Source organism: Mus musculus, chromosome 4, assembly GCF_000001635.26.
Source record: "Mus musculus strain C57BL/6J chromosome 4, GRCm38.p6 C57BL/6J".
Taxonomy (NCBI): domain Eukaryota; kingdom Metazoa; phylum Chordata; class Mammalia; order Rodentia; family Muridae; genus Mus; species Mus musculus.
Genome location: NC_000070.6, coordinates 6,504,694 through 6,576,782, shown reverse-complemented (window position 1 = coordinate 6,576,782; position 72,089 = coordinate 6,504,694). Strand labels below are relative to the sequence as shown.

The 72,089-nt window shown below is 40.6% G+C and overlaps 2 pseudogenes; one reads left to right on the top strand and one right to left on the bottom strand.

The window, feature by feature from the left end:
* Positions 1-36,476: 36,476 nt before the first annotated feature.
* Positions 36,477-63,831, bottom strand: Gm11801 (annotated as a pseudogene).
* Positions 63,832-68,327: 4,496 nt separating this feature from the next.
* Gm11803 lies at positions 68,328-68,869 on the top strand (annotated as a pseudogene).
* The last annotated feature ends 3,220 nt before the right edge of the window (positions 68,870-72,089 follow it).

The window sequence follows — 72,089 nt, the reverse complement described above, 5'->3', positions numbered from 1 at the left end:
TCACATACTCCCGTGTTCTCCTTTCATGCACCTCGTGTCATTTTTCGATTGTCAACATTTGTTATAGGTGTGATCAGAACCTCTAATAATTATGGGGAAAGTAGTCAATCTCTTTCCATGGAAGAACCAAGTCTGTATACAAAGGGAAAACTTGTTTTCTAAAAATGTGTATTAAGATGGTGTGTGTCTATAAGCCTTGCTTCCACACAGTTGTGTGTGGGGAGCCGTGAGCAATTGCCATCATGAGCCTCCGCTGTGCCTAACTGGTAAACAAGTAATGTGCGCAGGTGCAAGAGTAAATTCGTGCAAGTCACTGCCCATCCCAGGGCGTAGTAGTGGGGTGATGAGTGAGCAGCTAATCAGGAGCTGACATGTCACACAGAGGGGTATATAGGCGGCACCATTTTCCTTGTTCGTTGTTCTTCTTTCGCCTATGCAATCAATGCTCTCCTAATAAACACGTGCAGAAGGATCCTGTTGCAGCATCGTTCTTCCTGGCCAGTTGAGCACGTGCAAGAGTTGTGTGCATATCCTTATTCAGACATGCACTGTGAATGGGTTTGGATACTTCTAGCAGCTTTCAGTTTTTCTTATGTGTTTTTTCCAACTGAAGGAGACACATGATGGTGGTCTTAGCTGTGGGCAACAGAGGGGATGTTGAGAAGGTGCCAGTAATGGTTGAAATGCTTTTTGGCTTATGGATATCTGTTAAGTGGTTACAATAAGAGAGGGGAGTGGTGGACTCCATTTCATGCCTCCATTGAGTGCCCTTGCTCCACCCTTCACTCAGAAGGAATGCCCAGACGACTGCTTCTTAGAAATGCAAAACAAAAAAAATACCACAAAGCTTCCCCGAGGGTGTCTTTATTTAGCCCTCACTGCCCAGGAACTTGCTGTGTAGATCACAATGGCCTCAAACTCAGAGACCTGCCTGCCTCTGCCTCCCAAGTGTGCCACCACCACCCTGCATAGTGATCACTAACTTTTTATCTACTTTACTTCTTGGGGCCCCAGTCTCCTCATCTATTAAAACAAAACACAATAAAAATGTATATTTTGACTGTCTAGATATTTGTGCACATGTACATTTCTGTAATACTCATTTTGCTATGCTAAAATATTTCCTTTGACATCATCACATACACTGCAGTCTTACACACATCATGAATGCAAGGTATTTTGAAAGGACTAATAGCAGGAAAAAAATTGGAGTCCTATGATTTCAAAAGAAAATAATACTGTTCTGCTCTGTCAGCCTTTAATGTCTCTGCAGGCCTTAGCTGGGTCTCCTGGGTTGTATTGACAAGGTTTCCAACAGCACACATTTTAGCTAGATCATGCAAAGCAGATTGACAAAGCTTGTGTGGCTCAAAAATTATAGAATTGAAATGAAAGAATTGACCTGAGGCTGAGCATGCAGAAAAAACCTCAACATAATGTTGCCTGCCTGAGCCATCTCCATGCCTGCTGCCTCTCTCCAGGGCAGCCAGATCTGGTCACCTATCACTTTGGAGATATTCACACCCTAAACACAAATACTTCACATGCCACATCTCACTAGGACTTGATTCTTTCTCTCTTCCTTCCTTCCTTCCTTCCTTCCTTCCTTCCTTCCTCTCTCTCTCTCTCTCTCTCTCTCTCTTTTTTTTTTATTCTGGCCTGACAAGTATTTGTTCGATCTCTTTATGGGTACAATATTGTAATTTATGTGTATGAATGAATAATTAAATCTCTTTAACATGTCTGTCATTGCATAGTCACACATTTTTGGTGGGAATATTTTGAACTCTATTGATATTTTTGTTGTATACAAACAATGCTTTATTAGCAACTGCCTTGTCTTGAAGTATTACAATCATTTTCCTGGTAATTCATTTATTCATTTTACATCCCTGTCACAGCCTCCTTCTGACTCTCACCATCACAAATCCCTCCTCAGAGAAGGGGAAGTCTCCCGTGGGTATCATTCTGCTCTGGGACATCACGTCACAGCAAGACTAGGTATATCCTCTTCCACTGAGGCCAACAAGGCAGTCCATCTAGGGGAAGGGAATCCAATGGCAAGCAACAGAGTCAGAAACAGCCCCCATTTCAACTGTTAGGGGGATCACTGCAGACCAAGCTGCACATCTACTACAAATGTGTAGGAGGCATAGGCCCAGCCTTTGCATATTCTTTGAGTGGAGGTTCAGTCTCTATGAGCCCCCATGAGCCCAGGTCACTTGATTCTGCAGGTCTTCTTGTGTTGTCCTTGAGCAGCCCCCCAGCTCACTCAATTCTATGCCCCATTCTTCCACAATGCTCCCTGTTCTCTACTTGATGTTTAGCTGTGGGTCTCTGCATCTGTTTCCATCAGCTGCTGGGTTCTAGGATCCTGTCTGGAAGCATAGCAGAGCATCACTAATAGAGTTGGGTGTTGGTTCTCTCCCATGGGGTGGGTCTCAAGATGGGCCAGCAGTTGGTTTGTCATTCCCTCAGTCTCTGCCCCAAATCAATCCCTACCTAATGACCAAATAGCATTCTGTTGTTTACAAATATAAAATCTTCTTGATGCATTCATCTGTTGCCTGTGTAACTTCCTTTTGTGATTAATACTGCAATGAATATAAGAAAGTAGACTTCTTTTTCCTGTGGTGATTTCCTTTTTAAAACTATATCCAAGCAGGGCAGTGGTGGTACATGCTTTTAATCCCAGCACTTGGGAGGTAGAGGCAGGTGGATTTCTGAGTTTGAGGCCAACAGGGTCAACAGAGTGACTTCCAAGACAGTGAGGGCTATACAGAGAAACCCTGTCAAAAAAAAAAAAGGAAGGAAGGAAGGAAGGAAGAGAGAGAGAGAGAGAGAGAGAGAGAGAGAGAGAGAGAGAGAGGAAGGAAGGAAGGAAGGAAGGAAGGAAGGAAGGAAGGAAGAAAGAAAGAAAGAAAGAAAGAAAGAAAGAAAGAAAGAAAGAAAGAAAGAAAGAATCCAGAAATAAAATTATTATATCGTAATCTATGTTTGGTTTTTGAGGAACCTTTACTATGTCACAAGTGGATCTACTGCCTTACATTTAACCAATAGGACACACAAATTCCATCACCTCCAATTCCCCTCCTCCTATTCCCACCAACACTTGCTGACTTTCTCTGAGACCCTCTCAAGCATGATTCTTTGTTATTTGTTTGATTATATTACTATTTTGTTATTGTACTAGACAAAGCTCAGTGCTTGCCACATTGAATATAACCAGCAAAAGTCTCTACATCTTTATAAATATAAACATAAGTGCAGTAACATAACTAAATTGGGAAAAACTGAATTAAGTTCAGAAACATGTAAATAGTCACACTGAATTTGTGTGCTAATATGAGATGTGACAGAAAGGATACAATTGTTCCATTATCATTTAATCAGAGTATTTTGGGCTTGGTACCAAAAGAAAACAGGGACAGAATTTACCCTTCACTTGAAATAGCCAAAATGGAACAAGAAAATGAAACAAGAAAAATGAAAGGCACAGGAGTCAGGCAACAAAGAAAACTTAGCTATGAGAAACAGGAAACAAATGATATCATCCCACAATTGCTCTATTAGGAGACTTGATAGAGTGTCAGAAAGTAGGAAAAGTAAAAGGAAAAGTGAGGGACCTAGGGGACTTGCTGGTCTTGAGATGGGTCTTGAAGGACAAAGACAAGCAGCGTTGACAGCTTCCTAGAAAAGAGAGATCTGAGGTGATTCTCTAGAGCATTCAGAAGACTATAGATTCAATGTGCAAATAAAAGGAGTATCTCACAAAGCACCAGAAATAATTGTGTCCAGCACTTTCATGGGGGCCAGGAATAACACTCATCTCTACCAGCCCAACTGGAACCATAACCATGAGACACTGAGTAGAGCACCCAAGGCATCTATGTTGACTTTATGAAAATTATCACTCAGTGGGCACAGCATTTGCCCACTCATATATAGTTCTATAATACATGTGAAAAGTCAACACCTTAGAGGATCATGCCTCTAACTTCAATGTGAAAAAAAAGTTCAAGAATATTTACAGGAGTAGAAAAAAAAAAAAAGAGTTGGCCATTTTGGCATGCTAAAGCGTCCCAGGTGTGACCAAGTTTAGGAAGATCTTTGAATCCTGGGGTTTCTGGTTCAAGTCTATGGTAGGATCCCATTCGCTGGCTCCCACTTCTGCCACCTCCATGGAAAGATTCCTGAGCCCCTTTGTTATGTGATAACTACAATATCTATAGCATAAGGTCCTGCTAGAAAATTCTATATAGCTTGTGCCACAGTGAGATTCGGTCTCAAAAAGAAACTGCTAGGGATGTAGAATGTTTGCCAGCATGTACAACCTGGGGGGGTCCATCCTTACTATGTCACAGCCTGCCCTGGTGGCTCACCTGTAATCCCAGCACTTGGCAGGCATAAGCAGTAGAATCTGGGGACAACCTCAAGTACATGTGAAATTCAAATCCCAACGTGGGCTACACATCTCTGAGAAGAGCTGGATATACAACTCAATTGGTAGAGTGCTTCCCAAGCAGATACAAATCCCTAGGTTTGAGCCTCGATATTGTATGAAACAGATGTGATATATACCAGGCAGTACATACCTGGAATCCCAGCTCTGGACTGGAGGTAGCAGAAGCATCTAAAGTTTGTCCTCTGGCTATGTAGAGTCCAAGGTTAACCTGAACTACCATGAGAGTTTCTCAATGGGGGTAGGGACACTAAATAAAACAAAACTATAAGGAAGAAAAAAACATACAGAAAAAAAGGGAAAAAAAAGTTGTCAATAATACAGAGCTTGCAGTGTTATGAATCTAAAACAATTACCAGGGATACAAAGTACAGAAACATATAACTCATAATACAGAGCAGGGTCAATCAGTTCCACTCCAGAATTGCTGGAAATACCAGTATCAGCAAACAAGACTTTACAGAACCATTAGAGCTGCATTCTGTGTGCTCAGGAATTTAATGGAGACATGTATTTTTGAAAAGTCAAAATCTAACACTTATGCATTAAAATAAAAATTACCCAGGGTGAAGTTACCTGGATGTGGTTATAAGCAGAGCATGCAACCATACACAAGTGGATTGTTGGAAATTTGAATCCAGTATTTGAAATTACCCAACATGGACCACAGAAAGAGATCATTTTTAAACCATAAAGAACTCTAGTGAGCTACAAGACAACCTGTGAAATAGAAGAAAGTAAGAAAGAAAATATCTAAGAAGAGATGATGACCTACTCAAAACCCAGCTCAATTACCTAGAGACATGGCTTCTTGGTGTATAGCTGAGATCTCCCTAGTTTGTGATGATAGCCCATTTCAGACTTTTCTTTTATCCCAATTCCAGTTGCCCTGCAGAAGCACTCTCTACCAGAGACCCCACAGCTAGGATTCAGGCACCCCACAATCATAACACATGGCTAGGACCCAGATTAAGCAACAGCAACAAAGAACAGAAACCCCTCAAACATCTTAAGTCCAGGTGCCCAAATCCTAGCTCAGAAATACAAATACAAACAACCAAGACAACATACCTACTCCAGAAGCCAAACATGTCTACTGTGTTAGGCCTTGAGAAAATCAATGTAGTCGAAGCAAAAGACAAGGACTTCAAAACAGCAACTGTTAATATGTTCAAGGACCTTAAAGAAGACATGAATAAATGTCTTAATGAGATTTTGAAAACATAAACTAATCGTGGAAGAATGAAGTAAAGAAAACAATTCACTACATGAAAGTGGAGTTTAAACAAGAATAACATTACAAATAACAACAACAGCAGCAGCAGCAACAACAACAACAACAAACTAACTAACTAAAATAAAGCTGAAAATGAAAAACTCAAGATACCAAACATCAGAGGTAAGCCTTGCCTACAGAATAAACCACCTGGCAGAGAGAATTTCAGTCTTAAAGATAACGTTTAAGAAATGAATATCTCAGTCAAAGAAAATGTTCTTTTTAAAAATCTAAGCATAAATATACAGAAAAATCTGAGACAATATTAAAAGATAAACTATAATAGGTATAATATAAAGGAAAGAAAAGAAACCCAAGTTAAAAGCATAGGAACTATTTTTAAGAAAATTATAGAAGAAAATTTCCCCATCCTAAGAAAGGGATGCCTAAGGTGGTATGAAAGGCATACAGAACACTATGCAGGCCCATAAAAGAAATTCTCAACATGCAAAAAAGTAAATGTACAGGACCATTAAAAAAAAAGATAGCAAAATCTACAGGGCAAAAGACTTAATAACAAATAAAGATAGACCCTTTAGACTAATACCTGAGTTTTCAATGAAAGCCAGAAGGACCTGGACAGCTGTTACACAAGCTCTAAGAAACCACAGAGGCCAGACCAGACTAATACGTCCAGCAAAGCTAGCAATCACCACTGAAAAAGAAAGAATAACATTTCACAATAAAAACAAGTTTAAAACACTTTCTGTTCACCAATTCAGTTATACAGAGGGCACTAGGTTAATTATACAAAAGAGGACACAAGGAGTAAATAATCCGAGAACACTGAAGCCAAGGAAAAGGAAAAATACCCAACACTGCAACAATAAAATAATTGAAATTAATTGATGCTGCTTATTAATAACTCAACTCAGTTCTTTAATAAAAGCAAAGACCAACAAATTGTGTTTAAAAATACTACCCATTGTCCTGCTGCATCCATAAATACACCCCATCACAAAGGATGGCCATCACTTCAGGGTAAAATGATGGGAAAAGGCATTCCAAGCAAAGAAGAAGCAAGTTGTGGAGTATTCTGCTAGCAGACTTCCGATGAAGATGTAGAACTCTCAGCTCTGCCTGCACCGTGCCTGCCTAGATGTTGCCATACTCCCACCATGATGATAATGGACTGAACCTCTGAGCCTTCCTGAACCCCATGCAGCTTGAAGAAAAACAGCACTTGCTGGCACATCTGTTGGAATCTACTTCTTCAGGACTTCAGCTTATGTGGAAGGCCAACTGAAATACCTAACCTTGTGGCACTGAGAAACTATTAGGTTCTTGGACTTCCCATTATTGGTAACCTTTGAAGTCTCCAAGAAGATGATGGGGCCCCACAGTGAATCCACCTGGATTGTGGTAATGCTAACCACTGGGAAAAACTGTCCCATACTCCTTCTGCCACTAGGTTCTGCACAAAAGTGGACACCTTTGGGTTGATTATTGTTCTACCTATCCAGGATTGCCACTAAGATGACAAACACCACCCAAATATAAACTCCAGACTACATACAGCTCAGGGCATTCAAATTGCTGAGTTCATATGAGAGTGACATGAACATTTTACAGAACTTTGAACTCAGAGATATTTAATTGTAAAACTGCCAAATACAAACAAGATGAATGTTGTGGAAAGCTCAACAGAAATAGATTCATTATTGTAAATAGTTTTACTGTGTTGGGAGTTAAAATATTTCCTTTTATTTAGACAAAAAGGGGGAAATGTTGCAGGTTATTTGATCACAGATAAATGAGATCATGTTATTTACTGGAAATGTCTGTTACTAGTCGAGGTGTGCTCAGCCCTAGCACATACTGTTAATACAAGAGCATACTGCTTGGATATTGTAAACAGGATTAAATAAAGTCAATCACAAGTCAAGAGGCAAAGCTAGCAACCAGTTGACATGGAATGAACATAGAAAGAAATAACAGAATAAGACAAAATCAGGAGGATGGATAGATACAAATGTGTTGTGGATAAGCCTGGTGCTTTTTGTATTTTGATACTAATTCTGCTCTCCTGGGAGAGACTACATACCCACGTGACTTCTTGTGAACCAATCCCCTAATGAATAAAAGAGCCAATCATTGGGCAAGTAGGAGGAACTTCCAGGTTGGACAGAGGAAGAAAGGAAGCAGGGGAGAGTTAGGTCCTTTTAGTCAAGAATATCGAGAGGACAAGATGTAGGTGTAAGTGTCTCCTTGTTTCTATGGTGGATCTGTCAGGATTTGCCAATGGAGGATTTAGATTTAAAAAGCCTTACAAGATTAGGATTTTAGTTGTTGCACCCACAAATTGAGTTACCGTCATTTCTGAACTAAGTTTGTGATGTGTTTCCCTTCACTCACCCAAGTTCAAGAGAGAAAGGTTAAAAAAAAAAAAAAAAAAGCAGTGAAACGTGGGTTTGCCTGAGGTGTACCACAAAAGGCCGAGGGGGATTTGAAGCATGAGGTTGGTATGGTAGCGACCCACCAGTTGAGGATGTAGAGAAAGAGAAAAATTCCTACATTGCTGGTGGGATTGCAAGCTTGTCCAACCACTCTGAAAACCAGTTTAACGGTTTCTCAAAAAAATTGGACATAGTATAACCAGAAGACCCAGCAATGCCACTCCTGGGCACATACCCAGAAGATATTCCAACTGGTAATAAGAACACATGCTCCACTATGTTCATAGCAGCCTTATTTATAATAGCCAGAAGCTGGAAAGAACCCAGATGCCCCTCAACAGAGGAATGGATACAGAAAATGTGGTACATTTACACAATGGAGTACTACTCAGCTATTAAAAACAATGAATTCATGAAATTCTTAGACATTTCATGGATGTATCTGGAGAATATCATCCTGAGTGAGGTAACCCAATCACAAAAGAACACACATGATATACATACACTCACTGATAAGTGGATATTAGCCCAGAAGCTCAGAATACCCAAGATATAATTTGCAAAACACATGAAACTCAATAAGAAGGAAGACCAAGTGTGGATACTTAGATCCTTCTTAAAAGTGGAAACAAAATAACCATGGAAGGAGCTACAGAGACAAAGTTTGGAACAGAGACATAAGGAATGACCATCCAGAAACTGCCCCACGCAGGGATCCATCCCATAAACAACCACCACCCCAGACACTATTGAATATGCCAGAAAGATTTTGCTGACAGGAGCCTGATATAGCTGTCTCTTGAGAGGCTCTGCCAGTGCCTGACTAATACAGAAGTAGATGCTCACAGTCATCCATTGGACAGAGCACAGAGTCCCCAATGAAGGAGCTAGAGAAAGTACCCAAGGAGCTAAAGGGGTTTGCAGCCCCATAGGAGGAACAACAATATGAACTAACCAGTACCCCTAGAGCTCCCTGGGACTAAACCACCAATAAAAAACCAAACAAACAAACAAAACAAAACAAAACAAAAAAAAAAAAACACATGGAGAGACTCGTGGCTCTAGCTGCATATGTAGCAGAGGATGGCCTACTCGGTTATCAATGGGAGGAAAGGCCCTTGGTCTTATGGAGGTTCTATGCCCTAGTATAGGGGAATACCAGGGCCAAAAAGTGGGAGTGGGTGAATTGGGGATCAGGGGGAGGGGGGAGAGGACAGGGGATTTTTGGAGGGGAAACTAGGAAAGGGGATAACATTTGAAATGTAAATAAAGAAAATCTCTAATAAAAAATAAAAATAAAATAAGAAAAAGGACTTATCGAGCTGGATGGATTTTGGAGCCCTGAGTTACAGTCTCCAAGAGATAAAAACAGGTCGGCCATTGCCCTCCAGTGCATGACCAGCCAGGCTCCACAGTGCAGAGAGTTGCCAACACAAGCTCAGGAATGCACGGGCTTTCTTTTTAATATTTCCTGCATTAGGTGACACCCAATAATTCCTCTCTCCTGGGAGGGACTTCTTGCGCGCGCTCAACTGGCCAGGAAGAACGACGCTGCTACAGGATCCTTCTGCACACATTTATTCAGTCCTGTTTCTTCTTGTTTATATCTCCCTTGTTTATATCTCCCCTGTTTATATCTCCCCTGTTTATATCTCCCTTGTTTTTATATCTCCCTTGTTTTTATATCTCCCTTGTTTTTATATCTCCCTTGAACCCTGGGCCTCTCACTCTCTTATACTCTCAGTTCCCATCCACGCACCGCAGGCCATGCCGCCTCACCAGGCACGCAGCTTCAGCTAATCAGGGCAGCAGGGGCAAATCTCCACCAAATTGCATTCACCTGTATCCTGGTACACCTGCGCAGCACTCAAGATGTTTGTGTCTTATATGAGGAAGTCAGGTGCAAGTCATATGACTTAGCTGCAGTCTCTGCCGCCTTTGGGACTGCCGCCACACCCGCTCCCCACAGGGACTGCAGACAAGAGAGTTGCCTGTGCCTGGTACAAGTGTCAGGAATGTGTTGGCTACTTCTTTTTTTAATATTTCCCTCAACACAGATGCACAGGAAGTAGAAGGGAGAGAGATTTAGTTTGAAGGGGTTTTGAGACAGCATGGAGGAGAGTCTCTTTTTGGTACATTGGCTGAGGAGGAAAGTCATGTGGGTGCTTTCTCTGCCTCTCTGAGCTAGCAGGCTTTCATAATAGCACCTAGCTTTCCAGGTCTTCATTGGTAAAACTAAACTGAGATTTTGTTAAAAATACCAAGAATCAGGGCTGGAGAGATGGCTCAGTGGTTAAGAGCACTGTCTGCTCTTCTAGAGGTCCTGTGTTCAATTCCCAGAAAACATGCGGTGGCTCACAACCATTTGTAATGAGATCTGATGCGCTCTTTGTGGGGCTGGAGCAGGCAGGGCTAAAGCAAGAAGATAAATAAATAAATAAATAAATAAATAAATAAATAAATAACAAGAATCCCTTGGAAGAGGAGGCAAAATGAGACAAGGAGCCTTCCTACCTGTCCCCAACCCACATAACCCTTCTATGCCACTGTATGTGTGTCACTGTGGATATGGGCTTATCCTTAGACCCTTATCCTAGATGCCTGGAAGCTAGTATTCTACTAGAAACCTTCAGATGAAGATGTAGAACTCTCAGCTCCTCCTGTGCCATGCCTGCCTGGATGCTGCCACGCTCCTGCCTTGATAATAGTGGACTGAACTTTTGAACCTATAAGCCAGCCCCAATTAAATGTTGTTCTTATAAGAAAGAAAGAAAAAAAAAAAAGAAGCAAGCTGTGTATCCATTTTAACATCTAATAAAACAGACTTCAAATCAAAACCAATCATAGGGAAGAACACTACATACTCATTAAAAGAAAAAAATCTACCAAGAGGATATTGCAATTCAAAGTATTCATGCACCAAACAAAAGGGAATGCAAGTTCCTAAAAGAAACACTAATACAGCTTTAATCACATATTGATGCCCACACACTGATAGTGGGTGACTTCAATACCTGACTCTTACCAATAGACAGGTCATTCAAACAAAAACTAAACAGATAAAGACAAGTTAAATAAAATCATAAATAAAATGGGCTTTCCACCAAAACACTTAAAAATATATATTTTAACACCTCATGGCACTGTCTTCAAAGTTGATTGTGTATTAGTACACAAAGGAAGTTTCACAGATACTTTAAAAATTGAAGTAGTACCTCTATCCTATCTGCCCCTCATGGATGAAAGCTGAACATCAACAATAGAAATGGAAGAAACGACACAAATTCATGAAAGCTCAACTCACTACCAAATAAAAACTGTATGACGACAGAAATTAAAAGATTTCAACGGGGAAATATATTATTTGCTGGACTAAAGACATTCGTGTGATATTTTGGCAAAGAATCTGACTGCTTTGCTCTTGTCATAATAATTTGCCTGAGACTGAATTGATAGATTTTCAGTTAACCTCATCAGTGAAAGAGATTTCAAGACAGGCTAGTATTGACTGTATTGTGTTGCTATTTATATATATTTATATAAATATAAATATATTTTTATATATTGAACATATATATTTATATATATTTACATATATTTAAATATATATAAATGTTCATTCAAGTAATATAAAGAGAAATACGAATGTACAGTTTGTGGAGAAAAATAAGCTCCAGGAAATATAACGTAGCCAAGTCCTGTGCTCAAGGAAATAAAAAAAATTTAGAGAAAGGTCTGATTCAACATTGAATATGGTACCCCCAGGGCAAGACCTCACCCAGCTATACTTCCAAGTAATTAAAGAAAAAGTTAATTCACAAAAGAAATCATCAACAACAGAGAAGCCGTTGCATGAAACTATAAAGGTGAAACCTGGATTCCATTGGAGAGCCCCATATTTTGGAGATGCCAGTAAGATACCTTGCCAAGGAAAGCTACATACAGGGTATTGAGCCAGCCCAAGAGAAAGAAGTGTGCTACAGACAGTAAAGCTGACAGGGAAGGCTCATCGAAGCCCATGGACATCAGACATAGATAGAACTGCAGAGTTTGGAGGTGCTCTGCTGGGTTTCATTCTGGCTATGGTCCAGGATTTCTTCACTATGCTTGCTTCCTTCCTCTTTGGACTGTTAATATATATCCTCTACTGATGTATTTTGTAAATGTATTTTGTATTATGATATGGCTACAACCCTATAGGGGTCAATGAGAGGAATGTGGTGGTTTAAATGAGAATAGCACTATCAACTTGTATATTTGAATATTTGGTCCCCAATTGATGAGTGATAATGGAGACCAGTACTAAGAAAGCTACCTCAGGAAGGAGGTAGGTGTGGGACTCCAGAGAAAGCAGTGTCTGGTGGCCAGCTCATCCCTCGGAGCTTCACAGTGTACCTACCATTGTCCAAGCCCTGGGATAGGCATGAGCAACCAAATCAAGAGAATACTTTGTGCACTAAACTCACTCTGAGCAATTTATTCAATCTTTCAATTTTGACACAGAAATTCAAATTTCAGTTATAGACTCAGTGCCTGACTTTTCTCCTCTGTGCATTATTAAAATACAAAACAAAACAAAACAAAAGATGTGGAGAGAAAATATCTTTAGAGTCAAACATGAAAATATTTTCCTCTTTAGACTTGGTCAAAAAGAAATACAAGGTCTTAGCAACTCTTCTATGTTCTAGCCTAATAAAATTGGTTTTTATTTTAGATGTGTAGAAGACGTATATTACAAAGGCAATGTTTCATTTTGTCTGCAAGGATGTTTCTGCATCACGAGAGTACCATTAAAGATGGAAACTCTTCGATTCATAGCTTTTCAATTGCATTTTGTTGAATTTTAAGAAATACACACTGTGATGATTTCTTATTACTCTATTTTATAAAATTTACATGAAATACAAATGTAGCTCACAGACCACTTCCTGGATGAGTTAAGGTTAGATTTCATATTGATTTCAGCATTCACTGATGTCTGTTCAAGAAACACCAGGATAAGCCTAGAAAAAGAACCACGTTTTATGTGAGAGAGTTTTTGTCTATATCTAATTATTTTTTAAATTCTCATAAGCACAATATTTCTTTTTGTTTCTTATGGGTAGGATTTAAAAACGGACAGACAACTGAAATTGCTTAAGATGGTTCAGCACAGCTTAAAGACTTTTATTTTTCCCCCATTCTTGAGGAAAGTAACTACCATCTGAAATAGGTGGGCAGAGTCCGGGAACCTTCACAAGGGAGGAAGGCAGTACGAAGCACAGTGGAGCACTGGCATAAAAGTTACAGCAGTGGAATTTAAAATCACATATATTGCCGATTTTATTTTTACATCATATTTTATTTTATTTTGCTTCATTTTATTTTTCCAGACAAGGTGGCTTAGTTAGGGTTTTATTTCCGCGAAAAATCAGCATGACCACAGCCACACTTATAAAGGAAAACATCTCATCAGGGCTGGCTTACGTTTCAGGGGTTTAATTCATTGTTCTCACAGAGAAGATGGCATGGGGGCAGACACGGGGCTGGAGCAGGAGCAGGGGCTGAGAATTCTACACTAAGACAAAGTGACAATGGGCCTGGCTTAAGCTTCTGAACCCCCCAAGTCCACACCCTAGTGACACACTTCCTCCAATAAGGGCACACCTACTCCAACAAGACCACACCTCCAGTAATGCTTCCCTCTATGATTCTAGGGGGGCTGTGATCCTGGCTGTCCTGGAACTTGCTATGTAAATGAAGCTGGCCTTAAACTCACAGAGATCCTCCTTCTACGTTCTGGGATTAGAGATGTGTGCCCCCATGTCCTGCTATGATGTCTGATTTAAGATGTTATGTTCTTGGGGCTGGAAAGACAGATCAGTGATAAAAAACAAAAAACAAAAACAAACAAAAAAAGAAAAAACACAAGTGCTTTCTAAAGACCTAAGTCTAGTTTCTAGCACCTATATCTTGAGGCTCCCTACAATCAAGTTCAGGGCATCTGACACCTTCTTATGGCATGTAAAGGAACTACAGAGAAGTGCTAATACTTACACAGACATGCACATACACATATAACTGTAGACTAAACTTTTTAAAGAAAAGAACGAGATAATCTTGATTCATTTATGGGTGTACAATATACCATCATCTTCATAAACAGAATAACCAGGCCGTGTATTGTGGAAACAGAAGACTTTGATGCCTCCCATTGTCAGCAAAGAGATCCTAGAGACTCTTCTGCATTCCCACACTCCACCCCTCCTAGTCTAGACTCTCTTGCCTTTGCTCACTCCTGAAAAGCCCTAGAAAAGGGCCTCATTCTGTTCAGAGAGGTGAGCAAAGGCCACCCCAGCCATGAGAGCCTGGAGCAGAAATATCTTGAGTTCAAGACCAGCCCTGATACAGCAAGCAACGGGGCTTCCTCCAAGAAGGAAAGCAGCATCTATGCTACTGTCACCCCTAGTCCTGGGCTGCAGAACTGCATCCGGGCCAGATGCCTGGATCAAAGGTCCTGACCCTTTCCGTTTCTGTTCGGAAGGACTGTGCTGCAAAACGCGCCTTGTCCCATCCCTCACACACTATAATTCCATTGAAAATTTTGGGTTTGTGTTTCCATCAAGTCCCCAATACCTTATAGACAAAATTATTTCTCTCCCTAGGGCTCATAAAAGTCATCAAAGAAACACAAGGCAAGAAGACATGAAAGCTTGGCTGGTCCTAGAGTTAGAAGACATTCTTTGTAATTTTCACAAATAACCATAATTCTTTAAGAGTTTTGAACCCTTTTCCCTACCGAATATGTCTAAAGTCCTAAACCTTAACAAACCTTTACAATTCCCTAGGACTGTATAAAGTGAAAGCTTATTAACGTATCAGAGAAGACCTGCATTCTACGTTAGCTTAGCGCCACCAAGTGGGCATCAGGGGAAAAGTCACTGTTGGGAGTGATTTTTTTGTTTTCGTTTTTTTAAAAAAAATCTTTACCTTGGCCCCCTATTAACTGCCTGGAAGCATATACTGAAAATGGAGTAAATTCAGAAAAATCTTGACTTTTAGTTTCACATTCCATATGGTAATAATAAAAGAAATTGGCTTACATTTTCTGCAAAATCTGATGAAGCAGATTGTCATTGTCAACAAATTCCATTAAAAATTGTTCTGTCTCCAACACTTGTCATAAAAACATGACTAGAAGTTTAGCAGGACCCAGGTTTCTGCTATCATGAATACTATGTATTTAAGTGCACCTTCGTTGGATATTTCTTGAGGTTATAAAATTATTATTTGTCCCAAAAGACTGACTGTCATGTTCCCTTTATGGATACACAAATGTATAATTATAAAGTACTGATAATGCCTGTGTTCTGAAATACAACATTCTCAGGACACGAAAAGTGACCCTCTTCTCTTTGCTCACAATGTAATGACATTAGGTTCTGGGAATCCTAAGTAAATAAGATGTTTTAGGTTATAGAAATGGGATCACAGAGCATGTCCCCTCTTGGTGCACCTTGAAAGACCGTGTGTGGTCTAAGCCTGTTTTTTCCTGGGCAACTAGAGAATCTTGAGGCTCATCTACATTGGATAATGTAGTTTTATGATATATTTATATCATATACATTTATCCCTGAAAAGGTATATAATATATGTATATATATTATAAATAGATAGATAGATAGATGATAGATAGATGGTAGATAGATAGATAGATAGATAGATAGATAGATGATTGATAGATAGATAGATAGATGATAGATAGATAGATAGATAGATGATTGATAGATAGATAGATAGATAGATAGATAGATAGATAGATAGATAGATACTCCCTATAAGGATCACTTATTTATTCTGTTACAGGTTGGTGTGTGGGTACTTCCAATGTGAGCAACTTTTGATAATGCTCTAAGAACCTCTTCTGACATGTGACATTATACTACTTAGCACAAACTTTTAAGTAGGTATAAAATGTAGAAAGCTGTCAAAGGACACATATTTTTAATTTTTCCAGCCTAGTGTTAGTAGTGTATAAATTCACATTTCCTAACAGAAATTTAAGAGCACCTGGGAGGCCATTTTCTGCCCAACATTTGTATTGCTTGGTTTCTTCTTCATTTCTTTTTGGTGGTATGCCATATTTATTTTGAAGTCTTTTTTTAAAATAAAATATGGAAATATTTTATTTAAAATTATTATATTAATTATTAATATGAATATTTATATTTTATAGATATAAAACGATTATATTTATTTGAGTAAAGTACTTTTGTGGCCTCTTATTTATTCTCTCTACTTTTTCCATTTTTTATTAGGTATTTAGCTCATTTACATTTCCAATGCTATACCAAAAGTCCCCCATACCCACCACCCCCCACTCCCCTACCCACCCACTCCCCCTTTTTGGCCCTGGCGTTCCCCTGTACTGGGGCATATAAAGTTTGCAAGTCCAATGGGCCTCTCTTTGCAGTGATGGCCGACTAGGCCATCTTTTGATACATATGCAGCTAGAGACAAGAGCTCCGGGGTACTGCTTAGTTCATATTGTTGTTCCACCTATAGGGTTGCAGTTCCCTTTAGTTCCTTGGGTGCTTTCTCTAGTTCCTCCATTGCGGGCCCTAGAAAAATTATTGCTATACTTTCTAGATAAAATAATATTTTAAAATGAAAGGTTCAATTAAAAATACATTCATTATACTTAATGATACTTACATATCATATGATTGATTTAAAATGACCAACATCTCAGTAATAGACAACTTTCTTTCCAAAAATGCTGGCTGTATGCAAGCATCTTTCCTTCATTTACTTTAAACACTCCACTAGTAGTATTGATTAATTTTTACTTTCATTTGCATTTCAAATTACCAATTATGTTGGTTTGAATAGGAATGTCCCCCATAGACCCAAATATTTAAATGCTTGGCCATTAGGAAGTGATCACTATTTGAAAGAGATTGCAAGGTATGACTTTGTTGGAGGGTGTGTGGCCTTGTTGGAGAAAGTGTGTCACTGGAGGTGGCTTTTGCAGTTTCAGAAGCCCAAGACAGACCCAGTGACTGCTGGTCTTTACCTGTTTGCCCTTGCCTAACTAGCCCATCCATTTCTTCACTGGTAGAAGAGCCTACTTCTTCAGGATTCTAGCATACACTGAAGACCAGCTGAGACACCTAGCCTCATGGACTGAGAAACTACTGGATTCCTCGACTTTCCATTCACAGTAATCCAGTGTTGGGTTAGCTGGACTGTAGTCTCTAAGTCATTCTAATAAACACCCTTTCTGTCTATATAATGAGATTCATTCCATAAGCTGTCACTGTAGACAATCCTGACCAATGAAGTAAGCATGTTTTCATATGTTTGAAGACCTAATTTTTGTTTTTAAAAGAAAGTAGTTTCAGATGGGCTGTGTACTTCATATAAGTATCAGGAGATATCCTTTTGGTCTGGACATGAGCTTCGTCATCTGCAGTTGCCACAGGTATCTCCCATGTCCTGCCTTACCTTTCTACTTGCTTTCTAGATGTTTTTGATGATTGCAACTTCCTAATTTCACTGAAGTCAAATCTGTAACTCTGCTTTCGAGTTGGTGACTCATATTTCATTTTAAGAATTCCCATCAATATGAAGATATCTTCTTGTACTACAGTCTAAGCTTCATAATCTTATAATTACTGATTTGGTCTTTCATCTATATAACTACAATCTACCTGGAATTCATGTTACTGAAGGTACAAGAGTCACTGCCAAGTCTCTTGTCAGTGATCAGTTTGAAAGCAAGCATCCACATTCCCTGTAACTCAGTGTCTTTGCTCTTATACAGAACCTTAAATATAAATGGGATTTGTTTCCAAAATCTCTGTCTTGTTCCACTAGTCTGTGCCTATGCACTGTCCTTTTCGTGGGGTCTTAAGAGTGAGTCTTGATATCATGACTATCTGTATTGATTTTTACTAAAGATCACAGCTAAGTTAGTGTTTTACACTTTCAAACTAAGATTATAATCAGTATATATAGTTTCCATTAAAAGAAAAATATTACATTGACTTGGACTACACTGAACCTGTAGATCAACTTGGACATTTCCCATCCCTGCTCAAGATGTATCTCCACTTAATTTGGGATAATGTTCCTTGCTACAATTTTATGGCTTTCTCTGTTATGATTCAACAAGCTTTTACATCCGATCTTTAAGATCTCAGGTTTTACCCAATGAGCTGAATGAGGTCTGCAACCCTACAGGTGGAACAAAAATATGAACTAACCAGTATCCCTAGAGCTCATATCTCTAGCTACATATGTAGCAGAAGATGACCTAGTCAGCCATCACTGGGAAGAGAGACCCCTTGGTATTGCAAACTTTATTGCCCCAGTACAGGTGAATGCCAGGGCCAAGAAGTGGGAGTGGGTGGGTAGGGGAGCAGGGCAGAGGGAGGGTATAGGGAACTTTCGGGATAGCATTTGAAATGTATATAAAGAAAATATCTAGCCAGGCGTGGTGGCGCACGCCTTTAATCCCAGCACTTTGGAGGCAGAGGCAGGCAGATTTCCGAGTTCGAGGCCAGCCTGGTCTACAAAGTGAGTTCCAGGACAGCCAGGGCTATACAGAGAAACCCTGTCTCGAAACACCAAACAAACAAACAAACAAACAACTCCCCCAAAAAATCTAATAATAAATAAATAAATAAGAAATAAAATGTGAAGAATTTCTATAGTTGGCTTAGTTTGCAAAGTTATATATAGAAAATCAAATTAATAAAGATTATAAAAGAATAAAAAAAGATCTCAGCTTTTTAAAAAACCTTATGATAAATGTCAACTTCTATGTTTTCACTTTCTAACTAATTGTAGAGGATATATAAAAGTATGTCTGATTTCTGTGCATTGATAATATAGCTAAATGTTATGTTTATTAATTAATTCTAATAATTTCCCTAGGAATGATTAATTCAGTAATTTCTATTTGTTTTAAAGTATGCTGTCATATTATTGCCAGATGATGACTGACTGGTTCATCCTTTCCTGCCCATCATATTTTTTAAACATTTTTGTCCAATGTAATGCTATATCTTTTATCTAGAATTTTCCACAAAGGCCCACATGTTGAAAGCTGGTTCCCCATCTCATCACATAAAATTTAAATCAGGTCATCTGGGGCTTGTCCTACTAAGGCGGTAAAATCTTGCCCTCAGGAGAGCTGACCCTGCCTATTGCCCATGGTGGTGTTGGGTAGCATAGTCAGAGCAGTGCTGGAGAGCACATCCTGGTGGTTCAGATAAGGGAGAGCCTGTAGGCTGACCAGCTCAGCTACCACTGAGACTCAGGTCCAGGTCTCTGAGGTGCCTCAACATCTATATTATCTGCAAATGGTTGGGATGCCTGAAAAGGTCAGTCCTGCTGATCTAAAGCTGCAGGATCTCCATGGCACAGAGGAGCAACAGGATAACTGGGAAGAGTCCTGGTGAGCATCCAACACTGATGGTGTCACAGAAGCATAAGACCATGAACCAGATCAATTCAATGCTCACTGAAATGAACATTTGCAAGTGAAAATGTGTGGACAGAGAAGTATACTGTGAGGCACACTGTGATACACTACAGCTTCCACAATAAGATTTTTTTTATACTTTTGAGGGGTGTGTGTGTTTGTGTGCGTGTGTGTGTGTGTGTTTTATTTTAGGCAAGGAGGTTGCAAGAACAAAGGGCAGAATACGGAGGGGGGAAGACAGTGAGGTGAGCAGGACTGGAGTGCATGTTGTCAGTGAAGATCACAAAGAAATAATAAAAATATTTTTAAAAAGAAAGGTAATGAAAAGAAATAAGAAAAGAAAAGAGAGAAGAAAAGAGAGGAGAGAAGAGAAGGGAAGAGGAAGGGAGGGAAGAGGAGAGAAGAGAAGAGAGGAGAGGAGAGGAGAGGAGAGGAGAGGAGAGGAGAGGAGAGGAGAGGAGAGGAGAGGAGAGGAGAGGAGAGGAGAGGAGAAGAGAAGAGAAGAGAAGAGAAGAGAAGAGAAGAGAAGAGAAGAGAAGAGAAGAGAAGAGAAGAGAAGAGAAGAGAAGAGAAGACCTACTCTCTACCTGCCCTTCTTAAGGGTTTGTTCTGATATGCAGCCTCACTAACTGCTCCAAAGTAATAGGCCAACTAGTCACTGACTGAAATTTACAAAACTCTGAGGCAGAGAAAAACTTTGAAGGGACTTTCTTGGGTATCTGTACCAACCAGTAACAGAAAGCTGATGAACATGAACATGTGAAATGAAGCAGCTAGACCCTCTGCTGTACAGTCCTCTGTGTGCTACCAACCATCAGCCACCTGCTGATGAGGGAAGCCCTAGCCACCTCATTCCCTAAGAACCAATCAGTTTAAAAGTCATACTGTTCTGCCAATCACATTGTGCGTAGTGGTTGTTGCTCTATTCTACCCCTGCAAACTGTATAAAAACTTGCTGAACGGGTGCTCAGGGTTGCCACCTCTCCTTTGGGTGCAGGATGACCCAACACATTGGAATAATAAAGTCCTCTTGCTTTTGCATCGATTCCTAGCTCTGTGTTGTTCACTCCGGGGAAGGGGGTCCCCGCTAGCCAAGGCTCACCAGAGATTACAGTATGTCTTCAGGACTGACCTGGACAGCCACTTGATGTGCTTTCCCTGAGGAAGAGCACCCCAACCATCTTCTTTGGTTGCCTATAATTCTGTAGAAGGCTGAGGCCCATGGGTTTCCCCCCATTCACTTTGGTATGCCTATTTCTGTGAGCAAAACACTCACGGGTAAACAACTGACCGAAGGAAGGATGTGTTTTGGCTCATAGGTATCACCCTGTGGTCACATAGTCGCTTGGTTACATGCATTTAAGCAGGACATGCTTGAGGGCATTATTGGCAGAAAAGAACCTTTAATTCATGATATACTGGACAGAGTGAGAAGGAAACAGTCGGGTGACAAGGACAAGATATCCTCCAGATATCTACCTTGTGACCTACTTCCTCTGACCAAGCCTTACCTCTTAAAGTGCATAGAACCTCCAAATAAAGCAACAGCATCAACAGCTAAAGCGTGTGGCGCCTACACCCATGTGTAAGAAGAAACATTTCAACCAGGATAGTGACAAAGACTTGTTGACTGAATGAAAGAATGAGCAGGATAAATTAAAGCTTGGGGATTCAGTCCAGATGTATCTGTACATTCTAAACAAAGTTTGTGTTGAAAACCAAAGGTAAATCAGCAATTGTGATAAAAACTGCATGGAATACAATTGAAGACCCATAAATAAACCCACACACCTATGGTCACTTGATCTTTGACAAAGGAGCTAAAACCATCTAGTGGAAAAAAGACAGCATTTTCAACAAATGGTGCTGGCACAACTGGCAGTTATTATATAGAAGAATGTGAATTGATCCATTCTTATCTCATTGTACAAAGATCAAGTCTAAGTGGATCAAGGAACTCCACATAAAACCAGAGACACTGAAACTTATAGAGGAGAAAAGTGAGGAAGAGCCTCGAAGATATGGGCACAGGGGAAAAAATTCCTGAATAGAACAGCAATGGCTTGTGCTGTAAGATCGAGAATTGACAAATGGGACCTCATAAAATTACAAAGCTTCTGTAAGGCAAAAGACACTGTCAATAAGACAAAGAGGCCACCAACAGATTGGGAAAGGATCTTTACCTATCCTAAATCCGATAGTGGACTAATATCCAATATATGTAAAGAACTCACGAAGCTAGTTTCCAGAAAATCAAAAAACCCTATTAAAAATGGGGTACAGAGCTAAACAAAGAATTCTCACCTGAGGAATACTGAATGGCTGAGAAGCACCTGAAAAAAATATTCAACATCCTTAATCATCAGGGAAATGCAAACAAAACAACCCTGAGATTCCACCACACACCAATCAGAATGGCTAAGATCAAAAAATTCAGGTGACAACAGATGCTGGTGAGGATGTGGAGGAAGAGGAACACTCCTCCATTGTTGGTGGGATTACAAGCTGGTACGACCACTCTAGAAATCAGTCTGGTGGTTCCTCAGAAAATTGGACATAGTACTACCGGAAGATTCAGCAATACCTTTCCTGGGCATATACCCAAAAGACGTTCCAACTTGTAATAAGGACACATGCTCCCCTATGTTCACAGCAGCCTTATTTATAATAGCCAGAAGCTGGAAAGAACCCAGATGTCCCTCAATAGAGGAATGGATACAGAAAATGTGGTACATTTACACAATGGAGTACTACTCAGCTATTAAAAAGAATGAATTTATGAAATTCTTAGGCATATGAATGGATCTGGAGATATAATCCTGAGTGAGGTAACCCAGTTACAAAAGAACACACATGATATGCACTCACTGATTAGTGGATATTAGCCCATAAACTTAGAACATCCAAGATACAATTTGCAAAACACATGAAACTCAAGAAGAAGGAAGACCAAAGTGTGGATACTTCACTCCTTTTTAGAATGGGGAACAAAATACCTATGAAAGGAGTTACAGAGACAAATTTCAGAGCTGAGGCAGAAGGAAGGACCATCCAGAGATTGCCCCACCCAGGAATTCATCACATAAACAACCACCAAACCCAGACACTATTGCATATGCCAGCAAGATTTTGCTGACAGGACCCTGATATAGCTGTCTCTTGTGAGGCTATACCAGTGCCTGGCAAATACAGAAGTGAATGCTCACAGTCATCTATTGGATGGAATGGAGGAGCTACATAAAGTGCCCAAGGAGCTAAAGGGATCTGCAATCCTATAGGAGGAACAACAATATGAACTAACCAGTACCTCCCAGAGCTTGTGTCTCTAGTTGCATAAGTAGTAGAAGATGGCCTAGTTGGCCATCGATGGGAGGAGAGGCCCTTGGTCTTGCAAAGATAATATGCCCCCGTACAGGGGAATGCCAGGTTCAGAAAGCATGAGTGTGTGGGTTCTGGGGCAGGGCAGAAGGAGTGTATAGGGGGCTTTTGATAGCATTTGAAATGTAAATGAAGAAAATATCTAATAAAATAAAAGTATCATTTACATTCTGTAAAACACTCAATACTGCTGTCAATTCTGCTAGATTGGCAGAAAGCCCAGGAGTCTCTATGATTACTTGTTGATTATTTATAAGATATCATACTTGTCCTTTAGAGGAGACATCAGTAACAATTAAAAGAGCATTATGTAGAGGCTATAACGATGTCATATTAGGAAATATAACCTTATGTACATTTAAAATTTTTATCAACCTATCTTGAGAGTAATGATTATCTGTAGTGCCTTTAAATCCTAATTGAGCAAGCAACCAGTCTGTACTATTCTGCTTTAACCAAGTATTTTGGTCTACATGAAAAGGCTGAATAATGATGTCTGGTTCTTTGCCAAAATAAATCAGTTCCTGTTTCCTCCCAAGTATAATCATATGGGCTACTGCAACATAATATGACAGGATATTACATTTAGGAGATATCCTTGAATGTAACCACATAAGAGGAGCTTTTTCCACAATAATCCTGTAGGTGTATGAGGCATATTAAAAATCAGCAAATGTAAAGGCAAAGAGTAATCTGTATAAGTAAAAATTGTTTTTCAATAGCTCTTTCTACTTGTTGTAAGGCCAACAATCCTTCCAAGGTTAAAGATCAAGGGGAGGTAGTATCAGCACTCCCTTTAAGAATATCAAATAAGGGTTTCAATTCTACTGTAGTAAGCTTTAAATAGGGGTAAATCCAATTGATATCACCTACAGTTTTTGAAAATCATTTAAAGTTTTTAAACTGTCTGCCTTAGTAAGGGTTTCTATTCCTGCACAAACATCATGCATGACCAAGAAGCAAGTTGGGGAGGAAAGGGTTTATTTGGCTTACACTTCCATACTGCTGTTCATCACCAAAGGAAGTCAGGACTGGAACTCAAGCAGGTCAGGAAGCAGGAGCTATTGCAGAGGCCATGGAGGGATGTTCTTTACTGGCTTGCCTCACCTGGCTTGCTCAGCCTACTCTCTTATAGAACCCAAGACTACCAGCCCAGAGATGGTCCCACCCACAAGGGGCCTTTCCCCCTTGATCACTCATTGAGAACATGCCTTACAGTTGTATCTCATGGAGGCATTTCCTCAACTGAAGCTCCTTTCTCTGTGATAACTCCAGCTGTGTCAAGTTGACACAAAACTAGCCAGTACAATCGACCCCTTGTCAACTTGACATACAAAAACATCACTAGTAAGCCTCAACCCTTACAATCTTATTCATCCCCAAGATCTAAATAACTTTAAAAGTCCCACAGTCTTTACATATTCTTAAAATTTCAATCTCTTTAAAATATCCACCTCTTTTAAAATCCAAAGTCTTTTTACAATTAAAAGTCTCTTAACTGTGGGCTCCACTAAAACAGTTTCTTCCTTCAAGAGGGAAAATATCAGGGCACAGTCACAATCAAAAGCAAAAGTCAATCTCCAACTGTTCAATGTCTGGGATCCAATTCAAGATCTTCTGGGCTCCTCCAAGGGTTTGGGTCACTTCTCCAGCCATGCCCTTGTAGAACACTCGTCATCCTCTAGGCTCCAGATGCCTGTACTCCACTGCTGCTGCTGTTCTTGGTGGTCATCTCATGGTACTGGCATCTCCAAAACACTGCATGACCCCTTCAGTCCTGGGCCTTCAATTGCAACTGAGGCTACACCTTCACCAATGGCCTTCCATGGCCTCTCACAGTGCTGAGCCTCAGCTGCTTTGCGTGACCCCTTCATGCCTTCAAAACCAGTACCACCTGGGTGACCCTTACATATTACCAAGTCCCGCTGCAGCAGGAGTACAACCTTGGCCATCTCTGGAACACAGCCTCTTTGTGCTTTCAGAAAACACTTCCCAGAAGATGTCACCTCAATGATGCTGGTCTCTTCTTAATTACCGCTAATTTCTTAGCTCCAGCTAACCAGCATCAATAGTCCCAGTAATGCAAAGTTTTTGCTTTAGTAGTTCTGGTATCTTGTTAATCACAGCTGATTCTTCAGCCCCAGCTAACAAGAACTACAGAATCTTCACAATCAAAACAGCAATGGCCCTGAAAAGAGTCTTTAATTTTCTCTCTGAAATTTCACAAACCAGACCTCCATCTTCTGCAGTGTTCTCAACATTATCTTCCAAGCTCCTACACAACATCCGACAGAGCTCTTAACAACGGATGGATCTTCAAGCCCAAAGTTCCAAAGTCCTTCCACAGTCCTCCCCAAAACATGGTCAGGTTGTCACAGGAATACCCCACTCCTGGTACCAATTTGCCTTAGTCAGGGTTTCTATTCCTGCACAAACATCATGCATGACCAAGAAGCAAGTTGGGGAGGAAAGGGTTTATTTGGCTTACACTTCCATACTGCTGTTCATCACCAAAGGAAGTCAGGACTGGAACTCAAGCAGGTCAGGAAGCAGGAACTATTGCAGAAGCCATGGAGGGATGTTCTTTACTGGCTTGCCTCACCTGGCTTGCTCAGCCTACTCTCTTATAGAACCCAAGACTACCAGCCCAGAGATGGTCCCACCCACAAGGGGCCTTTCCCCCTTGATCACTAATTGAGAAAATGCCTTACAGTTGGATCTCATGGAGGCATTTCCTCAACTGAAGTGCCTTTCTCTGTGATAACTCCAGCTCTGTCAAGTTGACACAAAACTAGCCAGTGCACTGTCTCTATGGATAATTATTTTCTGGTAATTAAATGACTTGATTTGTAAGTCTAAAGCCTAAATCATTGCAAGGATCCTGAGTTTGTACTTTTTTGGGAGCCATTTGTAGTCCTTTATCAGCTGACACCTGTTGTAAATCTCTATAATATAAAAACAAGTATTGATGATCTTTTCCTGCTAACAGGGAATCATCCATGTAATGTATGATATATATCATTGGTCATTGCTGTCTTATAAGCTGAATGGCTTGTGTCACAAATTTTTGACATAATGTAGGACTATTGGCCATGCCCTGAGGAAGAGATATCAAGTGGTATCTTTTCATAGTTTCTTTAAAATTAATAGAAGGAACACTGAAAGCAAATCTTTCACAATCCTGGGGGTGCAAATGAATAGAAAAAAAAACAATCTTTCAAATCTACTACTATTTTATAATATCCTTTAAGAATGGCTATGGGAGATGGAAGCCCAGGATGTAAAGCTCCCATAGGTACCATGGTTTCATTAACCTTTCTTAGATCTTGTAGCAATCTCCATTTACCAGATTTTTTCTTGATAACAAATATTGGAGTATTCCATGGTTACTAAGATTCTACTTTATGCCCTGTCTCTATTTGCTCCTGCACAATTGAGGAGGTGGCTCCTATTTTTTTCTTTGGATAAAGGCCACTGATCAACCCACACTGGAACATTATTAAGCCATTGAATTTTATCAGCATGGGATGCAGGCAAGATAGTGGCCATTACAGAAAATACCCCAAGCCTCTACTGTTAGAGTGAAGCTTAGGCCTTTCAAATGTCTTAATGCCTTGTTCTTCCTTTCCTAGCCCTTGACCAGGCAAAAATCATTGTCTTAGCATTTTTTTAGTCATTGCTTCATTAGGATTGCATGTCATAAGACCCATCTGTGACAAAATATCTCTTCCTCAGAGGGTAATAGGCAAATGAGGCAGGACATAGAGTTGAATTTGTCCTAAATTGCCCTCCTTATCTCTCCAGGTTAGAAGTTTAGAACTTTGTTTTGGCTTATTGGTGTAACCAATCCATTGAGTGAGAGTATCAGATAAAGGCCAAATTGAAGGCCAATCTTGTCCTCTAAAAATTGTTACATCAGCCCCAGTATCTATTAATCCTTCAAAACTTTTTCCTTCAATTATTAATTTAAGATTAGGTCTCTTTCTAGTAATAGATTGAACCCAGTACACATGAGAGGAACCAAAGCCAACTTGTCCTCTCTTATTCTTAACAAATTAGGAAGGTAGTAGATGCAAGGGAACTAAAACAAGTTGAGCAACTCTTTTGTTAGCGGTTACAGTTATAATGCCATGGGGGAAAGCATCCATAATTCTAATTTCTCCTGCATCATCATTATCTATAACACCTGGATAGATCTGTAGTCCTTTTATAATGCTGCTTTAGCCTAGAAGTAACCCCCACGTCCCTGGAGGCAAGGGCCCCAAAACTCCTGTAGGCAGCATCTGAATCCCCATTTCTGGGGCTAGTCATTCATAGGTGGTAGAACTAAGATCCAATTCTGCACTTCCTGAGGATACTTGGATAAGTTCAGAAATGGATTTCCCTGGCTTGGCAACAGCTTCATGACCTGATAAGCTGCTTGCTGTGAATGTCTGGGGGCCTAAGGGTAACTCCTCTGCTCATTCCCTGACTAGGGATGGCCTTGATTATCTGTTTTAGATCTACATTCCCTGGTCCAATGATTACCCTTTCTGCACCAAGGACAAATTCCTGGGACATGACCTGATTGTCTGATCCTGTCTCTGTTCCTGGGACCATCATTTCTAAAGTGACTCAAACCTCCACATTCAAAACATCCTTTATTCCCTCATCTCTGTGAAAGCATTGCTTGTGCAGTGGTCCCTTGTAAGGCAGCAGCCATAGCCAGACCACGATTTTGTGAGGGTCCAATTTCTGCACAAAGATGAATGTATCCAGATAAGTAAGTCTTTGCTTTGTATGGCCAGATGGCAGCGTGACAGGCTACATTAAAATTCTCATAAGCTAGTTCTGTAACAAAAGGAACTCCTGCCTGAAGATCTCCAAAAATTCTACCAGTTGCTTTTAGCACTCTAGCCACAATTCCTGAAATGGTTCACTGGGACCTTGTTTGATAAATTCCCATTTAGTTGGTAATTGATTCCAAGCACGGCGAGCAGCCATTGTAATCTGTGCATACACACCTACAGGTAGTCTAATATGATTAGTATTACCTTCATATTGACTCTCTCCTAGAAGTATGTTAATATCTCAATCTGTTATCTGCCTGAGCATTCATTCATCATGGGAGCTCTCGCACTTGCATCACACCATTCAGAATTCCAAGGTAAGTAATCTCCTCCTGACAAAGTAGCCTTACACAGAGTTTTCCAATCTTGGGGGGATTAAATTTGTTTCCATCACAGTATCCAACAAAGCTTGTGTAAAAGGGAGCTGTAGGTCCATACTGTGCCACAGCTGTTTTTAATTCTTTTATCACTTTGAACTCCAACATCTGATGTTGTCTGACTCTATTGCCCTGCTGGTCATTACCTCAGATACAGGGAAAGCTAACACATCAGATGTATCCTGCCCTTCCCTTTGAGCTTGATTCACAGCTCTTTCTAGCAGCAATTGGCATATCTCAGAATCATTGCTCTTTCCTGCACTTGATACACTCTTTAACTCCTGTAGCTCATTAGTTAATTTCTGCAGCTTAATTTCCAACTCTAACTTATATACTTGCATGTCTATCTAGGCAGCATCTCCTGCAGGAAAGGCCATAGGCAGAGCAGAAGGTACATAAGGAAGCCAATCCACATTATACTATTTGGCAACCCCTTCTTCTAAATCAGCTTCCTCCTATGGATCTAATTCATCGTCAATATCTCCAGTTTCTTTTATCTGAGATCTAAAAGGTGTACAAGATCAACTGCTCTGATTTAGAGTTGAGAGAGCATTTTTCTGTGGAAGCCCTCCCTGAAGGGCATTCTTCCTGAAGTTCTTCAAGCTGTTCCTGGGCAGTAGCTAATACCCTCGAGGTCTCTTTATCTTTTTTTTATTATTATTATCAATAGCATATTTAAAAGTGTCCAGAGGCAGAAGGTGATAGAATCTGCCTGGGCGGTTCTCAGAACTTCTCCAAATTTTCCCCAGGTTTCCTTATCCAAAGTTCTTTCTTCTGGAAACCATGCACAGCATGAATCTATCTAAACTAAAAAGTTTTCTAACATCTGATTGGAAAACCCTGCTCCTCTTACCTGAAGCAGCTCTTTGAGGCTGCAAACAAATGCCTGTTTAGAATTCCCCTGTCCCATTGTGCTGTCATCCCTAGGTGAAGTCAGCATCAGATCACCAGCTCTTCAACCTAGCCTGTATCCCCTTAATTCACCTCCTGCAACAACAGCCCCCAAAAGATAAACTTTATAACTAGTGCTAGCATTAATGCTGTTCATTGCTTACTGAGCAAGATAATGTTACTTTTCTTCTGTTTCCTGTGCAGCTCCATCTAAGACAGTGTTTCTCAGTGGGTCTCCTCTTTTCATGTCCCTCATTTGGGTGGCACCTGTAGCTTTCCAGTGGCTATGGACAAACTGGGTTTACCTGAAAGAGGGCCTGGAAATTAAAAAGAGACTGGGAGGGCGGGGTTGGGGAGTGAAGAGAAGAATGAAGCCAAGATAAGGTTCTGATTGAGACTCCAAGTTTAAAATTCAGCACTGCATTTATATAGGGCAAGCCTAGAGACCCCATCCTTTGTTTCAGCTGGATTATGTTGCAAAGCAAGGTCATCAGGCAGTCTATTCCTCTAAGTTCCCATGGGAATTTGCATGTGCAACCAAGGCAGGTGAATCCACCAAGTTCAATAAGACTCCGATGTGGCAAGCACTCAAGGTCAGTTCAGCCTGCTCAAAGCTGAGAAGGTCACACAGGCCAATGGTGGACTGTGAGCATCTGCATCTCTCTTAGCCAGATGCTAGCAGAGAATAGCCACTCAGAGAACAGCCACACCAGGCTCCTGTGTGGAAGCAGATCTTGGCATCAGCAATAGTGTTGGGGTTTGGTGTCTGAAGATAGAATGGATTACAAGGTGGGGCAGTCTCTGTATGTTCTTTTCTTCAACCTCTGCTCCATTTTTGTCCCTGCATTTCCTCTAGACAAGGACAATTCTGGGTTAAATATTGTTAGATGGGTGGGTGGCCAGATCCCTCCCTTTAGGACCATGTTTATCTACTGGAGGTAGTCTCTTCAGGTTCTTTCTCCCTACTGTTGGTTCTTTCTGCTCATGTCATCCCCATTGTGTCCTGGGAGCCTCTCATATCCCTGGTGTCTGGGACTTTCTAGTGGTTCCCCAAGGTCCCCACCCCACCCCTACTGCTACTTATTTCTATTCATTCTCCTGGCCCTCTGGACTTCTCTCCTGTCTCTTCCCATACCTGGTCCTGCTGCCCCCTTTCCCTCCCTCCCATCTCCAACCCATTTTTCTCCCTCTTTTTGCCTCCCTTGATTTTTGTTTTGTTTTGTTTTGTTTTGTTTCCCCTTCTAAGAGATTTTAAAGCATCCACTGTAGGGGTTGGTTCTGGCACTAAGGTCCTATTCCCCCAAATGTTTCTTGATTGATCAATAAAGATTCCAGGGGCCAATTTCTGAAAGAGGCAGGATTTCTGCATCCCCGAAGGCAGGCTAAGAGATGCAAGAACAGGAAGGTGGACTTGACCATGATACAGAGGAAGAAAAGGTGACTAGCCATGTGAGATCTTGGACAGAGCAAACATAGGCTGCTTCCCCGGGCAGAACATTAGAAACACAACTAAGCTGAAGGCAGTTTTGGGTTGATGAACAAGGAGTTAATAAACAGGACAGTAAGCTAAGGATAGATTAAGAGGTACTGAACTAGGAATATTGGGAAGAGCATGCTAGCTGTGGGAAAATAGAAGTACCCAGCAATTGAGCCAATAGGGTATGTTAAAATTGAACTAAATGTGTGTCTGTGTTTTTCATCCACAGATCCTTATTCTCAGGGTGGGGACTGGTAGCCCAGTCCTCACAGAGTTAAAAGCAGGGGAGTAGGAACTACATGTTAAAATCCACACTTTGGTCTTCCTTCTTGTTAAGCTTCATATGGTCTCTGATTTGTATCATGGGTATTCTGAGATTTGGGGCTAATATCCACTTATCACTGAGTATATACTATATATGTCATTTTGGGTCTGGGTTATCTCAATCACGGTGATATTTTCTAGTTCCATCCTTTTGCCTATAAAGTTTGTGAAGTTATCAATTTCAATGACTGAGTGGTATTTCATTGTTTCAATGTCCCTCAATTTTGACAGAAAATGGATATTTTCTTTATCCAGTCTTCCATTGAGGAACATCTGGATTGTTCCCAGGTTCTGATTATTGTAAATAAAACTGCTATGAACAGAGTGGAGTACATGTCCTTGTTATATGCTGAAGCATCTTTTGGGTATATGCCCAGGAATGTAGCTGAGTCTCCAGGTAGAACTATTTTCAACTTTTTGAGGAATTGCCAGATTGATTTCCAAACTGGTTGTACCAGCTTGCAATTAGATCAGCAGTTAAGCAGTGTTCCTCTTTCTCCACATCCTCGACAGCATCTGCTGTCACCTGAGTTTTTGATCTTAGCCACTCTGGTTTGTATGAGGTGGACTCTCAGGGTCATTTGGATTTACATTTTCCTGATGACTAAGAATGTTGAACATTTCTTTAAGTGCTTCTCAGCTATTCCTCAGTTGAGAATTCATTGTTTAGCTCATTACCCCAGTATTAACTGCATTATTTGGTCTTCTGGAGTCTAATTTCTTGAGTTCTTTGTATATTTTGGATATTAGCTCTCTATCAAATGAAGGGTTGGTAAAGAACTTTTCCCAATATGTAGGTTGCCGGTGTGTCCTATTGACTTCCTTTGCCTTCCAACGTTTTTCAGTTTCATGAGGTCCCATTTGTCAATTGTTGATCTTAGAGCCTGAGTCATTGGTGTTCTGTTCAGGAAATTTTCCCTATGCTGATATGTTCAAGGCTCTGTCCCACTCTTTCTTCTATTAGATTCAGTGTATCTCGTTTTATGTGGAAGTCCTTGATCCACTAGGACTTGAGCTTTGTACAAGAAGATAAAAATGGATCAATTTGCATTCTTCTACAGGCAGACCTCCAGTTAAACCAGCACTATTAGTTGAAAATGCCATCCTTTTTTCCACTGTATGGTTTTGGATTCTTTGCCAATGATCAAGTGATCATAGATGTGTGGGTTTATTTCTGGGCCATCAATTATATTCCCTTAATCTACCTTTCTGTCTCTGTACAAATATCATGCCTATTTTAATCACTATTGCTCTACAGGACAGCTTGAAGTCAGGGATGGTGATTCCCCCAAAAGTTCTTTCATTGTTGAGAATTGTTTTTGCTATCCAAATCTTCTGTTATTCCAGACGGAATTGAGTATTGCTCTATCTCTGTAAAGAATTGAGTTGGAATTTAGATGGGGATTGCATTGATTGTAGATTGCTTTTGGTAAGATGATCATTTTTACTATGTTAATTGGACTGATCCATGAGCAGGGGAGATCTCTCCACCTTGTGAGGTCTTCTTTGATTTCTTTATTCAGAGACTTGAATTTCTTGTCATACAGATCTTTAACTTTCTTGGTTAGAGTTATGCCAAGATACTTTACATTATTTGTAACTATTGTGAAAGGTGTTGTTTCCTTGATTTCTTTCTCAGCTTGTTTATCCTTTGTGTAGAGAAAAGCTACTGATTTGTTTCATTTAATTTTCTATCCAGCCACTTTGATGAAATTATCAGGTGTAGAAGTTCTCTGGTAGAATTTTGGGGGTTGCTTGTGTATACTATCATATCCTCTGCAAATAGTGATACCTTGACTTCTTCTTTTCCAATTTTTATTCCTTTGATCTCCTTTTGTTGTCCAATTGCTCTAGGTAGAACTCTGTGTAATAAACTGAATAAATAGGGAGAGAGTTGGCAGCCTTGTCTTGTCCTTGATTTTAATGGGATTGTTTCAAGTTTCTCTCCATTTAGTTGGATGTTAGCTGTTAGTTTGCTATGTTTTGCTTTTATTATTATGTTTAGGTATGTGTCTTGAATTCCTGATCTTTCCAAGACTTTTAACATGAAGGGGTGTTATATTTTGTTGAAGGCTTTTTTAGCATCTAATGAAATGATCATGTGATTTTTTCCCCTTTGGGTTTGTTTATATATTGAGTTATGTTGATGAATTTCCTTATATTGAACCATCCCTGCATCCCTGGGATGAAGCCTACTTGATTATGGTAAATGATCATTTTGATGTGTTCTTGGATTTGGCTTGGGAGAATTTTATTTAGTATTTTTGGATCAATATTCATAAGCAAAATTGGTCTGAATTTCTCTTTCTTTGTAGGGTCTGTAGAGTCTTTGTGGCTTAATTGTCAGCATACCGTGGCTTCATATAAGGAATTAGGTACTATTCTTTCTATTTCTACTTTGTGCAATAGTTTTAGAAGTATTGTTATTAGGTCTTCTTTGAAAGTCTGACAGAACTCTGCACTGTAACCGTCTGGTCCTGGCCTTTTTTTTTTTTTTTTTTTTAACTTATAATGACTGCTTCTATTTCCTTAGGGGTTATGGGACTATTCAGACATTTTATCTAGTCCTGATTCAACTTTGAATTTGGTATCTGTGTAGAAAATCATCCATTTCATTTAGATTTTTCACTTTTGTTGAGTATAGGATTTTGTAATAAGATCTGATTTTTTTTTAATTTCCTCAGTTTCTGTTGTTATGTCTCCCTTTTTATTTCTGATTTTGTTAATTTGGATACCATCTCTGCACCTTGTAGTTAGTTTCTCTAAGGGTTTATCTACCTTCTTGATTTCTCAAAGAACCAGCTCTTAGTTTTGTTTATTCTTTGTATAGTTCTCTTTGTTTCTACCTGGTTGATTTCAGCTCTGAGTTTGATTATTTCTTGCTGTCTACTCCATGTGGGTGTTTGTTTCCTTTTGTTTTAGAGCTTTCAGATGTGCTGTTAAGTTGCTAATGAAGGATATCTCCAATTTCTTTATGAATTTTCCTCTTTTTAAAGGTTTACTTATTTATTTTATGTATATAAGTACACTGTAGCTGTCTTCAAACACACCAGAAGAGGGCACTGGATCCCATTAGAAATGGTTGTGAGCCACCATGTGGTTACTGGAAATTGAAATCAGGAACTTTGGAAGAACAGCCAGTGTTCTTGACTGCTGAGCTATCTCTGCAGCCCTGAATTTTCCTCTTAACACTGCTTTCATTGTGTCCCATGAGTTTGGGTATGCTAGGCCTTTATTTTTGTTAAACTCTAGAAAGTCTTGAACCTTTTCTTCCTTTCTTTCTTTCTTTCTTTCTTTTTTTTTTTTTTTTTACTCCTTCCCTGACCAAGTTATCATTGAGGAGAGGGTTATTCGAGTTCCATGAGTTAGTGGACTTTCTGTTGTTTTTGTTGTTCAAAGAACAACCTTAGTCTATAGTGATATCTGATATCACCTGGGATTATTTCAATCTTCTTGTATCTGTTGCATCTTTATTGTGTCTGGTTATATGGTCAGTTTTGGAAAAGAAACCACGAGGTGTTGAAAAGAAGGTTTTGTTTTAGGGTGAGATGTCCTGTAGATATCCGTTAAGTCCATTTGCTTCATAACTTCTGTTAGTGTCACTGTGTCTACGTCTTGTTTCTGATTCCATGATATGTTCATTTGTGAGAGTGGGTGTTAAAGTCCCCCAGTATTATTGTGTAAGGATCAATGTGTGTTTTGAGTTTTAGTAATGTTTCCTTTACAAATGTGGGTGCCCTTGCATTTGGGGCATAGATGTTCAGAATTAAATTTTTATCTTGTTGGATATTTCCTTTGATGAGTATGAAGTGTCCTTCCCCATCTCTTTTGGTAATTTTTGGTTGATACTTTATTGGATATTAGGTTGGCTACTCCTTGTTTCTTGGGATCATTTGCTTGGAATATTTTTTTTCCTGCCTTTTACTCTGAGGTAGTATCTGCCATTGTCACTAATGTATGTTTCCTGTATGCAATAAAATGCTGGGCAGTTTACATATGCAGTCAGTTAGCCTATGTCTTTTTATTGGGGAATTGAGTCCATTGAGCTATTAAAGATCAATGATTGTTGGTTCCTGTTACTCCCCCCCACCCCCCGCCAGGGCAATGAACCAGGCATTTAATAGAAACTCATGAAGGCAGAAGTTCAGAGCTGCCCACCTCGCCCCTCCACTAAATCCAGATCTGCATTGGCCAGGGGCTATCTATTCAGCCAGGGAGACCAGATCCAGCTGGAAGGTGCTTCAAAAGGGAAGGGCATGGTTAAAAGAAAATGGGTACAGGGTCCCCAAAGCAAAATCTTTACAAAAGGGGGTTCTCCTCTCCCCCAAACCAAAGTATCACATAATTTCAAAATAAAATATAAAGTAAAAATACTGCATTAGAAAAGTTTGCTATAACAAACAAACAAAAAAAAAAAAAAAAGAAATTTCCCCCTTCTGCACACAGCAACCAGCACTCGTTGAAAATCATCTTTGTAGAGAAGGATTTCACTCATGGGGGTCTGGCTTTGATTGCCCTGTGGACTAATGACCATTTCTGCCATTGTGGGAAGAGAAGAGCTCTCCAAAATTATGCTCTCAGACCATGATTATTTCACAGAAGCAGCGGCAGCGTTTATTTTCTCTCTTCACTTCATAGTTTCCTCTCAGCTGTTATGTAAAGAGTAATAAAATATGCTAAACTGCAAAAAAAAAAAAAGATGGGTTTTGTTTCAGAAATAATTTATTCTTTTACTGGTCTGTAACTTCTATGTTTACATAATGAACAAGTACTGTGACTTCCATCTAGTAGGCAATATTTCATAACCATGCATTGAATAAATGCTACTTCTAAACGGAAAAAAAAAAAAAAAAGAAAAGAAAAGAAAAGTTTGCTATGAGCCGGACGTGGTGGTGCATGCCTTTAATCCCAGCACTTGGGAGGCAGAGGCAGGTGAATTTCTGAGTTCGAGGCCAGCCTGGTCTACAGAGTGAGTTCCAGGACAGCCAGGGCTACACAGAGAAACCCTGTCTCAGAAAAACAAAACAAAACAAAACAAAACAAAAATCAAAAAAAAACAAAACAAAAACAAACAAGCAAACAACAACAACAACAAAAACCAAAAAAAAAAAAAAAGAAAGAAAAGTTGCTATGTTAAGCCTTTACAATAGGGAGACCGGCCCTAAAGTGTCAAACATCTAGTAAAAGGCCATGGAAGTGCAGCCTATACCTAAGATAATATGTAAGTGTTGCATTGAAAAAGTAAAACATTCAATATATCCTGTATGTAGTGCGTTGGGGCCCATGTGGAGGCAGAGGGGTGGGGACCCTGATGTGGCCACACATCTTAGCACGGCCTTAAGCTCCAACTCAAGGGGATTAATTCCAGGGCCATAAGCACCCTAGATTCACAACCAGTAGCCACCTGTTGCTCACTTTCCATATGGACGAGGTGGCTATCAACATGCACACTTCTCTTTGGGGCCACTCAGCTTGGCATTAAGTGCTATAGGGTGAGAATGTGGGGGAGGTGCTCTCTGTAACCTGGGTTACAGGCAATTCATTTTCCCACCTTCAATCCTGGGGTATAAGTGTCCTTTTGAAGTCAGTCCAGGACTTAGTCATGAAGCACTGGCTGCTCTTCCCCACAGGCCTCGTCGGAGTAAGGGGGTGGTGAGGGCTGCTCCTCATCCAGCCCATAGTTGGGGTGGCCACGACTGCACTTGGCTTCTTTGATGTAGAGTTCTAGGAGTACCTTGGTGCGCTGTCTGTCTACTTGCTCCTGGGGTACACCATGGCTGAGCAGCCAGCCTAGGAGGTCCTTACGAGTTGGATTGGGCCCCAACATGAGCTTGGTGCGGCCTAGATGGCTCTGGCACCAGAGCAGGCCCACATCAGCAATAGTCTGAAACTCCTTCACAGCCTCCAATACTGTTATGCCACTTACCAGCAGGCTGACCAGCGAAAGCCGCAACTCAGAGGGTGCTGCTGTGAGCAGGCGTAGCTGCAGGCATTGAGGGAAGGACAGATCCTCTGGGGCCAGATCCACAGGCCCTTCTGGGTCAAGGTAGATCCACTCAATCATGCCCAGCTCACGCACCAGCTGGATGCCTTTGTCCATGGTCATCCAGGGCCTGAAGGGTAACTAACTCAGTGGCCTCAAAATGCAGGGATTCCCAGTACCAGGCCTGCAGCAGCCAGTTCAGTAGAGTTTGACAGCCAGCCGCCACCCCCTACCCCCAGGGCCTTGCACTGTTAATTAAAGATGGCAACATGGGTGAGGTCACCCAGCAGCCCCAGCTCCCCGGAGTTCAGGGACAGGGCAGAGTCTCTTTGTGATTTCTTCATTGTTTACATTTCCATTTTTAAATCCTGGATGATTTTGTTCAATCCATTCACCTGTTTAATGTGCTTTCCTCTATTTGCTTGAGGGATTTGTATGTGTCCTCTTTAAGGGCTTCTGCATGTTGACCTGTGTTCTCCTGTATTTCTTTAAGGGAGTTATTTATGTCATCCTTAAGGTCCTCTATCATCTTTATGAGATGAGATTTTAGGTCAGAATCTTGCTTTTCAGATGCATTAGGGTGTCCAGGGCGGGCTGTGGTGGGGTATCTAGGTTCTGATGGTGCCAAGTGTCATTCATTTCTGCTGTTTATGTTCTTGTGCCTGCCCCTTGACATCTTGTTATCTCAGATGTTAACTGGCCTTGCTGTCTCTGACTGGATCTTGTCCCTCCTGTGGGCCTATAAGCCTGGTTATGACAGACCTTCTGGGAGTTAAGCTGTCTCTGGCTTTGGGAAGGGATCTGGAGCTCTGGCTGTGCCCCAGGCTGAGTTGTTAGCTGGAAGGAAGTTGTGTCTCCAGCAAGGCAAGACAGAGAGGACCTGCCTCAGCTTGGCCCTGTGAGGGTCTCAGTTAGGCCAGATATTGGGGCAGAGTGTATCTCACCTGTGAGCCTGGTTGTGACTGACCTCCTAGGAGTCAAGCTGTCTCTCAAAGAAAGAACTTTATAAGCAGATTTCTTCAGAACTGAAATAATCTATGAATCATCTGGATGAATTTAACATTAGGAAATGAACATAATGCTTTAGGACAGGGGTGGGATATTATGATTTATAGTGGTATATTTGAGTGTACATCTGTGGTGGATAATGTAAATTGTTGGTTTGATCAGACTAAGAAACACAAAGGGAATTAAAGACACTCCCCTTTATATATGTCTGTGAGGGTTTCTCCAGAAAGAATTAAATGAGGTGCAAGACAGGCCCTTACTGAGTTTATACCATCCCCTGTGCTGGGGCTTTAGGCTGAATTTAAAAAAAAAAAAAAAAAAGTAAGAGATAATAACTTAACCCCAGCACTCACCCTCTCCATTTCCTGCAAAGGACACTGTGTGACCAGCTGCCTCACCCTTATGAACTTTTCTGTTGTTACTCATATCAGTGTTTTATCACAGCAACAAAAAAGTAGCTAGCTGCTGCAGGATGCAAACCAGAGCCACAAGGTCTTAATAGTTGGGTTTGGCTGCCAATGGTCCACAGAACAGAGTAACCAGACTTCCAGAGAATAAGAGAAAGTAACATTTGAGATGGAACATCTGTGTGTGTGTGTGTGTGTGTGTGTGTGTGTGTGTGTGTGTGTGTGTTTGTGTGTGTGTTTCTCTCTCTCTCTCTCTGTGTATGTCTGTTTGTCTGCCTGACTGTCTCTGTCTATCTCTGTATATCTGTCTGTTTCCCTTTCTCTCTGGGAGTATGTCTGTCTGTCTTTATGTGTTGAGTTTCATATGTGTGTGTGTCCTCATTTCTCTCTCTCTCTCTCTCTCTCTCTCTCTCTCTCTCTCTCTCTCTCTCTCTCTCTCTTCTTTGTGTTTGATATCAAATACATGGCCTCATATATGCTTGTCAAGTGCTCTATCATAGAGCCCCAGATACATGTCACCTACTCTCAGGATAACATTCTGTCATTGTTATTAGTCTGAAAAACCACCTATAGCTTTATAAGTTTGGGACTAAGCAGGGTTGGATTCCTCCAAGATACCAGATCCTCGTTTCTTTAACCTTCAAATATTTCCATATTTAAACATATGATTGAGTGAAGGCACATTTGGGCTGATGATGTTCCTAAGTGCATCACAAATGTCACTGCACCAGCACTCCAGATGCATACTTCAGACACAGAGTATAAGGTGATGTAACTATAGAGAACAATGCACTTGAGAACAGAACTACAAACCAATAGACTCTAGCAAGCATCAGAAGTGGGAAATAACAATACACAGATACTCCCCTTGAACATACAAATAGATTTATCACTGCTAGCTGACTCATTTTTGCCTAGTAATTCTGATTTCATTCAGAGTTCTGGCCTCCAGAACCATGAGTGAATGTGTTTCAGGTATTTAAGTCATTGATTTTGTAGTGTTTTATTAAAACAGCTGCAGGCAACTAAAATCACCATCCTAAAGGCTGACTATATCCTCTCCTTGGAGAAGCTTTAAGCAGCTACTGTGAAATTTCATTTTATTCTCCCGAGTTATGCTCTGACTATGTCATTAGTCCTAGGCTATAGCTTACATATGTTTTTTTCAGCTATTAGAGATTAAAAACTGCTTGTCAAACATGAAATGAATACTCTAGATACCAAGCAATAAATATATCAGCCAGCTGAATATATTTAATTTAGCTAAACCCTCACTAATGTAGAGAAAAACATAATAGACTAAGTTCATGAGTGACAGGACACAATCCATTCTGTGCCTAGCTTTTCTAACAGTGGTGTGTCATAGGCCATGGCTGTTTGATGTATACCAAATAGCTGGCTGGGAGGAAACCCAAGATGAGCAGATAAACAGTGCTCCTATCCTCTCTGACCAGGTAGCATCATTTGGGGGTCATTTTCTCTAAGCTAGCTGTAGTTTTTATCTGAAGCACTTTTGTACACTAGCATTTCCTCTGGTAGCTACTTGTTATCTTTTTCAGTTTTCTATTATGCTTACCTTTTTAATTTTTTAAAACTCTGTAAGAATTGTCTATTGAACCCATGTATTTAGAATGTATTGCTTATATATTTGCCTTAACCTTTTATTTACCCTGTAAGATAGTTTACATCAGTTTCATTCCTGTATATAATTTTTACCTGTTACATATCTACAGTCTTTCATATCAGTCATTTTCTCCATTGTGAATTCAGTCTGGACTATAATCTTGAAAAATATCTTTGCATTATTAGCTCACTTATACACTTCTTAAGAAATGTCTATAAGGTCTTCTACCTGTACCAGTACCCCCAGAGCTTGTGTCTCTAGCTGCATATGTAGCAGAAGATGGCCTAGTCAGCCATCATTGGGAGGAGAGGCCCTTGGTCTTGTGAAGACTATATGCCCCAGTACAAGGGAATGCAAGGGACAGGAAGCAGAAGTGGGTGGGTTGGGGAGCAGGGCAGGGGGGTTATAGAGGACTTTCGGGATAGCATTTAAAATGTAAATGAAGAAAATACCTAATAAACAAACAAATAAATAAATAAATAAATAAATAAAGTAAGTAAGTAAGTAAGTAAGTAAGTAAGTCTAATGTCTGAATCCAGGAAGGAATTGCCAACTCTACCTCCAGGTACTATGGTGGACTTCTTCTGTAGACCATACTTATTGTCTTAGGGTTTCTCTTGCTGTGAAAAGACATGATGACCACAACTCTATTATAGAGAAAAGCATTAAATGGGGGCTGGCTTACAGTTTCAGAGGTTTAGTCCATTATCATTATGCTGGGAAGCATGGTAGCAGGCAGGCAGACATGGTGTGCCGCAGACTCTCTCGGTCCCTGTGTCTGCGTGGAATGGGGTGGGCAAAGCGTGGATGATTGACAGACAGACACACATGCAGGAGAGTTTGTGTGGAATCTGAATGTAATTTTTCAAATCGAACATCAGACTTTTTATGCAGAAGACAACAAGGTAGTTGGGTGACATACCCACAAGGTACAAATGAGGTAACCGGATGTTTAATGACTCTTACACAGAACAGAGGAAATGAAAACGCAAAGACTGGCAGGAACTGGGCAATAAAATAACTGAGACAGAGTCAGCCCTATCTAAGGTCAGCTATAGTCTTAGAAGCCAGGTGTGAGAACTTTTCACTCCTAGGGCAAGGGCTTTCACACCCAAGTCATGGTTCTAACTAGGGAGTTCCGTTCTAGCTAACCATCTCATGAATAATTTAATACTCTAAAACCACAGCCGGATCTACTTCCTAAACCATTGTAAATTCCTTTATATAGGTGTAACTCAGCTATAATTCTAAATATCTATTCTGGTTTCTCCTACGGTCAGAAACTTCTTTCTTCCTTAGTGATGGTAAATTCCTGTGAAGGGCAGTGACCTAACTTTTACTCAAAGAGATAGTGTAATACCAGGGGCAGTACTGAATTCCAAGCCCAAGGTCTTGCTAAGGACGAACTAGGACTGTTGGAACACTGGCGGACGGCTTTAGCTATGTCAGAATTCAGTCTTAAAAGGCACTTATGATAGGAAAATATTGAAAGAGAGCACGTGGATCCATACACTAGACTAACGCGGGAATGGAAAGCGGGAATGAAAAATCACTGTATGGGTAGGGAACGTTAGACTCCAGGAGGAGAGCTTCCTTGAAACTCTTTTGCCTCGTGAGTGACTTTTAAGCCTCTCGGCTTGTCCAGTTGACTCGACCAGAGAGCATAGCAATGGTGGTGGAGAAATAGCCAAGAGTTCTGCATCTGATTACCAGGTAGCAGGAAAATAATGTGAGCCCCTCGACTTGGCTTTAGCTTCTGAAACCTCAAAGCCCACCCACAGTGGACACACTTCCTCCAACAGGGTCACACCTACTACAAGGCCACACCACTTCTTAGTGCCACTAAAGTAAAATAGACAACCTATAGTATGAAAACTTATAATAAAGCAGATCACTTCACTTTTTACATAAGAAAATGAAATATAATAAGGTAAAATAAAACCATCATATCTAAGTTGGACAAGATAATCCAACAGAAAGATAAAAGAGCCCCATGAGAAGGCACAAGAATCAGAGAACCACTTGTTCACATATTCAGGAGTGTCATAAAAGTACTAACTGAAAGCTATAATATATTCACAGAGGACCTGGTGCAGATCCATGTAGGCCTGCCTCAAAATTACTGCTTCAGTCTCTGTGAGTTTATATGAGATTTGCTGGCTTGTTTTAGTGGGCCTTGTTCTCCTGGTATCTTCTGCACCCTCTGTCTCCCCAACTCCTTTGCCTCCTCTTCTGGGCGATTCCCTGAGCTCTGAAGGGATGAAGATTTCCCATTTAGAGCTGCGTATTCCAACTTCTCTCTCTCTCTCTCTCTCTCTCTCTCTCTCTCTCGCTCTCGCTCTCGCTCTCGCTCTCTCTCTCTCTCTCTTCACATAAACATGTCTGAATGTGGATTTCTGTATTTGTTCCCATCTGCTGCAGGAGAAAGCCTCTCTGATGATGGCTAAATAAGGTGCTAATTTATGGATATAACAGAATAAAATTAGGAGTCATTTTATTAGTCTTTTTATTTTAGACTACCACTAAAATAGTTAGTTTTGCACTAAGCTTTAGGCTATCTAGACTGATTCTTGGTCACCCAAGCAGTGTCAAATATGGGTTCCATCTCATGGAGTGGGCCTTTAGTCAAATTAGATGTTGGATGGTTATGCCCACAAGCAGTTTATCAGTTTGTAGAGAGCTACCTATAATCTGGATTATTTGGGAAGATTTCCATGGGACACTTTTGGTCAATAACTTAATTGGATGAAAACCAGTCCTGACACTGGAAACTTCATTTAATGACAAGAGACAGCCAGTTCTGTTTCTGATTCCCACAATATTTGAAGACCTCGTTAGAATTGGCTTCATGTATTTTAGGAAGATTCCACTGTACTAGGATTCCATAGTGTCCCTGAAATGCTCTGTCACATCCCCTTATTACCTTCTTCAGTCCATCTCCACTCCCCCTTTCATGTGATACTACCTCTCTTACTCTCCCATTAAATTCTATTTTTTTCAAAAATGAGTTCTTGCTGCCATAAATACCACAGACCAGGAAACCTTGAAAAGAAGAAATTAATTTTCCTTTCTGTAGTCTGGCACTGCAAGATTAAGATGCTGTGTATTGGCTGATTTTGTGTCAACTTAATTCAAGCTAGAGCCATCAGAGAGGAAGGGACCTCAATTCAGAATATGCCCCCCTTTAGATCTAGTTGTAAGGCATTTTCTCAATCAGAAATCAATGGAGGAGCCAGGCAGTGGTGGCACAAGCCTTTAATCCCAGCACTTGGGAGGCAGAGGCAGTTGGATTTCTGAGTTCGAGGCCAGCCTGGTCTACAAAGTGCGTTCCAGGACAGCTGGAACTATACAGAGAAACCCTGTCTCGAAAAAGAAAAAAAAAAAAAAAAAAAAAAGAAAAGAAAAAAGAAATCAATGGAGGAAGGGCTCAGTCCATTGTAGGTAGTGCCATTCCTGGGCTGGTAGTCCTGGATTCTATAAGAAAACAAGCTGAGCAAGCCAGGAAAGCAACCCCTTCATGGCTTCTGCATAATCTCCTGCCTCCAGGATCCTGCCCTGTTTGAGTCCCTGTACTGATTTCCTTCCATAATAAACACTAGTATGGGAGTATAAGCTAAATAATCTCTTTTCTCCTCAACTTGCTTTTTGGTGGTGTGTAGCCGAATTTTACACTGATTAATTTAAATATTAATACAACAAGAAGCCTGGGATTGGACAGGGAAAGGGGAGGCAGAGTGATGAGTTTCAGGGACAGAGACAGAGGACAGGTGGGGAGAAGGAAGGGAGATGGAGGAAGAAGATGATCAAGATTCCATGTGGCATTAAATAGCCACATGTAGCTACGAGTATCATAAAAAGATAGAATAATTAGGATAACTTGTCTAATCTATGTGGGCAGCTTATAAATTTAGTATTATTGATATATAAATCTGACTGATTAATTATAAGCTTGTAGAGTTTTGATTTACTGGTTTAAGGGGATTTGTGACAACTAACCACAGGAGATAGATTGCTTAGAAGAAACATGCAGCTCTGAGGCAGACGAACAGGAGCTGGGGAAGACAGCCACCTAGGGATGGCCAAGAGGCAGTGAGACTGCTGGGGGCAGAGAGTAACTGGGTATAGCACAGAGTGGTGCCAATTTTTTAATATTTCCTGTAACAGGTGGCACCCAACATGGGGCAAGAACCCACTAGAAATTTGAGATTATTAGCCTGAGAGTTACAGTGTTGTTTTCTAAGTGAGAGAAGGGTGCCACTAGGATGAGTCACATGGACTCAACCACAGGAACCTTGAAGCAAAGAAAGAGGGCTCTGAGGTCCCCTACTGTGGAAAAAGACAAATGGCTCTGAGTCAGAGAGCTGGAGAAAGAAAACTGCCTATATCTTGGAGCAGGTATTGATTTAATGATGAATTTATAATGTTGGGATTATTTGCTTTTAGGACAGATTTATATACAGATTTTGTCCAAATCACATGGGAAGTCTCACCTGTAGTTCAGATCTAGGCTAGGGAAAATTAGTCACTGACTCCAAGTAGAGAGGGTAGTGATAATTACTTGTCATGAAAGGGTATTAATTAATAATTGTCTGTGGCTCCAAGTAGAGAGTTTAACAGAAAGATGGTCTAACAGGATGGGTCCTCTAGGCAGAGAGCTTAACAAGTAAAAACTAAGCGTTTCCTATAGGCCAATATTAGTTCAAGTTTGAATTAGTTGCTTTAAAGATGGTATAAAGATATATTGCTCTAATACAAGATACTCAAATTCTGTCTAACATGGGCTCCACTGGAATTTTCTATCTAAATTCTGGTCTGACTAGCTGCCTACTTATAAGCAGGTATAGGTAGAAGTGTGAATCAATTGTTTTAAAGATGTTATACCCTTCTGGTTTCAGTCTGCAACTGGAGCTAATCATGTACAACAACACTCCATATGCAAGTACCTTCAAGAGAGAGCTGGTCTGCCAGGAGTGCTGACACTCCTGTGAACACAGGTAAAACCACCACCTCTGTTCAAATTTCCGGGCCAAGAGGGACCCATCCAGAGCCATCAGGACACAGGAAACAAGGAACATCCAGGGAAAGAATACTTCTGGTACCCCAGAGCTGAACCAGTGCCACAGCTCCCATAACCAAATTCTTCCTGGAGATAACTGGTCTCCCAGGAGTGCTGACACACAGACTTGCAAGAGGGAAAAGCCACAGTTAGAAACAGCATGACCAGCAAACACCAGAGATAACCAGATGCAAAGAGGCAAGGGGAAGAACATAAACAACAGAAACCAAGGCAATTTAGCATCACCAGAAACCAGTTCTCCCACCACAATGAACCCTAGTTACCCCAACACACCAGAAAAGCAAGACTCTGATTTAAAATCACATCTCATGATGATGACACAGGACTTTAAGAAGGACATAAATAACTCCCTTAAAGAAATATAGGAGGGCTGGAGAGATGGCTCAGTAGTTAAGAACACCGACTGCTCTTCCGAAGGTCCTGAGTTCAAATCCCAGCAACCACATGGTGGCTCACAACCATCCGTAATGAGATCTGATGCTCTCTTCTGGTGCATCTGAAGACATCTACAGTGTACTTAGATATAATAATAAATCAATCTTTAAAAAAAATAGAAATACAAGAGAACACAGGTAAGCAGGTAGAAAACCGTTAAGAGGAAACACAAAAATCTCTTAAAGAATTACAGGAAAACACAACCAAACAGGTGAAAAAAAAAACTGAACAAAACAATCCAGAATCTAGACATGGAACTAGAATCAATAAAGAAATCACAAAAGAAGACAACCCTGGAGATAGAAAACCTAGGAAAGATGTTAAGACTCATAGATGCAAGCATCACCAACAGAATACAAAAGATAGAAGAGAGAATCTCAGGTGCAGAAGAGACCATAGAAAACGTTGATATAACAGTCAAAGAAAATGCAAAATGCAAAAAGTTCCTGATCAAAACATCCAGGAAATCCAGAACAAAATGACAAGTCCAAACCTAAGGATAATAGGTTTAGAAGAGAGTGAAGATTCCCAACTTAAAGGGCCAGTAAATATCTTCTTGCTGAAGAAAATTTCCCTAATCTAAAGAAAGAGATGCCCATAGACATACCAGAGACCTACAGAACTCCAAATAGATCCGTCCAGAAAAAAAAATTTCTCCTGTCACATAATAGTCAAAACACCAAATGCACAAAATAAAGATTATTAAAAGCAGTAAGAGAAAAAGTTTAAGTAACATATAAAGGCAGACCAATCAGAATTACATCAGATTTCTCAACAGAGACTATGAAAGCTAGAAGAACCTCAGCAGATGTTATACAGACACCAAGAGAACACAAATGCCATCACTTAAAGAAGTACAGGAGAAACTGCTAAAGAGTTACAAGACCTTAAAGAAAAACAGGAAAACACATCCAAACAGGTGATGGAAATGAACAAAACCATACAAGACCTAAAAAGCGAAGTAGACACAATAAAGAAAAGCCAAAATGAGGCAATGCTAGAGATAGAAATCGTAGGAAAGAAATCTGGAACCATAGATGCATGCATTAGCAACAGAATACAAGCGATGGAAGAGAGAATCTCAGGTGCAGAAGATTCCATAGAGAACATCAGCACAACAATCAAAGAAAATGCAAAATGCAAAAAGATCCTAACTCAAAACATCCAGGAAAGCCACAACACAATGAGAAGACCAAACCTACAGATAATAGGGGTAGATGAGGATGAAGATTTTCAACTTAAAGGGCCAGCAAATATCTTCAACAAAATTATAGAAGAAAACTTCCCAAACCTAAAGAAATAGATGCCCATGAACATACAAGAAGCCTACAGAACTCCAAATAGACTGAACCAGAAAAGAAATTCCTTCCAACACATAATAATCAGAACAAAAATGTACTAAATAAAGATAGAATATTAAAAGCAGTAAGGGAAAAGGGTCAAGTAACATATAAAGGCAGGCCTATCAGAATCACACCAGACTTTTCACCAGAGACTATGAAAGACAGAAGATCCTGGAAAGACATTATACGGACACTAAGAGAACACAAATGCCAGCACAGGCTACTATACCCAGCCAAATTTTCAATTATTATAGATGGAGAAAACAAAGTATTCCATGGCAAAACCAAATTCACACATTATCTTTCCACAAATCCAGCCCTTCAAAGGATAATAACAGAATGGAAACCACACCCTAGAAAAAGTAAGAAAGTAATCCTTCAACAAACCTAACAGAAGACAGCCGCAAGAACAGAATCCCAACTCTTACAAATAATAATAATAATAATAATAATAGGAAGCAACAATTACTTTTCCTTAATATCTCTTAATATCAATCGGCTCAATTTCTCAATAAAAAATAGACTAATAGACTGGCTACACAAACAGGACCCAACATTTTGCTCCTTACAGGAAACCTGTCTCAGGGAAAAAGACAGACACTACCTCAGAATGAAAGGCTGGAAAACAATTTTCCAAGCAAATGGCCTGAAGAAACAAGCTGCGGTAGCCATTCTAATATCAAATAAAATTGACTTCCAACCCAAAAATTTTCAAAAAAGACAAGGAGGGACACTTCATACTGATCAAAGGTAAAATCTTCCAAGATGAACTCTCAATTCTGAATATCTATGATCCAAATGCAAGGGCAGCCACATTCATTAAAGAAACTTTAGTAAAGCTCAAAGCACACATTGCAGCTCACACAATAATAGTGGAAGACTTCAATACCCCCTCTCATCAATGGACAGATCATGGAAACACAAACTAAACATAGACACATTGAAACCAACAGAAGTTATGAAACAAATGGATTTAACAGATATCTACAGAACATTTTATCCTAAAACAAAAGGATATACCTTCTTTTCAGCACCTCATGGTACCTTCTCCAAAATTGACCATATAATTGGTCACAAAAAAGGCCTCAACAGACACAAAAATATTGAAATTGTCCCATGCATCCTATAAAATCACCATGGACTAAGGCTGATCTTCAATAACAACATAAATAATGGAAAGCCAACATTCACGTGGAAACTGAACAACACTCTTCTCAATGATACCTTGGTCAAGGAAGGAATAAAGAAAGAAATTAAAGACTTTTTAGAGTTTAATGGAAATGAAGCCACAACATACCCAAACTTATGGGAGACAATCAAGGCAGTCCTAAGAGGAAAACTCATAGCTCTGAGTGCCTCCAAATGAAAGTAGAGAGAGCACACACTAGCAGCTTAACAACACACCTAAAAGCTCTAGAACAAAAAGAAGCAAATTCACCCAAGAGGAGTAGATGTCAGGAAATAATCAAACTAAGGGGCGAAATCAACCAAGTGGAAACAAGAAGAACTATTCAAAGAATCAACCAAACAAGGAGCTGGTTCTTTGAGGAAATCAACAAGATAGATAAACCCTTAGCCAAACTCACTAGAGGGAACAGGGACAGCATCCTAATTAACAAAATCAGAAATGAAACGGGAGACATAACAACAGATCCTGAAGAAATCCAAAACACCATCAGATACTTCTACAAAAGGCTATACTCAATAGAACTGGAAAACCTGGACGAAATGGACAAATTTCTAGACAGATACCAGGTATCAAAGATAAATCAGGATCAAGTTAATGATCTAAACAGTCCTAGATCCCCTAAAGAAATAGAAGCAGTCATTAATAGTCTCCCAACCAAAAAAAAAAAAAAAAAGCCCAGGACCAGATGGGTTTAGTGCAGAGTTCTAACAGACCTTCAAAGAAGATCTAATTCTAGTTCTTCACAAACTATTCCACAAAATAGAAGTAGAAGGTACTCTACCCAATTCATTCTAGAAGCCACAATAACTCTGATACCTAAACCACAGAAAGACCCAACAAAGATAGAGACCTTCAGACCAATTTCCCTTATGAATATCGATGCAAAAATACTCAATAAAAATCTTACTAACCAAATCCCAGAACACATCAAAACAATCATCCATCCTAACCAAGTAGGTTTCATTCCAGAGATGCAGGGATGGTTTAATATACGAAAATCCATCAATGTAATCCACTATATAAACAAACTCAAAGACAAAAACCACATGATCATCTCATTAGATGCGGAAAAAGCATTTGACAAAATCCAACACCCATTCATGATAAAAGTCTTGGAAAGATCAGGAATTCAAGGCTCATACCTAAACATGATAAAAGCAATCTACAGCAATCCAGTAGCCAACATCAACTTAAATGGTGAGAAGCTGGAAGCAATCCCACTAAAATCAGGGACTAGACAAGGCTGTCCACTCTCTCCCTACCTATTCAACATTGTACTTGAAGTCCTAGCCAGAGCAATTCGACAACAAAAGGAGATCAAGGGGATACAAATTGGAAAGGAAGAAGTCAAAATATCACTTTTTACAGATGATATGATAGCATATATAAGTGACCCTAAAAATTCCACCAGAGAATTCCTAAACCTGATAAACAGCTTCAGTGCAGTAGCTGGATATAAAATTAAATCAAATAAAACAATGGCCTTTCTCTACACAAAGGATAAATGAAATGAGAAAGAAATTAAGGAAACAACACCCTTCTCAATAGTCACAAATAATATAAAATACCTTGGCGTGATTCTAACTAAGGAAATGAAAGATCTGTATAATAAGAACTTCAAGTCTCTGAAGAACGAAATTAAAGAAGATCTCAGAAGATGGAAAGATCTCCCATGCTCATGGATTGGCAGGATCAATATTGTAAAAATGGCTATCTTGCCAAAAGCAATCTACAGATTCAATGCAATCCCCATCAAAATTCCAACTCAATTCCTCAACGAATTAGAACGGGCAATCTGCAAATTCATCTGGAATAACAAAAAACCTAGGATAGCAAAAACTCTTCTCAATGATAAAAGAACCTCTGGTGGAATCACCATGCCTGACCTAAAGCTGTACTACAGAACAATTGTGATCAAAACTGCATGGTACTGGTATAGTGACAGACAAGTAGACCAATGGAATAGAATTGAAGACCCAGAAATGAACCCACACACCTATGGTCACTTGATCTTTGACAAGGGAGCTAAAACCATCCAGTGGAAAAAAGACAGCATTTTCAACAAATGGTGCTGGCACAACTGGTGGTTATCATGTAGAAGAATGTGAATTGATCCATTCCTATCTCTTTGTATTAAGGTCAAATCTAAGTGGATCAAGGAACTCCACATAAAACCAGAGACACTGAAACTTATAGAGGAGAAAGTGGGGAAAAGCCTCGAAGATATGGGCCCAGGGGGAAAATTCCTGAATAGAACAGCAATGGCTTGTGCTGTAAGATCGAGAATAGACAAATGGGACCTCATAAAATTACAAAGCTTCTGTAAGGCAAAGAACACCGTCACTAAGACAAAAAGGCCACCAACAGATTGGGAAAGGATCTTTACCAATCCTAAATCAGATAGGGGACTAATATCCAATATATACAAAGAGCTCAAGAAGCTGGACTTCAGAAAATCAAATAACCCCATTAAAAAATGGGGCTCAGAGCTAAACAAAGAATTCCCACCTGAGAAATATTGAATGGCTGAGAAGCACCTTAAAATATGTTCAGCATCCTTAATCACCAGGGAAATGCAAATCAAAGCAACCCTGAGATTCCACCTCACACCAGTCAGAATGGCTAAGATCAAAAACTCAGGTGACAGCAGATGCTGGCAAGGATGTGGAGAAAGAGGAACACTTCTCCATTGCTGGTGGGATTGCAAGCTTGTACAAGCACTCTGGAAATCAGTCTGGAGGTTCCTCAGAATATTGGACATAATACTATCAGAAGATCCAGCAATACCTCTCCTGGGCATATATCCAGAAGATGTCCCAACCGGTATGTTCATAGCAGCCTTATTTATAATAGCCAGAAGCTGGAAAGAATCCAGATGGATACAGAAAATGTGGTACATTTACACAATGGAGTACTACTCAACCATTAAAAAGAATGAATTTATGAAATTCCTAGGCAAATAGATGGACCTGGAGGGCATCATCCTGAGTGAGGTAACCCAATCACAAAAGAACTCACATGATATGTACACACTGATAAGTGGATATTAGCCCAGAAACTTAGAATACCCAAGATACAAGATGCAATCTGCAAAACATATGAAACTCAAGAAGAACAAAAACCAAAATGTGGACACTTTGCCCCTTCTTAGAATTGGGAACAAAACACCCATGGAAGGAGTTACAGAGACAAAGTTTGCAGCTGAGACGAAAGGATGGACCGTCTAGAGACTGCCATACCCAGGGATCCATTCCATAATCAGCCTCCAAACACTGACACCATTGCATACACTAGCAAGGTTTTGCTGAAAGGACCCTGATATAGCTGTCTCTTGTGAGACTATGCCGGGGCCTAGCAAACACAGAATTGGATGCTCACAGTCAGCTATTGAATGGACCACAGGGCCCCCAATGGAGGAGCTAGAGGAAGTACCCAAGGAGCTAAAGGGGTCTGCAACCCTATAGGTGGAACAACAACATGAACTAACCAGTACCTTCCCAGAGCTCGTGTTTCTAGCTCCATATCTATCAGAAGATGGCCTAGTCGGCCATCAGTGGAAAGAGAGGTCCATCGGTCTTGCAAACTTTATATGCCTCAGTACAGGGGAACGACAGGGCCAAGAAGTGGGAGTTGGTGGGGTGAAGGGGAGTGGGGGAGGAGGGTATGGGGGGACTTTTGGGATAGCATTGGAAATGTAAATGAAGAAAATACCTAATTAAAAAAAAAAAAAAAAGAAGCCGGGCATGGTGGCGCACGCCTTTAATCCCAGCATTCAGGAGGCAGAGGCAGGCGGATTTCTGAGTTCAAGGCCAGCCTGGTCTACAAAGTGAGTTCCAGGACTGCCAGAGCTACACAGAGAAACCCTGTCTCAAAAAATCAAAAAAAAAAAAAAAAAAAAAAAAAAAAAAAAAAAAAAAGAGCCAAATATCAAATTCTTGGCTCTGAGTTTATTGTTACGGTGTTTTCAGATATTTTAGTTAGAAATAGCTGACAACCGTCTAGATTACTTTACATAGATAGTTGTTTTTCAAAAACATCAGGAATCCACAGAATGTGATATTTAATGTTATTTATTCACTTGTTGAGACAAATCTGCTAGTAGCAACTTCCCATTCATGGATTCATAGAAGCAACTGAGCATCTGTACCTTCAGGTGCAGCTGTACGTTTGGGCTAGGTGGCCACTGGGCAGAAATTGCCTATCTCTCCTGCAGACCTGTACTGTTCCTGAAAGGACACAAATTACAGTTTAGGACAGCTTAGTTCTGCTGAGACAGAATAAGCTAGTCCTTAATAATTCCTTTTATTTAAGGTCTGTCAGAATATCCTGGGCCAGAAGGCTGAAGACTGATGCTCCAACTTCCTGACTTACTGGGGCTGTATAGGTAGGCAGCTGTCTCTACAATTTCTCTCAGTTCTGGAAGCTGTTAGGCTTCTTATATTTTCAGATAATGTTGGTCATTTTCAGATTTCTGATGGGGTTGACAGACTACTTATAGTCTCATAGCCAACCCAGGCTGTTTGACATTGAGAGAACAGACTGGAGAAGATGTTTTTAAGATGACATACAATCTAAAGCCAGGACATAAAGTCAGGTATAGAATTATAAGTCTTTTAACTTAGGACAGATGACAGACTGTTGGACAAAAATGATGGACTGGGTGTTAGGTCTATCTTGAAATTTATAAATTACAAAATCATAACACTTGTGCTCAATTTATATTTGAGAGAAAAGATTTGTTATTTGAACAGAAAGGGTGAAATGTAGCAGAATTTTCCCCCCAATTAATTTAAATATTAATACAAGAAAACTGTGATTTGACAAGGAATAGGGAGGCAGAGTGAAGAGTTTCAGGGACAGAGACAGGAGACAGGTATGGAGAAGGAAGGAAGATGGAGGAAGAAGATGATTCAGATTTCGTGTGGCTTTAAATAGCTACAGGTAGCTATGTGGGGGGCCATTGGTGTGGGGAAAAGAGGGGAGTAGGAGAGGATCCGCATCCCGCCCGAGTTCTCATGCTGTGGGCGGGTGGACTACTTTCCACACTGCCCTGGGTGGGCGTCTGGCTGTGTGAAGCCACTGACCCCACACTGAGGGTGGTGGACAAGGGGCAGCCCCAGGTACCAGGTTCTTAGCCTCCAGCATCCCAGTCTGGATACAGTGGAGGGGCTGAGAACAGACTAGGAGCCCCAGAAAGACACTCAGCCCCGGGGATGAAGGGAGGAGAGGGCAGAGAGGGGTGGGGGAGCAAGAGTGCTTGGTCCAGTCCATGGTTGCAGTGCAGGTAGGCCTCCTGGCAGGAGGTTAGACAGGGCTCATTAAGAGAAAGCCTATCCCATCATTCAAGCACAGCTGGCCTTGATGAGCAGAGACAGTCTATGGTTTCGAGCTTTATTGTAGAAAGGTAGGGAGAAGAGAGAAGGTGGAAAGAGTGGGGGGGGGGGCATGGCCACGTGGAGAGGGGGGAAAGGGAAAGAGAGGAGGGCTAGAGAGTAAGAAGGGTAAAAACTTAAAGAGAGCAGGGAGGGGCCAAGCAGCCCTTCTTATAGTGAGCTGGGCTATCTTATTGTTGTCAAGTAACTGTGGGGAGGAACATACCTGGCTATTGTCAGGTAACTGTGGAGGTGGAGTCTAGCCAGAATGCCAAAGCTTGGGACATTTTCTGCATGACTAAGTCACAGAATTATGGGCAGGCACCTGATTCTGGGAACGTGGCTTGCCTTTCTGTCCCTTGTAGATTTCTCTATTGGGTCACCAGAGCAAGACCCATTCAACCAAAATAGGCGGCCTATCACAGTCCCACAGCTATGAATATCATAAAAGGATAGAATAATTGGGATAACTTGTCTAATCTAGGTGGGCAGCGGGAGTGGGTGGGTTGGGAGCAGGGCGGGGGGAGGGTATAGGGCACTTTCAGGATAGTATTTGAAATGTAAATGAAGAAAAATCTTTTTTAAAAAAGCTTGTATCATTATCAATTGGCTCTGAAATTATTGTGTGGGCATCTTATGAATTGAGAATTTATTGATATATAAATCTGATGATTAATTACAAAATTCTAGAGTTTTGATTTACTAGGTTAAGGGGATTTGTGACAACAAGCCACAGTGAGTAGGAACAAGCAGCTCTGAGGCAGGCAAGCAGGAGCTAGGAAGACCTCTGCCTGGGGCTGGCCTAGAGGTGGCGAGACTGCCAAGGGCAGAGAGTAGCTGGGTACAATGCGGGATGATGTCAATTTTTAATATTTCCCACAACAGTGATGGTGTTTCATTTCAGCAATATAAATCCCGACTAAGACACACTGTCAAGGCTGATTTATCATCAGTGCTTTCTGCTTGGTCTCAACTGTGCCTGGTTATGTTTCTGTGTGCACAGTCCCACCCTCTTCTTATAAGAATATCAGTCTTGTTGGATGAGAATCTCATACTGTCTCTTCACTTCTTTTTAGAGCTGTAACATATATTTGTTTAGAGTTATTTAAGGTTTATCCATAACATAGCATAGTCTGGTGCAGTGATGTAGTATTCTGAAAAGTATCTCTTTACCACTCTATCGGAAGTGGGACCTGGGGAAAATGGAGCCTGTAAATGAGCAATACTGTATTGGCAATGTAAAATGCCAACTTTATTCAGAAGCATCAGACAATGAATACTCTGAAGGTTAAGAAAAATCACATGAATAAGACATTCAGTCATATGGATAAGCCATACATGGAAAACACATTTGCACATACGCGTGCACATTTCTCCATAGAGACACATGAATAACAATAGCTAAAGTAAACTCATTCCTACCTGATACACCTGGGAAAAGTAGGAAAACATGTCATAAGAACAATCCTGTGTCCTGATGAAACTGAGGTCACAAGACTCTTGTTTTCTTCTCACAAGCACTCAGAAATCTCTTCACACAACTCATTTCTTGGACCACAGTCTGACCATAATCTAAGAAATGAAACCTTTTGCTGGACCTCACAACTGGAGTTAATAATACACTTTCAAGTCACTTTAACCTTAAAACTGCTCTCCTACTGTGTGTTCAACCTGTTTATTTAACCAGCTATCGTTTGACTAAGAATGACTCCCATAGGCTCATGTATTTGAATGTTTGGTCCCCAGTTGCTGGAACTGGTCTAGGAAGGATTAGGAGGTGTGGCATTATTGGAGGAGGTGCTCCGTTGTGGAGTGGCCTTTGAGGTTTCAAAAGCCCTCTTCAGGCTGAGTCTCTAGCTCTGTCTCAGGTTTATGGATCAGATATCAGCTTTTAGCTATGCTCCTGCACTGTGACTGCTTGCCTAATGCCATGCTCCCCATTATGGTGATCATGAACTCTTTAAATTGTACCCAATGTTCCAATCAAATACTTTCTTTTATAAACTTCCTCGGCTATGGTGTCTCATCTTAACAATAGAACAGGAATTCAGACATCTGACTTTAAGAGAACAATGTAAAAATCAAACTGACTTGCACTGGATTTGCCACCCTATCAACTTTTATAACCTAAGCTAATAGACAGCTGCAATCTTAATTCATGCATTCTTTTATGCCTCTTACCCAACATAATGCATGTGGTTTATGATAATTATTTGCTTAAAACAGCAAACATAGGTCTTACAAAGAGGTCTTACAAATGAAAATCTACCATAAATATGAATGCAACATGGTTGTTAGTTGATAAAAAAAAATGTTTATGATACTATTTGTTATCTGGGTCAGTTGCAGTGACCTAATCCCTTGTAGAACGATGTGAAAGAGTTCTGTAAAATATCCCTGTACCTTCCTCATTCAATGCTTTCTTTACTGTTCAATAAAAGTCAGGGAAAAGCCTTTTATTAGAATCAGACACATGAGGGTAGACACAAGAACAGGCAGACACACAGGGGCAACCTTTAGTAACATTTATGATGTAAAAATGAAAGTGTAATTTACAAAAGGAGGAAAAAGACCCCTGTGGTTTGATTATGTCCTCCAAATAGAAGCCCACACTGAAAACCTAATCCTGGGGTGGGGGTGGGGTTACTAAAGAGGGGCTGCTAGCCCTAAGGATGTTGATTAATGCTACTCTTCAGAGAGCAGAATAAAATGGATAGAGAATAAAATGTATCTCTCTCTCTCTCTCTCTCCCTCTCCCTCCCTCCCTTATCTCTCACTCTCCCTTCTTCCCCCTTCCTCTATTTCTCCTTCCCTCTCTTGTCCTGAATTCACTTCCACTTTGCCATTCTACCAAGACTTGAACCATGTATGAAAGAATCTCACCATGCATGACCCCTCAAACTGTTGGATGGCTAAGCCTCTAAAAACAACAAACCAAGGAATTTCTGTTCTTTACAAGTTTCCAAGTCCAAGGTATTCTGTTAAAGCAGCATAAATTGAGCTCAGTCAGAGTAGTAATATCATGATGCTAATGTATTCACTTGAAGGAAAATTCATACGGATGCAATAAGAAACTAGAATAGTTATTAATTGGAAATTTTTACAGCTAAAATCTATCAGCTGTAAAAATGAGCATCACTGTTACTTCTAAAATTAAATTTTAAATCCACTTAAAATTTAGAAATCAATAAATAGGATTTTACTTAATGTTACAAAGTAACTACCAGGAAGAATTAAGTATAGCACAAACACGTTCTTTCCTAAGTAAGGCTAGAAGTGTAAGACCCCAACTCAATGTGTTTCTTAGACCCCTAGAAATGAAGCCCAGCATGGAGTTCTTTGTTCTTTCGCATTCAGCCTGAGAGACAGATGAGCTGTAATTCACCATCCCCATTTTTACGATGTTTACTCAGCATCCCCATTCTTTCTGGTCTTATCCTCACTTTGCAGTTTATTCTTTAAAAACCCTCAACTGCAACTGCTGGGGGTCGATCTCCTCTGCCCCTGTGTGGGTTATGAGCTCAGCCTCAGCATGCTGATACCTGAATAAACCTCATGCGATATTGCATCAAGAACGGTTTCTCTCAAGTTATTAGGGTGTCAGCTCATCACAGGACTTGAGCAAGAGTCTCTCCAGAATTGGGGGTCTTTCAGAAGCTGGGGTTGGGGGAGAAAGGAAACAACACTTGCCATAACAAAGCCATTATCTACCATATTCAACTGCTATGCTGATGGATAATTGCTTCCTACATCATTGAGAGGATGATGTTCTTAGAAGATGGCCTACGAAGTCAAGACAAAGCAATTCTTCTACACATACATTATTTTAAAAAAATGTTTCAATAAATTTTTTCATCAGTTTTTCTAAGACAGGGTCTCACTTTGCCACTTGAACTTACATAAATCTGCATGCCTCTGCCTCCCAATGTCATGACAATTACTCCGACACAGGTTTAAGAAATAGAAAGTCTTTGTTAGCCCAACAGCAGCTACACTGAGTGTTCAGGACCCTATTGTAGCTAGAATCTTTCTCAGAATGAGCTTTTAAACACCAAAGCATGCATCCTGGGTTGGCCCTCTTTAGTTAGCAAGAGCAAATAGCAAGAAGCAAAACTACAGAAGCCAAAAAGCAAGCTTAGTGTATTCAGAGATTCTCCAGAACTATGGACTTTGATGGACTAGATCTTTGGGTGTTTTTTGTTTTTTCTTTTGTTGTTTTTTTTGTTTGTTTGTTTGTTTGTTTGTTTGGTGGGCAAACTATATTACCTACCTGCTGAGTTTTATGGTCTAGATGATACATCCATCCTGGAATCAGTTGTGCTAAGGTATGGGGGCCTATTAAGGTCTAGGGCCTGTTACACCAAGTTCTGGAATTCCAAAACTGTGTCAGGACATCAGGGCTCTGCTCATTATTTTGGGCTAAAGATATACTAGTTATATGCATCATATTTTAAACAATCTCTTGTTTGTGCTGAACAATGATGTCAATCCCTGTCCTGTTTCTATAACAAAATGTCTGAGGATAGGCATTGCAGGGGTTGGTCTGATGCTGCTCTGTGTTCAAATGCTAAATACTGTATCCCAACACCTGGTTGCCTCAAGGTGAGTGAGTTTTCAGGTCCACCAGCTTGTGTTGTGTTAAACTTGCCCCAAAGTTATCCCTGATTAGTTTAATAAAGATGACTACAGCCTGGGCTAAGCAGAAAAGGGTAGACAGAGCACGGATTCCCATCCTTGGGTTCTCAGGCAGGGGATCACAAGAAGAGCAAGGAGGAGGAAGAAGGAAGTTGACATAGGGTACGTGAATCTTAAGCACAAGGCCACGGGGGTTGGCCTGATGGAGTGGGAGTGGCACAGAAGGAACACAGCAAGTGATATATCAGGGATCCCCACAGTGAAGTAGACAAATTAGCATACAGGGTTGATATCTGCCAAGCTCCAGTGCCCTAAAGCTTATTATAAATCTAAAGGTTCCTGTGTCTTTTATTCAGGAACAAAATGATCTGAAGTGGGGTAGAAATCCAAAATAAACATTTAAAAGCAACAAGGGGCTGTAACAACCCCCCAAATAATAATAAGCACAGCAAGGCATGATATTCAAAAGAAAAAGAGGATATTTATTTAGTTCACAGTTCAAAATTGGTCAGCAATACTAACTGGACAATGGTAGGAGTATTCTGGTGGATGTCATGGCTGAAGCACAAATAAGAAAGACAGGGAGTCCAACACAGTAGGGGGCAACTTGCTCTTCCTATTAGCAGTTTACTCTGTAGAGAGCTAACACTCTACAAGACCAACATTAACAATTGCTTCTTAGAACAGTACCCCTAAAACCTATTTACTTTCCACTAAACCCCATCTCTGACAGGTGCCATCACTTTGTACATCACCAAGCTGGGACCAAGATTCCAAAAAGAGGTCTATGTCTAAAGCACACTCTGAGGTGAGACATCACTGTATGTATTCCACCAGTGTCTTCACTGCTCCTGCCTCCTACGGAAAACCTGCAGAAGGTATGCTCTCAGGATGCCCACTGTGCTCCTAGCTCTTGAGGCCACCAGTTTGGATCTTAGATGAGAGACTGCTTGTCACTTCCTCTCCTTAGTCCCTTTTCCCTGTTGCTTCATGATCTGGGCTTTTGCCTGGTTTTATCTTAATGGCCTTCTGCAAACTGCTTCTAACTTTCACTTTCTGTAAGCTGCCTCTAAACTTTCAATTTCATTGTAAAGAGTCAGTAGTGGAGAGAGGAAAACCCTGCATAAGCTGAACATGGCTTTCTGCAGTTTTTAGCTGAGTCAGGAAGTTATTTGTTTCATAGTTGGAAAAATAAAGTCTAAGAGGGAAAACAGAAATTAGTACTGTATGATCTATATGGCACCCAGAAGCTGAAAAATGTCAGAAGAGAGAGAGAGACAAAGACACAGAAAGAGAGAGGCAGAGAGAGACAGAGACAAAGAGAGAGAGACAGAGAGAGGTTTTTCTGAAAAGAGAATTCACCATTTTTCCCAAAAATTCAAAAGTGTTATAAAATATGTCAATGGTGTATTAAAAAGTTTAAGTCTACCTTTATGTTGCTATTCAGTTTAAAACTTGGTAATTTCTTCATTCACTACCAAGAACTTATCCATAGCCAAAATCTAAGACTTGCAGCTCAAGTCAAAGGTTAATTCTAACCATCTAAAGTTACTTTAATTATATTCAAGTTGTAGACGTTGAATTTATTTATTTTAGAACTTCTCTCATGGATACATATTTCCCATCATCAACAAATATACTTATTTATATAAAAATAAAGTCATATTAACATTTGATCCAACATTCCTTTGGTCTTTCTTCCTATCAGTTAACTGTTTAACATCATGTGATTTTACACTTATGATAAGAATCAACTTACGGGCTGGTGAGATGGCTCAGTGGGTAAGAGCACCCGACTGCTCTTCCGAAGGTCCAGAGTTCAAATCCCAGCAACCACATGGTGGCTCACAACCATCCGTAACAAGATCTGATTCCCTCTTCTGGTGTGTCTGAAGACAGTGTATTTACATATAATAAATAAATAAATCTTTAAAAAAAAAAAAAAGAATCAACTTACTTTTTAATTTTAAAAAGATTCATGAATGTTATCTTAAGGATTGTTTTCTATACAGCTCTTCCCTGATGGTTGAAACGGATCAAAAAAGACACAACATCTAGTATCCTGTGTCCAGAGTTACTGTTCCCCAGTGTAATCATTCCTAGTCGCTTCCTTCCCAAGTGTCTACTTTCTCATACAGGTGCAGTCTAATAATAGTGAGTATCCATCTCAACTATCCTCTTGCTTTGAGGGTAAATCCTCTCCAATGAGAAATTACAAACTAAAGTAGCTTGGAACCTCTAAATAACCTACAGGTCTCCCTCCCCCACCCCTTATTACAAAAATGCTAGCATTTCCTAAAATAATTTTAAACTTCTTTTTTCGAAAAGATGTAAAAAAATCTATTTATACATTACTTAAAAACAGTAATTAATCATGATGCTTTATTTTTTCACCTAAGTATGCATTACTTAATCTGTTTTATTAACCACACTGCCTCTATCTCTGGAAAAGTGATTTCCATCCTGAAGATGGAGGACTTTGTCATCCCACCAGTACAAACAGGCTCTGGACTCGGAGACGGAAGCACCACAGCTTTAGATCCAATCATTAAACAGGTGTTTAATTTTCCAAAGTAATAACTCTGGATGAGGAAACTCCTATTTGGATGTGTATCTAGTTTGCACTTTATTTTTACATTTATTCTATGCTGTCTGTGTTAATTTATCAGTTATCTAATATATTTTATAATATTGTTATTGGGGGTTTTTTGTTTCAACATGGTCATAGAATGCCTCCTATAATGAAGTGTCATAGAGTGGGAGTTTATTAACATCTAAATTCATTTCTCACCATTCTGTGGAATGAGGGGAAGAGGGCACTCAAAATCAAAGTATCAGGGGATTGTGGTGACTCCTCACCTCCTCATTGTCACTGTGAGGGCTAAAGGTCAAACAACTGAATTTGGAGAGACCATAAATTTTCAAACTACAGTGAAGTATTTAAATTCTACTTTACAATTTGAATACATTAACAAAATGAAGGCCGTGACAGAATATTTATATACAAAGATGCAGTGTAAATGGCACAGACACCAAACTGTATACTTCAAAATGGTTAAGATGGTAATTTTTTGGTATGGGCTTTGCTATCATTAGATAGATAGATAGATAGATAGATAGATAGATAGATAGATAGATAGACAGACAGACAGATGTTAAGTATGATAGATGGATAGAAGGAAGATAAATAATAGGTAGGCAGAGGATAGATACATAGGTATATGATAAATAGGTGATAGATTATAGACAGATGATAGATACATAGAATATAGATGATAAATAATAGATAGATAGATAGATAGATAGATAGATAGATAGATAGACAGACAGACAGACAGACAGACAGATAGATAGATAGATAGATAGATAGATAGATAGATCGTGTTCTGCATCCATACACAAATGCATAGAAGAACTGTGAGCGAGTGACATCTCAGTCTGAGGTCATTGAGCCCTTTCTTCTAACCTTGTGTCAGTTAGTACCCCAAAGTCTAGAAAGGAACTACTGATGTCCCTGAAAGTCACAATGTCCCTGTTTTCGAGAATGACTTAATATGAGCACACTATAACACCAAACCTACATCTTTCATTCTCATCATTTTAGATTAAAACTAGCCGAACATATCCACAATACAAATACAAAATTCATCTCTCAGGCTCTCCTTAGCAGAGGCATGAGGTCCTTCTCCAACAGGCAGCATTTGAGTAATGGCCTTGACTGTGAAGCTGAACTTGTCTGCGGCCATTGTATTGCTTTGCTTTGATGTCCAGGTCTCAGACATCACTAGAGATGAAACGGATGCAGATGCTGCCGATGAATGCGTCATTATAGTTTTTACCACCAGAGGGAGCTCATAACCACACTACAGGGAATGATTGGCCCTGCTGCCAGACTGGAGAGAGGATAAATTGCCTACAGATGGAGAGTTTAAACCACATTAAAACTTAATAAAGAATTGCGGATTGACTGAGGGAATTCTAACACTAAAAAAAAAAAAATCTTCCAAAGGCAAAACACAACAGAAATGCCTAAGGCATTCTGTTTGTGCTGTGTTTTTGCTTTTTCTAAAGAGAAAGAGAGCACAAGAAATATTGATTCAATTAGTGAAGCTAAACAAACCAGGAGATTTTAAATAGAATGAGTGTACACAGAGTTTCTCAGCCCTTCCATCTGCCAGAACTCTTCCAGTGGCGTGGTCCTTCTTGTGTGAGCATTGGAGTCTCCCATCTGATCAAGCTTTGATGCCTCAAACTCTTAAAACTTGCATTTCGCATTAAAAACTTCTCCTAAGATTCTCAATGCTTGCAATTAATGTTCCATTTCTACTCCAGTGCGCAATGCCTATTATCAGCAAGATTTAGCTTAAAATGGCATAATCCTTTAATATACATCAGGATCTAATAGGAAGGCTATGCAATGAGGATTAAAATGATAATAGTTTCCAAGCATGGGCAGGAGGCCAGGTGTAGGAAGCAGTTTATAGCCAACTGAATATTGTACTGAAGGACCCTGCCAGCACTGTGGGCACGTATGACAGGGTGATACAAATAACAAAATAACAGCCAAGACCATAAAAATAATAGTAAGCACGGATCTTGGACTGCTCCTGCCACCACAACAAAGTAGCGCAAACTCAAACAACAGAAACAGATTTTCACTGAATTCCAGAGCTAGAATCTGAGATCCCGCCTTGAGCAGTCTATTTCTTCTGAGAGCTGACCTTGGATTGTAAGTGGCTGTCTTCTTCCTGTGTCTTTCCCCTGTGCATGTGTTCTTATCACCCCGTCTTAGAAGAACACAGGTTGCATGGGCTTAAGCTGTAACTAAATGACCCCAGTTTATTAATCAATTCCCTATAGGCCTGTGATCAAATACGGTCCCTTTTTGTGATGCTGTGAGTTGCAGCTTCAAAATATGAATTCTCAGGGAACACATTTCAGCCTCTTACACTCCCCTCCTTCCCAGAACTACTCTGCAGTGCCAGGAAATGTCTAGGAGGCAGCTGGTATAGCCTGAGAAGAAATCACTACAGTGAGCGGCTGCCCACTGAGTAGGGAAGAAGGTTAAAAAAGAAGGAAGAAAAAAGAGCATGTGAAGATAGAAACTACAATTAAGAACAAAACAAGAGACGTTTTCTGGTAATGAAAGAGACTAAAAATAAAATCAAATAAATGTAAGAGGTGAAATAAAAATACGTGTACTTAGAACAACAACATGCTAACGAGTCGAATACTGTTACATGTAGAAAAAGGAAAGGAGACACAAGGGAAATGAAAGAAAGAACGGGGGGGGGAAGAAATAAATAAATTATGGTAAAGCAAAAATATTGCCCAGTAATTTAATAATGTATACGTTAAGTCAGATAACTGCATGAAGAACAACGACTATTTAAATGTAAGAGGTAAAATTACTGCTGAAAGCGTAGAAAGGGGACGAGATGCCAACGGAAAAGAAAATGAGGCGTTGGACGGTTTATTTCTGGTCCTTGAAAACTGGAAACTGACAGTTACATGCCCAGAACTTGGGGAAAGGGAGTGGACCGCTGTGTGGACTTTGTCTTTCCCATTGTTTATGCTGTTGTTGGGTCTATGTGGGACAAGTGAAATCGGCCAGAGCTGCTTTCACCTCTGTAGGTAAAGAGGGACATCTGCTGGTCACGCTTATCATTGCAGTCTGTGGGCGGGGTAGGCTCTCTCACTCCTCCCAGATGTCTGGTCTGCTCCTGGGAGAGTGTTTTCTGGAGTGCTTTGTGGTTGTGAGGAGCAGCTACAGCGCTGAGATCCATACTTTCAAAACCTCGGGAGTGCTAATCATCCTGCTAGATGAACGCTGCCCTGGAAGTTCCGGAGTTGTCGTATGACGGTGGGTAATGCACATGGCCGCAGCAGTTGAGCATCACATCTGCTGACTTCAACCTCAGAGTTGTTGGGAACACAGAGGCCCTTGCACTCACAGAAAAGCATTAAGGACAATCAAGAATACTAAACAAACAGAGGCCCTTTCTTAATGGAGAGATAAAATACCTGTTTTCCTGCCCAGAAAGCTCTGAGTGGATTTTATTAATGTCCTTTCCTATGTCAACACAAGCAAACCCCACCCAAATTCCCTCAAAATGATCGTCCCACTCACTTCCCTCCAGAGGCCATTACTCATCTTTTGGGTGGATGTCACAAGTCTATGCTATGGGTCAGAGACTGCACTAGATTCTAGGCCTTTTGACTATAGAGCCCATCCATCCTCATAGTCGCGTGTGCTTTGTAAAGGAGTTTCTATGTAGTCACACCTTAAGCTTTCTTGTGCACCTGATCATTGCTTGAAAAATCTCTCCCCAAATTGTACTGTTTTAACTATGCTGACATTGAACTCCCTCTCATTAACCTCTCAGGAGTCTGATCCAGGTTGATGAAGTCAGTCTGCACCAGATTTTTTTTTTTTTGGTTTTTTTCGAGACAGGGTTTCTGTGTGGCCATGGCTGTCTTAGAACTCATCCTGTAGACCAGGGTGCAAGGTGGCCTCAGAAATCTGCCTGCTCTGCCTCCCAAGCGCTGGGATTAAAGGCATGTGTTACCACTGCCCCACCATATTTTTATTCTTATCTCTTCCTGGGGTTCACTTCCCTGACTGTATCCATGCAAGGACCCCTTCAAGCTGCCACACTGCATCTCTGCGAGTGAGAAGAGCAGGACTAACCTGACCTTTCTAACCTGAGCCAGCTTTTGCCACCTCCACCTTTCACCTTCTCAGTGCCTATCCTCCCCCTCCAAAACTGCCTGACTGGAACTTCCCCCTCACATGGGGGCTCCAGCTGACCACATTGGGGCTCCCCATCCCTAGCGTGTTCCCTGACCTAGGTCCTCTGGAGTAGCTCATCTTTTAGCAAGAGTCACTCTAAAGATTGTATTCTTCATTGCCCAGCGTCTTGGAATAACGTTACAGGAATGTTATTCTCTCAGGGCTGATTGTCTGACTGCGGCTATCTGGCCTGCCTATGAAAGTTGTCCAGAGGGTAGGAATAGACAACTTTCACTCTGCCTACCTTCCCAGAGTGCTCTCTGCCCTCCTGGGTGCCTCTAGCTCTGCTTCCTCCTACGTTTGGTCTTGAGAGACCAAATCTTTTGGGTTCAGACTCCATCTTAAAGAACCTGACCTAAGGTTGACTAACAAGCCAGTACCTAGCCCCAGGCTACGCCCCCAACAAGACTGTGTGTCTAGCACCAGTTTCCATGTTATTCACCAACAAATCTGTGTACCCAGGTTACAAGCCCGCTCCTGACACTTCACTTCCTAACAACCACCAATCAGGAGAAAAGCAAAAATTAAATTTATGTTTTGGATCCCAGCACCAACCATAACGGCCCCATACATAATCAGATGTGTACCCGTCTAGAAACCTCCTTCTTGCCTCTATATAAATGCTTGCCTAAAACTAGGTTCGGAGCTCCACCTTCCTGCTGTGTCAGGATTGGCAGGGAGCCCAAGCTGGAGCTTGAATAAAGAGACCCAAATGCAATTGCATCGGAACCAGTTTCTTGGTGGTCTCTTTAGAGTCCATGAATGCTTCCGGGCACAACAGTCTCTACTTTGCTCATCATCCTCTCACTTTAGACCCACATCTAAAGTGCTCATTCCCCTTTTCAGTGTGGAATACAGCGTTTTCTTTTTTTGTCTTTCCACCTCATAAAGGCAGCCTTGACTACACCATCTTTTTTAAAAGGAGTACAATTTATTCAGGAAATGATACATTTTAGAATTATAACATCCATTTAAAAAAGCACATTTCTTGGTGCTTTCAAAAACTCCTGACATGTTACTCTTTGAACTATATCCTATAGGAATATTCAGTGAAATACATGACAGAAAATTCAGGCCTCAGAAAGAGTATCTTGTGGAATCACATATGGACTACCCACTTAAGGAGTTGCTTTGCATTGAAAATATGTAATACTTGGAGACAGCATCCAAAATACATACTTGATGCATACTATGTATGCGGATTCACTAGTATGTATTTGGTTTATTTTTTTTTTAATTATACTTTTTGTTATCTTTTTGAGTGTTACACCACGTACACATTTGTTCACCAGTGGACAGGTAGAGAATAAAGACCAGGATCTGCATTTGATAGAGAACATGCAGGCCATCCCCCCACCTTTGTGTGATAGAGAACATGCAGGCCACCCCCCCTTTGTGTGATAGAGAACATGCAGGCTACCCCCTCTTGTGTGATAGAGAACATGCAGGCCATCCCCCCCCCTTTGTGTGATAGAGAACATGCAGGCCATCCCCCCCTTTTGTGTGATAGAGAACATGCAGGCTATATCCCCCCCCTTTGTGTGATAGAGAACATGCAGGCCATCCCCCCCTTGTGTGACCCCATTTGTACATTCTAAGTCCATTATTTTTCTACAAATTTTGTGATGTCATTTTTCCTTAGAGCTAAATAATATTCCACTTCAAATAGGTACAGCTTTTCATTACCTATCCATCTGTTAATAGAAAGGTACATGGATTCTATTTCCTTGCTGTAGTGAACAAAGCAGCAGTATCCATGAGAATGCAAAGATCTCTGTAGTGCAATGTGGAATTATATTAGTCAAAGCTCCCTAAAAACCAGAACTGAGAATAGATACTAAAAGGGGATCTGTTAGACTGGCTTACAGGATGCAGTCTGCGTAGTCCAACAATGGCTAGTTCACAGAGACAGGCTGAAAATTCTGTAGTCGTTCAGTCTACAAGGCTGGGTGGCCAGCAGGCCTGGAGCACTCTTGGAGAGCTTCTAGTCTTCCATCTAACTTAGAATCCTGAAGAAGTTATCTCTAACACTAACCTCAGAAACAGAGAAGATGAACTTAACAGGCAGAGTAAAGGCAAGCAGCAAAAAGCTAAAGCCTTCTTTTGTGTCCTTTCATCAGGGATGCCACTAGTTAATTCCAAATGTTGTTAAGTGGATAACCAAGACTAACCATCACAGAAGTTATCTGAGTACACCAAGTCCAACAATAAAACAGCCACCATCTTCACCAAAACAATATCAACATTCACATATATCATGACTTCAGAGAAATCTCTCCTTATCTGTGGTTTCATTTTTTTTTAATAGTGTTACTGAAAATATAGAATAGTTCAATTAACTCTATTAAGAAGACACTGTGGGGGTTCCTTCCGGTGCCAGCCCAGGGCAACCCTGGGCACAAAGTCGGCAGACGGTCCCACGGTCCCCAGAGGACTCTCCCCTCACAGGTGCCCTAGTATGCCCAGGATCCTAGGATCACTGGTGAGTGGAACACAATATCTGCTCCAAAACAACTGGAGGGGCCTGTGCCAGCAGGAGCAGGGACACAGGAAACCCAACCGACCAGCAGCTGGGGTTCGTCCGGTCAGCATCAGCCCCGGGCCCCCTGGGGCACAAACTCAGTGGACGGTCCCACAGTCCCCAGAGGACTCTCCACGCCCCAAGTGCCCTAGCACACCCAGGAACCAGGATCACTGGTATGGGTTAAAGACGAAGCTTCTTAGAAAACCAAGAAGATGGAATTTTAAGAATTGTTGCCTGGCATTTGAATGATGGCATTTTAGTTAGAGTTGTAATTTCTTTTTTAAAACTGTTTTTGACCCTACACACCTTCCCTGCCAGAGGAGAGTCGGCCTCCAGATAGGGCTCTGACCCCGGGACTCAGGTCAGAGCATCATCTTATATTCCGGGTCTCTCAAACCAGTGTGCATAGGAGAGTGCACAGGCCACAGAAACAACCGAGCTTCTTGGACAGGGTCCATTTGGACCTTTATCCTTAGCCAGGAGTCAGAGCTGAGACCCAGACCTCTGGGCACCTTCCTCACCAAAGGAGAGCTTGCCTGCAGAGAGTACTCTGACCACTGGGACTCAGGGGAGAGTTGAACTCCCAGGAGTGCTGACAGAAGTTAACAGAATCACAGGAGGAACAAGTCCCAGCCAGAGACAGCTAGAACATCTAACCCAGAGAATACCAGATGGCAAAAGGCAAACCTAACAATCCTACTAATAGAAACCAAGACCACTTGGCATCATCAGAACCCAGTACTCCCACCACAGCAAGTCCTGGATACCCCAACACACCCAAAAAGCAAGATTTGGATTTAAAATCATATCTCATGATGCTGGTAGAGGATTTTAAGAAGGAAGGGCATTAATAACTCACTTAAAGAAATACAGGAGAACACTGCTAAACAGGTAGAATTCCTTAAAGAGGAAACACAAAATCCCTTAAAGAACTACAGGCAAACACAGCTAAACAGGTAGAAGTCCTTAAAGAAGAAACACAAAAATCTCTTAAAGAATTACAGGAAAACACAACCAAATAGGTGATGGAATTGAACAAAACCATCCAAGATCTAAAAATGGAAGTAGAAACTATAAAGAAAGCATAAGGTTTGTCTTCACTGAACGGTGAGACTCCAAGCAGTTAGGATGCCACAAAGAAGCCGAAACCGCACTTCCAGGGTGACTCCTCCAGCTAGCTAGCCAAGCCCCTCAAGTGAGGGCTGTTCCCTGAAGAGCACCTGCAGCTCAGCCTCCAGCAGCAGCTGCACCATCTGCAGTTGGCTCACCTGCCACTGCACCCCAGCAGCCAGGCCTCATGGCCCAGTTGGCTACCAGTGTGGCCATGGGCTCTGTAGTGGGGCATACCCTGGGTCACGCCATCACTGGGGGCTTCAGCGCAGGTGGTAGTGCTGAGCCTGCAAAGCCTGACATCACTTACCAGGAGCCCAGCTGCAGAACCAGCGTTCTTTTGGACCTTGCTCTCTAGAGATCAAGCAGTTTCTGGAGTGTTCTCAGAACCAGAGTGATGTCAAGCTCTGTGAGGACTTCAATGAGGTACTGTGGCAATACAGGATTGCAAATAATCTAATCAAGAAAAATCAAGCTGAAGAGATGTAAAATTGGTTCTGTATAGCTGATAGTACAAGTGTGGACCCTTGTATTTCTAATAGCTCCATTGCTTTGGAATGGCCATGAAAGAGATATAACTATGGATGTTTACTGAGGCTTGCATTTAGTGTTGGTTACTGGGCAAGTGTTTGGTCTCATTGAACTAACTATTGTGATTGTGAGTTAAAATAAAAATGGTTTATTCTGAAAAAGAAAGAGAGAAAGAGAGAGAGGGGGGGAGGGAGAGAGAGAGAGAGAGAAAGAGAGAGAGAGAGAGAGAGAGAGAGAGAGAAGGAAAGAAAGAAAGAAAGAAAGAAAGAAAGAAAGAAAGAAAGAAAGAAAGAAAGAAAGAAAGGAAAAGAAAATCCAAAGGGAGACAACTATGGAGATAGAAATCCTAGGAAAGAAATCAGGAACCATAGATGTGAGCATCAGCAACAGGATGCAAGAGATGGAAGAAAGAATCTCAGGTGCAGAAGATTCCATAGACAACATGGACTCAACAATCAAAGAAAATGCAAAATGAAAAAAAGATTCTAACTCAAAACATCCAGGACTCAAGGAATTCCACATAAAACCAGAGACACTGAAAATTATAGAGGAGAAAGTGGGGGAAAGCCTCGAAGATATGGGCACAGAGGGAAAATTCCTGAATAGAACAGCAATGGCTTGTGCTGTAACATTCAGAATCAACAAATGGGACCTCATAAAATTGCAAAGCCTCTGTAAGGCAAAAGACACTGTCAATAAGACAAAAAAAAAAAAAAAAAAAAAAAAGCCACCAATAGATTGGGAAAGGATCTTTATCAATCCAAAATCAGATAGGGGACTAATATTCAATATATATAAAGAACTCAAGAAGCTGGACTCCAGAAAATCAAATAACCCCATTAAAAAATGGGGCTCAGAGCTAAACAAAGAATTCTCACCTGAGGAATACTGAATGGCTGAGAAGCACCTGAAAAAATGTTCAGCATCCTTAATCATCAGGGAAATGCAAATCAAAACAATCCTGAGATTCCACCTCACACCAGTCAGAATGGCTAAGATCAAAAATTCAGGTGACAGCAGACGCTGGAGAGGATGTGGAGAAAGAGGAACACTTCTCCATTGCTGGTGGGATTGCAAGCTTGTACAAGTACTCTGGAAATCAGTCTGGAGTTTCCTCAGAAAATTGGACATAGTACTACCGGAGGATCTAGCAATACCTCTCCTGGGCATATATCCAGAAGATGTTCCAACTGGTAAAAAGGACACATGCTCCACTATGTTCATAGCAGCCTTATTTATAATAGCCAGAAGCTGGAAAGAACCCAGATGCCCCTCAACAGAGGAATGGATACAGAAAATGTGGTACATTTACACAATGGAGTACTACTCAGCTATTAAAAAGAATGAATTTATGAAATTCTTAGGCAAATGGATGGACCTGGAGGGTATCACCATGAGTGAGGTAACCCAATCACAAAAGAACTCGCATGATATGTACTCACTGATAAGTGGATATTAGCCCAGAAACTTAGGATACCCAAGATACAAGATACAATTTGCAAAACACATGAAACTCAAGAAGAATGAAGACCAAAGTGTGGGCACTTTGCCCCTTCTTAGAATTGGTAACAAAACACCCATGGAAGGAGTTACAGAGACAAAGTTTGGAGCTGAGATGAAAGGATGGACCATCTAGAGACTGCCACACCCAGGGATCCATTCCATAATCAGCCTCCAAACGCTGACACCATTACATATACCAGCAAGATTTTGCTGAAAGGACCCTGATATAGCTGTCTCTTGTGAGGCTATGCCAGTGCCCGGCAAACACAGAATTGGATGCTCACAGTCAGCTATTGGATGGAACACAGGGCCCCCATTGGAGGAGCTAGAGAAAGTGCCCAAGGAGCTAAAGAGGTCTGCAACCCTATCGGTGGAACAACAATATGAACTAACCAGTACCACCCTAGAGCTCTTGTCTCTAGCTGCATAAGTAGCAGAAGATGGCCTAGTCGGCCATTACTAGGAAGAGAGGCCCCTTGGTCTTACAAACTTTATATGCCTCAGTACAGGGGAACACCAGGGCCAGAAGTGGGAGTGGGGGGGGGGGGAGTGGGGGGGAGTTGGGGGGGGGCTGTGGGGGACTTTTGGGATAGCATTTGAAATATAAATGAAGAAAATACCTAAAAGAAAGGAAGAAAGGAGGAAAGGAAGGAAGGAAGGAAGGAAGGAAGGAAGGAAGGAAGGAAGGAAGAAAGAAAGAAAGAAAGAAAGAAAGAAAGAAAGAAAGAAAGAAAGAAAGAAAGAAATCTTATAAATAAAATAAAATGAAAAACTTAAAAAAAAAAAACTTAAAAAAAAAATTCCAGGACATCCAAGCGACAATGAGAAGTCCAAACCTAACCTAAGGATAATAGGTATAGATAAGAATGAAGATTTTTCAACTTAAAGGGCCAGTAAATATCTTCAACAAAATTATAGAAGAAAATGTCCCTAACCTAAAGAAAGAGATGCCCATGAACATACAAGAAGCCTACAGAACTATAAATAGACTGGACCAGGAAAGAAATTCCACCCAACATGTAATAATCAGAACAACAAATGGACTAAATAAGGACAGAATATTAAGAGCTGTAAGGGAAAAAGGTCAAGTAACATATAAAGGTAGGCCTATTAGAATTACACCAGACTTCTCACCAAAGACTATGAAAGCCAGAAGATCCTGAACAGGTGTTAGACAGACACTAAGAGAACACAAATGCCAGCCCAGGCTTCTATACCCAGCAAAACACTCAATTATCACAGATGGAGAAACCAAAGTATTCCATGACAAAACCAAATTCACATAATGTCTTTCCATGAATCCAACCTTTCAAAGGATAATAAAGGGAAAATTCTAACACAAGAACAGAAACTACACCATAGAAAAAGCAAGAAAGTAATCCATCAATAAAGCTAAAAGAAGACAGCCACAAGAATAGAATCCCAACTTTAACAACAAAAATAACAGGAAGCAACAATTACTTTTCTTTAATTTCTCTTAATATCAATGGACTCAATTACCCAATAAAGAGACATAGACTAACAGACTGGTTACATAAACGAGACCCAACATTTTGCTGCATACAGGAAACCCACCTCAGGGACAAAGACACACAGTACCTCAGAGTAAAAGGTTGGAAAACAATTTTCCAAGCAAACAGTCCAAAGAAACAAGCTGAAGTAGCCATTCTAATAT